Source organism: Peromyscus leucopus, chromosome 6 (genome assembly GCF_004664715.2).
Source record: "Peromyscus leucopus breed LL Stock chromosome 6, UCI_PerLeu_2.1, whole genome shotgun sequence".
Classification (NCBI taxonomy): Eukaryota; Metazoa; Chordata; class Mammalia; order Rodentia; family Cricetidae; genus Peromyscus; species Peromyscus leucopus.
This window is the reverse complement of record NC_051068.1, coordinates 122,983,014-123,055,102: the sequence shown is the minus strand read 5'-3', so window position 1 is coordinate 123,055,102 and position 72,089 is coordinate 122,983,014. Positions and strand designations below refer to the sequence as shown.

At 40.3% G+C, this 72,089-nt stretch overlaps 1 protein-coding gene across 1 annotated transcript; it reads left to right on the top strand.

Moving 5' to 3' along the window:
* Positions 1–15,594: 15,594 nt before the first annotated feature.
* Positions 15,595–58,034, top strand: Ptgfr (prostaglandin F receptor). The gene is given in 4 exon segments (XM_028879129.2): positions 15,595–16,057; positions 17,515–17,848; positions 17,851–18,383; positions 55,030–58,034. Coding segments are annotated over 3 exon segments (1,098 nt in total). The 5' UTR covers positions 15,595–16,057; positions 17,515–17,586; the 3' UTR covers positions 55,333–58,034.
* The last annotated feature ends 14,055 nt before the right edge of the window (positions 58,035–72,089 follow it).

Genomic DNA, 72,089 nt, shown 5'->3' with positions numbered 1-72,089 from the left:
CACATTAGCCTTTATTATTTTACGTCTTTTTAGTTATTTTTTTATGGTACTGGGATGAACCCATGCCTATGCACACCAGGCAAATGCTGTACTTAGTCTAAGCTACAACCTCAGCCTCTGTTTATGGGCATTTTGCTAATAGTTGAGAAGACATTTCATGTTCATTTTAGTTTTCATTCCCATGGTGATAATGGACAATTGTTTATATGCTTTTTGGCTGTTTGTAGGACTTTAAATAATATAGTTACATAATTTGTCCTTTTAATGGAATTAGCTGTTTTTGTAACCTTTGAGGGTTTTGGGTTTCCCATACATTGTCAGCCAAACACTTCACTTTCCACATTCTCCTGATTGACTCTTTAGGCTTGACTGTTTTCTTCACTGTACAGAACTGTCTTAGTTTGATTTGATCCCTGCCCATGTTAAACCGTTGATGCCCAAGCTGGCGATGAGGAGGTCATGGGCGATAAGAGGTGGTGCCTAACGGAGGACATTTTATGGGACAACGCCTTTTACTTCCTGTTTGCTCCCTGGGTCATGAGGTGAAAGCTTTGGTCTGCGTGTGCCCTGTGGTGATCTGTTGTCTCACCACGAGTCTAAAGATAAGGGGCCATGGGATTGTGAACCTGACTTACCCAATCTTCTTCGTAAGCTGACACTAAATAAGACTCCTTTGTGTTTAGTTTTGCTTATGCTTTTGGGGTCTCATATAAAAAAAATTTGCTTGCACCACATCTTGAAGAATTCCCATTATAGCTTGACTTTCTTTTCTTCCCATCCTCCCTCACTCCTCTGTCTCTTTCTCCATGCCTCTGCCTTTCCTTCCTCCCCCTGTCTTTTCTTTCACCCTCCATTTCCTTCTTCCCTCCTTCTTTTCTTCCTTACATCTTGTAGGCCATTGATATTTTGGTTTCTCTTACTTTACACTGGAGAAAAGTTTACCTTCTGCATTGCAGGTATCTAGTTTACTGAAGGAGCTATCCGTTATCCATTGTACACTTGTGCTACTTCTTCTAGAGTCAGCTGCTTGCAGATGCTTGAATTTATGTCTTGGGTGGGTACTCCTTCCACTGGTCTCTGTGTCTGTTTTGGTGCAAGTATCATGTTTTCCTGACTAAAGCCTTGAAGTAATTTTTGAAGTGAGGAAGTATAATGTCTTCTGCTTTGTTCTCTTTGCCCAAGGGTGCTCTGGTTATGCAGAATGTTTTTGCTTTGCTGCTTCTGTGAAGACTATCACTGATGTTTTGATAGAGACGCATTGTGGTGATGGCAAAGTGGATCACTTGGGGTGTTTGGAAGTGTTAGCACAATCCTTTCAATCCACGGACATAGGATGTTTTCCTGTCTTCTTGGTGTTCCCATCAACCTCAGCTACTTCGTAGTAATGTCTTTTTTATATCCTACAGGTCTTGGCATATTGTACTTCTAATTTTATTTGTTTTAATAATTAAAAAGTTTCCTAGTTAATTTTTTTATCAATTGGTTTTTCAGAAGTTGTTTGATTTCCTTGTATTTGTATAATTTCTTCAGTTTTCCATATTGATTTCTAGTTTTATTCCATTGTGGTGGGAAAAGATACTTGATGTGATTGTAGTTTTTAAAAATTTTGAGACAAGTTTTGAGACAAGACCCTTGCTACAGAGCTGAGGTTCACCTCAGCCTCAAAGCTGAAGCTCCTTCTGAAGGTCTTGAATTCTGGGATTGTAGGGCCAGTCAAAGCACATATGTGCCAACACATCTAGTTTAAAACAAATCTTTTATTCGCTGTTCAAGAGTTGACACATATTGCTATAGACTCAGTTTCTGTCTGCTGCATGAGGTTACCATTCTTTGACAGTTTGTGATGCACATTGGTGAACAAAGCTGTTTGTTCACTGAGGAATTGGGTACTAGTTCCTGTCTTCATAGTTTGGCTTTGTGCCTCTAATTCTAGTGAAACGGTGGTCACTTCAGCTGTGTTAGTTCTAGATAGCACCATAAGTAAAAAAATTTGGCCTCATGTATGTAATTGGTGTGTTGTCACTGTTTGTACTGGAGGGGCCACCAAACAAGATTCAGTCCAAAAGCTGCAGTTGGTAAGGATGAGCTGGGAGTTCTTAAAAGGCTCACTCACACTTGTGAACCTCCACCAGGGCAGGCCCAGAGGCCCCACCTGTAGTCATTAGTCTGTGGAGAAGTGCTGCAGGAGGCTGCCGGGTTCTGTTTCTCAGTTACAGAGGGACTGGGTTGAGATTCCATGTCATCACTAGATACCCACCATTCTTTTCTTTCACCAAGTAGACATTACTCTGTTGTGCTTCCTGAGGCCGGGGATGAGTAAGGTGGGCAGTAACTTAGCCACCAGAGCTGACAGTAAGCTCGGTTGCTTCTGAGTCTCATGGCACAATCTTGCCTATGTGCCCCAGACCCATTCCACAGCTGGGGGTGTGTAGGGTGAAACATGAGACTTTCCTACCTGGGCACAGGTCTTTTTCTGGTGCTGGGGCAGGTCCAGAGACTGTTTACAAACATGGGCCAGGGGACAAGGTGTCCCAAGATTCTGCTCGATTCTGGGTTTCACTAGTGAGCCTGGCACCTCTAGCTCCAAGACAAAGTCCTGTTCTTACTTTCCCATCTTATCCCCAGGAGGTATGGGTTCTGCCTCTGGTGTGTGGTGCTGCCTGAAGCTGTGGAGGGGGTGCTAAAGGCAGTATCTTACCCACCTGACTGATGTGAAGCTGGGCAGAGGGTGGGGTTGGGTGGCATTTGGGTTGAGGGGTATTGTGAGCCCCACCCACCTCTGGTTCTCACTAAGATTTGCCTGGTACCAGGCTGTAAATTTACATCCTGAACTCACTTCTCTTCTGTCACCAAGCAGGGGATGTTCTCAACCATCCTGCTAGTGTAGCATGAATCTAAGAAGGTCTTATTAATTAAAACAAAGCTGGAGCCAGGTACTGGGGTCAACGCTGGAAGATCAGAGAAACAGAACAAGCCACAGCCACCTCATCTTGCTGATTCCTCAGTTGATCCTGTTTCCTCAGACTCAGTCCTCATCCAGAATGAATCTCAGCTGAACTGCTGCTAAAAGCCTAAAAGCTTAATCTGCCTCTAGTTCCTGGTCCTCACACCTTATATACCTTTCTGCTTTCTGCCATCATTTCCTGAGATTAAAGGTGTGAGTCACCATGCCTGGCTGTTTCCAGTGTCCCTGTCAGCAAGGACAGGGAGACGGGATGTCCTGAGCCTGGGCCACTGAGTCAGCTCCCACAGTCAGTACTTGCTAGGCCAGCCAGTCTCCACAGCAGCTCAAGGACAAGGCCTGGGACTTGTGCAGGCCTGCCCAAAAAATGGATAACTGTAATCGCCAACTAACCCCAGCCAATTAAAAGTTACTAACATGATTGCCACTTGCATAAACCAATCCTGAGTCTGTTCCTACACAGTCTGTAGACCTCAAGACCCCTCCTTGCTTTACTTCCTATAAAAACCCTGCCCCCTTGCTACTTGGGGTCTCTCCTGCTCTGCTGCTATGTCAGACAGATGGAGAGGCCTGAGTTAACTTGCAACAATAAAGACTCTTTGCTTTTGCATCTGATTTGGTCTCTTGAGGGTCTTTGGGGGGACTTTGGGTACCACAGTCTTCGTTAGTGTTTCTGTTGCTGTGAAGAGACACCATGACAACAGCAACTTTTATAAAGGAAAATATTTAACTGAGGTGGCAGCTTACAGTCTCAGAGATTCAGTCCATTATCATCATGGTGGGGAGCATGGTGGCATGCAGGCAGACATGGTGTTGGGTACATCTTGATCAGATGGCAACAGGAAGCAGACTGTCACCCTGTTCAGTTGCTTAGGCTGGCTCTAAAGTTGTCGTTCTTCTGCCCCAGCCTCCTGAACAGTTAGATTACAGGTGAGTACCACTGTGTTCAACTATACACCTAGTTCATAGAAGTATATTTAAATGTAAAATATACAAAATTCTAAGAGAGAAAGTGTTATCAATAGATAAAAGCAGTTTCTATCATAAAATAGGGATTAACACTCAATAATTTGACTTGTTATGCTAGATCCTTTAGTTTTAATAACTCTATGTATATAACTTTCATTTTTATCCTTACTCTGGTTTTGCTGGGAATGAGAGTGTAGCTGCTATGTGTGATGTCAAGCTGGGATCAAAGGTCATGTAGTGTCCTAACTTGTGCATTCCTCTGTTAGGAGAGAAGACAGCATTTCATTCATAGCACAGCAGCAGGCTGGTGAGCACCTTAGAAATGCTGAGACCAATGATGTTGATTTAAGAGGAGCACAGAGGAGGAAGAGGAGCTATTGGGGGGGCGGGTAAAAAAAAAGGACCACATTGATTCCTACTGTCGTGTCTTTCCTTTCTCTTTCAATAATTCCAGTTTTGTTAGAGTGAAATGCCAACAGCAAATGTTCCAGCTCCCTCTGATCTTTGCTATGGACTCAGTCTGCAGAATCAAGCTGAGAACGTGGATTCTGGATCCTCATGATCTGATATTTTTAGTTGTGAGACTCTAGACATGTGTCTTGCCCTTTTGGCACCCCAGTTTCTTTACCTTCAAAATGAGAAAATAAGAATATGTGCCTAATAGTCCATCCCGAGAGTAAAATGCATTAAAACCCACGGGAAGTACTTGGATCAGTGTTTAGGCACCTAGTAGGTGCTCACACACTGCTGTGGTGATATTTTATTTGTGCTGAAATATGCTGACATTTTATTTGCGTGTTAATAAATAAAGCTTGCCTGGAGATCAGGGGAAAAAGGCCAGCCATTTTAAGTAAACAAAGAAGTCAGGCAGCACACACCCTTAATTCCTTAGCAGGCAGGATCTCTGGGTGTTCAAGGCCACACTATCGAACAGAGCCAAGCATGGTGAAACACGCCTTTAATCCCAGTACCAACCATAGAGACCTGGGAGTCTGTATAGACACACAGACAGTGACAGAGCTGTGTAGGAAGAGGAAGTGAAGTAGCTGAGCTAAGAGCCAATGAGAGGGCAGAGAAGCAAGGCATATAAGCCTGGGTAGACAGGAAGTTGTGCTCTTTTGGAAGCTGTGGAGTTGGTGAGGTGAGGTTAGCTCATGGCTTTCCATATTTCCCTGATCTCTGTAAGGCTTTAACCCAAATTTCTGGCTCTGTGTTTTTTATTTAATGAGACCATTTAGAAATTCATCTACACACTGCTGATTTCTTCAGAAAGTCCAAGCATGCTGTTGACAAAGTTTGTGTAAGAAAACAGAATGGCAAGAGTTTTCGATGGGTACAATAGTCCATGACAATTTCTAAAAATCTGATGAATGATCTGGAGAAGTTAAGAAGCCCTCATCGAATGAGGTGTGGCCACTGTTGTTTTGTTAATGACAGACATCCTGCAAAGCTAAGGGCCAACTTGCTGTGCTGCTGATGTTCAAGGCTCTACTTTGTTACTGAGTTTACGGGGAAAATTAGACAATGGTTGTGCTTGGAAAGGTGAGCAAATGAGACACCACAAAAGAACCATCATGTGTGATTAATTTAGGCTTTTCCATTAATAAATTATTTTACAGGAAATATTGCTAGAGACAGAACTATAGACTGTTTTGACCCTTGTTAATATTGTAACAGACTGCTGTTTGAACACTTCTCATGCTCGTCAGCCACAGTTCCCCAGGCATGGATGCTTACGTATTCCTGCGTCCACTGAGGCAGAACTTCATGTCACTGCCCAGCTAGCTCTGCTCAACAATCCTTTCCAGCACTCACGCCATCACACACGTATGATCCACCACATCAGTGGTCCGTGCATCACACACGTACTCTTCACAAAGCACGGTGGTCTCATCTCTGGTGACACATGAAGAAGTGGATGGTTACAGAGCTTAAACAGTGGAATGCATCTTCAAACCCACATTTTCATAATTTTCCGTTCAAGGCCCTCTGGCCAGAACCATGACTTTACAGAATAAACCTGGGCTTTTTGACTTACAGAACTTTTTTTTTTTTTTTTTTTTTTGTTTTTCTAGACAGGGTTTCTCTGTGTAGCTTTGCGCCTTTCCTGGAGCTCGCTTTGGAGACCAGGCTGGCCTCGAACTCACAGAGATCCGCCTGCCTCTGCCTCCCGAGTGCTGGGATTAAAGGCGTGCACCACCACCACCTGGCTGACTTACAGAACTTTATGAACACATTTTTTGTTTTAAGTCACTGAGCTTGTGGTAATTTGTTATAGCAGTCACAACAATAAACATTCACAGGGGTTTCTTTGTAGAAGAGGAGGTGGAGAATACTAATAATTGTTATCAACCAGTTGGTAAGCCATCAAGTGTACTAGTGAGAGGAAAGGCAATAGCTGGTTGCTGCTTCCATGCAGGAGTTTTAGAGCTGCAGGGAGGGGGTTACTAATTTTAATTAGCAGGATCAGAACAGATCTCTTGGAAATTGGTGAGATTTGAGAGAAGATGTGAAGTTGATTCAAGAGTCAGCTATGTCTGTGAAAGGCCATTCCAGGAGGAGCATGGAGTAGTTTAAACATGCTAAACTGGAGCCTAGCTGGTGTATTTAAGGAAACACAAACCAATAAAAAACAAAAACAAAAAGGAGGTAACCAAAGTGAAGGCAAGAGGAAAGATATTAGATTCATGACTGCTTTCACAGCCATCGGAAAGCCTACTCTTAGCAAGAAGAAATGTTTTTAAAGCCATCTAGAACTAATTTTCTGGTCACCTTGCCACTTCAAAGTTTGAAAACCTGTTGAAATAATTTCTTAATTTTTTCAGCATACAGTTCTGGGTATTAGGACTCTCATTTGGTGTCATTAACATGTATGTGTATTTGATGAATTTGAAATTGTGACTGATTCTTTGTGTGAGACAAGAATATCAAAAATAGTACCTGAGCTTGGGTTGGCCTGGTATGCTTTCCTGGAGCAGTTGTCCTGAAAAGTGGAAGTCACAGGCACACAGTGGCTGGAGCCAGCACACTGCTGGCCCAGTATTTATTTTGTATTCCAAGTACCTTGGACCTTTCAACTACAGCAGGGTTTACCCAATGTGTTTTCCATTCCACACCCTGGATGTGATTAAATTCTAAAATCACCTGCAGATGTGGTGTAATTGTGAGTTCAACTTCACTTTCTTCTAATGTTGTATTTGGATTATGTTTATCATGCCTGTTCTATCAATGATATCTTGCTCATTTAAAATCTGGCAAAAACAATCTATGCAAACTCCAGAAACTGTGCAGAATTGCTGTATCTAGAATTTTGTTCAAGCTACATAAACAAATATTTGTTGACTACATGAATAGACTAGTGTTAGAATTAGCTAGAGGCGAGGGAAGGGGCTAGGATGGGGGGTATGTTCCTGCCTTTCCTGGCTTCAGTTAACTTTTACTTTTTACAGCTTACTGAGTTTGGTCTGATATGAAGTGAAGGTGTTTCAGTCTCCTACAGTGTTAGCAGAAGGGAGCTGGAAACCTCCCCCCACCCCACATGGGGTGCCTATGTGAGCCCTAGTTTCCTCAGGTCTACTCAACTGAGTCTTCTGTTACTCAACTCATCTGCTGTAGACAAGCAGGCTCCTCTTTTGGCTTCTTTTCTATGCCAAATTCCCTTGTGGATCTGGTGATATGTATGGAATGATGTGCCATTTGGATCCCTGGCCACTCATAAGGTACAAAGGAGAAGAAATTTCCTACAGTGGGCTAAGGAATAGGATTGGAGGAATGTGTTAGGATTCGTCAGATAAACATAGCATTATATGCCTCTCTATATCTACATATCTCCAATTATATGCACATGCAGATGTATAGGTTTCTATGTGTACAATGATTCATTAGCATTCTATCAGATATGATTGTTCAAAAACTTCACTATATATCCACTTACAGAGACATATGTCTTTACCCATTAAAACATTTAATTGGTGTCTGTGCTCTTAAGAAATTAGTAGTGACTTGGGATAATAAGATAAAAACATACATATCCATCTTGAAAAACACATAGTTTGAACTTTGGAAGAAACAAAGTTATATCTTTAATTATTTCATGGTCCAGATTTCAGCTTGGAAACAAGTAAGAGGGACATTTGGGTAAGGTTTGATGGAAAAGATGGTCACTGGATAGGGCTTAAAGTATAGACTAGATTTTCATGTAGAGAATTGAGATAAGGGTATTTCAGGAGGAGAGGAGCCCATTTATGTATGGGCGTGGATGTGAAAAAGTCTAGGGTGTATTTGGAAGGCAGTTGGGTTTGCATATAGGTAAAGATAAGGAAAAAGAGAAGAACCCAAAAGATGGAGGAGGTCTTGTCAACTTCAGAGAGAGAATACTTACTGATGACTAATTAGAAATTAATCAAAAAAGTTAACCCCAAATTTGAATTTTAGGAAGACTTTGTGTTGCTTAATTTATGTGGATTAACAATTAACTCTGTGTGGTATAATTTGAAGTAGGATTAAAGAGGAACTGAGAAATTAGACTAAGGGTGATCAAGTTTGTTTAAGTAGAGTCCTGGTCTGGGCAATTGGAATTACTCCAAGGTTAGGAGACTGACCCAAGAAGTCTGAGAATCCAAGTGTAGAAGTCTTAGTCCATAGTCCATGGCCTTATTGGGATGCAGTGTCACCTTTTGAGATGGGACACAGATGAAAGATGATAGCGCCTTTTAAGGAGCTATTGAAACTAATTTCTCTTTTCTCCTTCTAATTGCTTCCTGGTCATTATAAGGTGGACACTGTCCTGCCATGCTCCTCCTACCATGATGTTGTACCTCACCACAGCCCCAAACAACAGGGTCAATTTATTAGGAACTGGAGCCCAAACAAACTTTTCCCCAAGTTGAGTTCTTCTGATATTTTGTTACAGCAGCAGAAAACCAATTTAGCTATCAACGAAGTAATAACAAAACATCTAGAATCAGTCGGCCCTAGGAACTTAGCTTGAAAACATTTGTACTGTAGAAGGAATCTATAAAAGTTAATTGTATGTATCAACTTAATGTTTTTGTATGAGGTTAATATTTCTGTTGATATTAGGTAAAGCACTAAGTCATCTTTCTAGACCCCCATCTCTCTCTATATTTAAAATTTCATCACAATTTTGTGCTTTTGATTTCCAGCTTGAAATTTCACAACAGGAACTTGCATCATTCTTATTAGAGTAAGGTGTCAAAAAGGTATGACACTTTGCTACAGTTGGGCATGAGGTATTCGGAAGATTTGAGAGTCATCTGGAAAATTAAGGATGGCAATGCCTTTCTATTAATATTTTTTCAACCTTATTCTTTGGATGAATCAATAACAATTTCTTTGGTTTTCATTGATTCACTCTATACTATAGCTTCAACCTTAGAAGTCCCTAAAAGGCTTTTGTGTTGAGTTGGGGTACCCAGCCTGTGAAGCTACTGGGAAGTAGTGGAACATTTAGAAGAGGCCTAATTGGAGGAAGCCAGGCCATTGGCAACATATTCAAAGTAAATAAAATTACAATGTCATGTTACTATCATGAACTTACTGTCCATCTTTATTGTACAATGTTAATTTAAATACAAATAGAACACTTCATTTGATTTGAAGATCTTCAGAATTTTGTAATTTTTATTCTGTGACTCCCCTTTCCAATGTGACTCTAACTGGTTAGAGGAGAAAGACTTAAGACAGGGTCAAAGTGTTTGGGCAGAAGAATCAGGGGCCTCATAGGCACAAAGCTGACAGCCATCACTTAGAATATAAGGATCCTTATGGAGCCAGCACTGGTCCTCACAGACAGCTAAGGTTCCTGATTAGTGGTTTGGGGTGCATCTGTGCATTGTTGAGCCTGATAAATCATGAGTTTGTCTTCTAAGTGCAGCACCCAAGGCAATGACTGTGTGTGTCCAGGCAGGGTTGTGAAGGGCCTCCTGAGCCAGTTATGTCCTAATTTCTTGTCTCCACCACTCTAACGCATGCTGTAGTGGTGACATCTGAAAATCTACAAGCCTCTGTGCCAGTATCTAGGTGAGAGTGGACTAGAGAATCTTTCTCCCCTCCCTTGGCATGAAATTGCCACAGGTTATCTGTGACCTTGATTAATGCTATCCAGGTTGAGCCAAACTGTTCCCCAGGGAGGGGTAAGAACAGTTACTGGGCATGGGTGAGAAAGGAGAGAGAATAACATATAGGGTGTTGGGAATAGGAAAGTTATGAGTGAGAGGCTGTTTCCAGGGAGAACCTTCTTGGGGAAGCAAGACTATAGTGAGATGGGGTTCTAGGTTCCTGGCCCAGGCTCTTTTGTTCTGTTGATATTCTGTACACTTACAAAATATAAACTTTAAGGCAAAATGATTAAGATGTCAGGATGGTGACTGGCCAGTGTTGACTTTAAACATAGCAACCATTGGACTCCATAATCAATGAGACTGCATGGGCTGATTGTCAAGAATATAATAAAATTAACCAATAAATCGAATAGCCAACAAAAGATTATGTTTGTTTTCTAGAGATGTGTAACCAAGTGCCACACATTGGGTAGTATAAACAACATAAACTGGAGCTAGGGATGTAGCTCAGTTGGTATCCTCATCTAACATGTACAGAGTTCTGGATTTAATCTTAGCACTGAACAAGAGTGCACACCTGTAACCACAGCACTTGAGACATGAAGCAAGAGGGTCAGAAGCTCAAGGCTTTCCTCAGCTCCTTCAGTGAGTTTAAGGAAAACTAAAAATTTAGTGTCTCATATGGTGGCAGGCTAGAATCCCCAAGTGAAGGTGACAAGGAGGTTAGGTCCTCTGCGAGATGTGCTGGGGAATCTGTTCCCTGCCATGTTCTTGCCTGATGTTTGGCTGGTGATCTTAGCTCTGCAGCTGTATCCCTCCAATTTATACCTTGATTTTCACATGTGTGTGTTACACCCTCACAGGGTTGTCTATGGATAAAAACCTCAGTCATATTGGCCTATAAGTCTTACTTATCCAGCATGGCCTGACTGTGGTTGCATCTGCAATAACTCTTGCCAGAATTACAGTAACAATTCCCTTCTTCATTGTCTCTGGTCTCTTTGGACTCTTGTCTGACCTACCTTCCTATGCAGGCCAACTGGCCTATGGTATGCCAGCCATGAAGCACATTGACCAAGTTCATAATTTAAGTTTTTCCACACATGATAATGGTATGTAACCTAAGGACATTACCAGATTCCTTAATCCTTGTTTTCTTCCTTGTAATGATGAAAAGACATAATATGACTATCTATACCACAGCCTTGTTACAAGGATTAAATTAAGCAGTTTAAAAGTATCTAGAGCTCTGTCTATGGTAGTTGTTGCTATATCTTTATATAAAACCATGTGATTTTAGTAGTCCCTCATTTAAAATGGAAATACATCCCCACCCCCACCCTCCCACCAAACAACTTCTTGGAATCTCAGTCCACATGAGGATAATATTTTTCACACATACCACTTTTGGGAAAGCTTTTAAACAAATATTGAACAGAATCTTTTATTTAAAAATATTAATCAACATTGTCAACCTTCCAGAAAGTAGATAATGGTCTATAGGCTCCTCTGAACTCTAGTCCCATCAGGAAGTACTATGTGGGAAGTGCTCTCATCAACTCTTTCCTACTTAAGCTAGCTTCCAGGACCGTTCCCAGTCTACCCAGTTACTTTTCCCCCAAGACTTGCCTCTTATTCCTCACCCTTTGAAGTCTTTGCTTCAGCTCACATCCCTAGCTTCTGAAATATGTAGGACTTCATACATGATTCTCTCCATCTTTTACATTCTTGCTCTGATCACTCGGACAACAACTGACTACCAGTCAGTCTTCAGGGATCTGTACTGTACAAGCAAGACTGATGTATATGTTGTAGGCTAACTGTCAATCTGCTGTCATTGTATTATTGTCAACTTTATATACTATGGTGGGTTTTTAGAAACACATGAATAAATGAATGAGTTAATTAAGCAACTTAAACACAGATGTGTGACCCTAAGCATAAAGAGGTCAAGTATCTTAGTTTCTTGAACAGCAAGCATATTGTGTGAAAACCAAATCTGTTTGACCACAGGCTGGTAGTCTTCCCAAGTCTTCATGTAGCCATGGGTTTAATAAAACATAGAGTGCTGTCCTTTATATCCAAGGTTGCTGCTGAGAAATAAACCAGAAGAAAGACAGACGTCTGCATTGTTTTGGTTTGGGTGCAGAAGGTTTTGCAATATCCAATCCACATTCTTACACAACATCTCAGGCCAGCCTTGGCATTTCTTTGTTTTTGTTAACTATTTATGGTGACAGTGTAGAAAGGCTAGGGAATAAAAAGAAAAGGAAGTTGGGGAGAAGAAGTTGAATAGAAAGATATTTCAGAGGCAGGGAGGTTGTTCAACAGTCAAGGCATCTGCCACCAAGTCCGATGATCTGAATTTGATCCCTGATACCCCATGACAGAAGGAGAGAAACTACAACTCCAAATTATCCTCTGAATTTCATATGCATCCTATGATATGTTTGTACTCATGCACCACATCCCCCTACATGCACACAAAACAACTAAATAAATGTAACTTAAAACTATTTTTTTTAAAGCCGGGCGGTGGTGGTGCATGCCTTTAATCCCAGCATTCAGGAGACAGAGGCAGGCGGATCTCTGTGAGTTCAAGGCCAGCCTGGACTACCAAGTGAGTCCCAGGAAGGGCGCAAAGCTACACAAGAAACCCTGTCTCAAAAAACCAAAAAAAAAAAAAAAAAAAAAAAAAAAAAAAAAAAAAAAAAAAAACCCAAACCTTTATTTTTTAAAAGAAAGATATTTCGGATCTCCTGTCTTGTGCCTAGCCTGTGACAAGTTCCTTCAGCTCACACATGAGTGGCAGCCTGCACAGTTTTCCTCCTCCTACAGAGTAGAGATGGGACAGATAGTTGGGTGAATAGAATTGTTTGCTCTGAATCACAGCACTTGGTGTGGAGAGAAAAGAAATTCTCACTCTTTCAATGTCAAATCGTAGCACCTGTTTAATAAAGTCAGAACAACAGTGATTTCTTTTTCAAGGGATTTCATAAATTGAATTTTCTTCCAACCTACTTTGCATCTATTACTTGAATTGCTTCAAGAATCCCATTCCTAGATCAAGACGTATTTATCTGGGTGTTCTTAAAGTCCTAAACAGCTACATGAGCCCAGACTGTACCTTCTGCTTCCAACTCTTTCTGCTTGTTCAGAGCAGGGGTCCCTTGAAGGCTTCCTCTAGTCTTGAGCCTGTCCTTTCTTTGCTGCTTCTGGAACTGGATCCTAGACACTCATACTGGACCCTGAATTTCTATTGTTTATATTGCCCAGTGTGTGGTACTTGGTTACACAGCTCTAAGGAGCCAGCACAATCCCTTATTAGATTAGATCCATTGGTTAACTTCATTATATTTTTAGAATTCACTACTCACAAATGCATTACATATATTAGTTTTTATGTATCAAGTATTTACATAATAAAAATGAAAAGACTAAAGTTTTTATTTTCATAACAACCAAACTAGAGAATGTTTCCTCCATTAATCTTGATGGCAAATTCCAACAAACCTTTGTAGGCAGTTTAATTAAAATGACAAAAACTCAATTCTCAACATTCCTTCTTGGTTTTTATGGAGTTTTATTTCTATTTCAATGTCATGGAGTGTGCACATCTTCTGTCTCAATTGCTCCATGTCTAATCCTGAGTGGTGATTGCTAAGCACACATATGCAGTGTATTACCTTCTTCTGAGTGGAGATAAAGCTGGCATCAGTTTTGTGTCCATTCAATATAAGGAGAGTGCTGGTGTTCTAAACCCCATCACATGCTTGCCTCAGGAGCACGTTCACTTCCTACAGAACCATACAGTCCAGGGCTCTGTGCTTGCTCACACAGGAGTTACATTTTTCTCCTAGAAACAGTACTGGCAGAGGGCTAATTCTCACCAAATCTGTTGAATGAATGTGTCCATAAATACCTTTACAGGACTGTCAACTTCTCACATGCAACAATAAAATTAAACTACATTTTAGAAGGGTTTGCCTACCTCTCACTCTTTCCTCTTAGGTTTTGGTCTGAAAGCTTCCCTTTCTGTGGATCTACCAGTTTTCAAGAGCTACCTTTGGGGATTTGGGTTGCACATGAGCTTGGGGTGCATCATTGACAATTGTTAATTGTTTACTCTTCCATAGCAGCTTACCCTGATCATATCAATGTGTCTAGTTTGTCTTGGGAAGACATGTTGGTATTTAGGACTTTTCATGAGCACTCAGGTGATCTATGTCTTGGTGAAGGAATGGGGTTCTAAAGAAGGAATTCCAATAACAGAGAGTAGATTGAAAAAATGATGCAATTTATGTAGCACTTTGAAAGAAGGAACCACTATTGCTTTGATCTTATTAACAGCTACAGTTTGCATTGAATGAGCAAGCATGTTTTCCTATCCCAAACCCAGTGCCACAGCAGCTGGTGTGTGATGCCCCTGTCTTCAAGCTACAGAGCTTCGAAATGCTGATGAGAGAATTTATTAATTCAAGGTTTGCTGAGAGTTCAGATGTTGTTCCGGTGAGGACAGAGGGAGGATGGATAAGAACTCTGTAGAGGTTCATGTCAGTGAGAGAAACACAAGAAAAACCATCAACATGCAGTGTGGTGACTAAGTATCGTTAATCATTAAAGGAAAGAGTGGGGCTCCATTTCACATTTTCAGAGTGGCTTTTGACATGGCTGTTCTTTGGATACTGGCCATCCAGGCACATTATTATTATTATTATTATTATTATTATTATTATTATTTTTACTAATTAAAACATTCATTCTCTGACCATACCCAAGTAACAGTTTAAAACATGCTACGACAATATCAATAAAAAATTCTCTGTCTCCACCGTAGGGGGAAAGTGTGCAATTGCTCTGTTCTATAGTTAATGGCTAATTTATTTTATCTTGCCTTTGCACTTTATGATCCCTTGCAATTTTCAGGAATTTAGAAGTGCCTTGTAGTTCTGGAATGGAGAAACGGGTTTATTTAAATGTGGCCCTGTTTCTTTTTTCTTCACACAGCCAGTGACAACATCTTACTAATTTCAGAAGAGAAATTAAGAGCAGTAATAGGATCACGTTAAGTGTTGAGATGGGAAATGAGATGTTAACAGGTGTGGGGGTTGTGTTATCAGCTAAAAGCAATTAGAGTGTAAAAAAGACTCACACTATACAAGTTCACACTATACACTTATGATATAACACGACTCAAATAACAGTTCTTAATGAAAAATAAGCCTATCTGTACTTGATCATAAACTAACTTTTACAAAATCTGTTAGATGCACGTCCTTTGTTGTGGATGTCACCAGAAATTCTTTCAAGGACTTTGATGCTATCCAACCCCAGGCCAACAGGTGCTCAGGGATGCTGCTCACACTGCTCCCTCATTCTCTTACCCAGATGGGCTTGAGCTCCTGGGACAGTGGAACCCAGGGCTGTTGCGCGTACAGCAGCTGGCCAGAATTCTTTTTATTCACTCCCTCAGGATATCTGCCATGAAAGTTCTCTTTCAAACAGACAGCCCTTTCTCCCTATGACCCCTTCTGGTTGGACTTGGAATTCCGCGTTTATTCTGTAAGCTGCATCCCACAACCAAACACACCAGGGTCTAGACATTTCTTGGCCCTCCTTGTTCCTGTCTTCCAGCCTCAGAAATGGCCTTTTTCGTTTGGAAATGAGCTTAGAGCAAAACTTTCCGTAGCTGTCTGGTGGCTGAAAGTGTTGTCTGCGGCTGCTGGGTGACCAAAGCATCCGAGTAGCTAGCCTCACCCTGTGCGGGTAGGAAAAGGGGGCGGAGAGGAGAAAGACAAGGAAGGGGCGGAGGTCATTGAGCCCTCCACCCCGCGGAGGCTGGGAGCATCGCTAGGTGCCTTGGAGTCCAGGGCACAGTTGGACCAGGAGGTCCTGCGGGTGATCTAGGGAGCAGAGACGATATAGGAAGTCCTGAGCCGTGGAACCTGAGGTTGCCGCTGCGTGGGGCTGAGTGCGCCACGGCAAGCGGGGCGCAGAGCTCTTCTGCTCCGGACACAGCCACTCGGTGGCCCAGGATGCCAAGGTAACCAGCAATCCGATGGCTGCATTCCCATGGCCAGATTCCCACGGCCCTGGATTCCCCAGCCGAATCCAGGGTTGATAAAGTCCTGAGAAGACAGCTGGAGGGACCCCGGTGGGGAGCACCTTAGGCTGCGCTTAGCAGTGACTTTGGACCCAATTCGTGGTGAGCTGTGGAGAAGGGAGGGTGTTTGGGCTGGGCTGTATGGATGGGGCTCAGTAGCAAGGACCCCCCCCCTCCCCGCGCTCCCTTCTCCCCCCACACACGAGAGAAGCAGGCAAACCGGGATACCTCCATCTCTCCTTGAGATTCTCAGCTGGTGGCACTTCATGGACCTTACCCTATCTGCTGCAGACCTCTGGCGCCCTCCAGGGTGGGAGGGAAAAGAACTCTCTGGAGTTTGAGGAATTGCAAAAAGTTTCAGCAAGTTGGTTAGGTTTAGAGGCGATGTTGCAAGTTGAGGCCCCGTGGGGTGCGGGGTTTGCAACTGGCGAAAGTCAAAGCGTGAGTAAGACACGGAGGGGGCAGCCAGACTCTCCCTGGGGACACTTAGAGCCACTGTGTTGTCGAGTCCGCAGCCTCCCGGAAAGGAAAGCTTCTTCGGGAAACCAATCTTATTAGCTAGGGGTGAGGTGGCTGTGGTCCTGTAGCTTGCTGGTGACTTGGGAAAAAACAATACAGTTCTTCTCACTGGAGGTTGCAGTAACCTGACAGCATCTTTCAGGCCAAAGTGTTGAGGGGACGCAGCTTTCCCTCTTGATCTTCCAGCACAGGGATTTCTGCCCTGGCAGAAAGAGGGTAGAGAATGGCTCTGTGATCAGAACTCAGAGCTGTAACACTCTCTTCCAGGAGACAAAGTGTGAGTGTGTGTGAGTCTCTCTCTCTGTCTCTGCCTGCCTGTCTGTCTCTCTGTCTCTGTCTCTCTCTCTGTCTCTCTGTCTCGTGTGTTTTTTTCTGTGTTGCCCTTCATGACTCAGGTTTTATAAGCCTTCTCTTTAGCAGGAGTAAGCTTGCTGCAGGGCTGGAAGTCCATGGAAGCTGTAGTCGGCATGACAAGCAGGTGGCTCACCTAGACTTGGGGGTCAGTGCCTCACAGAGAAAAGACCAAGTCCTTAAAGGATTAGTTATTTAAATAGATTGTCATCCCTTGAAAATGCAATTGAATTGAAATTTAAGATGCCAGTGACATGTCAGAAGGGTTCTCAGAGATTTCCATCCTTAGAGGGAAGTAAACTGACAGCTGTGAATTTGGGCAGTATCTTTACCTTGGAAGAGAGAGAGAGAGGAAAAAAAAAAAAGAAGAAGAATCGGGGGCAGATGCATGCTGGTTTCAGAATGCTGCCACGTGACTTATGATAGGCTGGGTAAATCCACCCCAGGCCAGGGTGCTGGGGCACTTGGTTTTATCTGTCAGATATCTGGCAATTTGGTCTTTATAATTCCTGTCCTGTGTGCTACAGATGTCTGCACTTCGAGACTGCACAGTGGTGACAGAGAGATGACCTGAGGGGACAGCTTCTATCTCCACAACAATGTCCATGAACAGTTCCAAACAGCCAGTGTTTCCTGCAGCTGGACTCATCGCAAACACAACCTGCCAAGTGCAAAACCGGCTTTCAGTATTTTTTTCAATAATCTTCATGACAGTGGGAATCTTGTCTAACAGCCTGGCCATTGCCATTCTCATGAAGGCGTATCAGAGATTTAGACAGAAGTCGAAGGCCTCCTTTTTGCTCCTGGCTAGTGGCCTGGTGATCACAGACTTTTTTGGCCATCTCATCAATGGAGGGATAGCTGTTTTGTATATGCTTCTGATAAAGACTGGATCCGCTTCGATCAATCAAACATCCTGTGCAGTGTTTTTGGAATCTCTATGGTGTTTTCTGGATTGTGCCCACTTTTTCTGGGCAGTGCAATGGCCATTGAGCGGTGTATCGGAGTCACCAACCCAATATTCCATTCTACGAAAATCACATCTACACACGTGAAGATGATATTGAGTGGGGTGTGCATGTTCGCTGTTTTCGTGGCTCTGCTGCCTATCCTCGGACACCGAGACTATCGAATCCAAGCATCCAGAACCTGGTGCTTCTACAACACAGAGCACATTGAGGACTGGGAAGACCGGTTTTATCTCTTGTTCTTTTCCTTCCTGGGCCTCTTAGCTCTCGGTGTTTCGTTCTTGTGCAATGCCATCACAGGAGTCACACTCTTAAGGGTGAAGTTTAAAAGTCAGCAGCATAGACAAGGAAGATCTCACCACTTTGAGATGGTCATTCAGCTCCTGGCCATAATGTGCGTCTCCTGCATCTGCTGGAGTCCCTTTCTGGTAAGATCCTGAAGTACTGACAGTTTCTGCTTGCTTCAGTTTATCTATGTTCTCTGTAAGGTCTGTTGTCTTTATCAGAGTTGTTGGTCTAGGATGTCAGTCTTTTAAATGCTAAAATTGACTTCCATGCTCAGCTCTGGATCACGTGTTTATTTTTCCCATAGGTCCCAAATTAAATGTGTTTCCAAACAAGTGTAAGCATAGTCTTTCTTGCTTCCCTATGGGACAGTGTAAAGTGACATAAGTAGTCATTTCAATATACTGGGTGTGATTATCTACTAAAATGGTGGTAGAATGAGTGGTTGTGTTGGACCATTGTGTCAGAATGAGGTGGGTTTTGATAGAAAGTGACACAGACTTTAATCTGCAGATGGAGAGAGCAATTGTAAGGTTGCTTTGAACAGGTAAACATGAAGTCACAGCTTGCCAACTATGGGGATGAGCTGAGATACCTGACAGGTCAGCCAACCCTGTAGACAACGAAGAGAAGTCATTGCTAGTTCACTAAGGCCAGAGAGATGCTGACAGTGTGGGGAGAATGATTGCCAGGAAGGTCAGACATTCATCCTTTTACTTTCACTTCTTTAATAGCTCTGTAGTCAGCAGGGATATGTGACAGCTTGGTGTTTTAATCTGGAGATAGAGGAATTTGTAAAGCATTCATATTCTCTTCCAGATAGAAGACAGAAAAAATACTATCAGTGAAGTTATGGCCCAAGCTCATTCACCAAATTCATTTATAATGAGAGACAAGATAATATGCAATTAAAGAGGAAAATCAAACTTCTGTGAGATGAAGGGAGAGTGACAGGTGATTTCATTCCTTTGCCTACAGTGGTGGGGAAGTGGGCTGGCATCCAGAGATGAGTATGCAGGTTGGACCAAAGTCGAAATGAGGCTGGAGGAGAAGCAAGGTGGAGGTAGAGGCAATGCTAGGTGTGGTAATCACTAAGGATGTTAGCTGAAGGTCTGTTATTAATGTCCTTTCCTGTATCCCAAGTATGCTAGCTGTCTGAGAATGCACAGCTCTGACACACAGCACAGATGATCTTCATGCACATGAAAGGTTGTGAGCACGGTTCATGTCAGATGGTTTTGTTTTATAAAAAGACTTCTTTTATAAGTGCTCATTTTATTGATTTACAATAAGTAAATCAGTAAATTGATTTTATAAGTATTCATTTTATTGATTTACAACTTCAATTTAGTTCCTTAAACTGTTAAATCTTTTAAGAATCTATTCATGCTTTCCTTGGGGTAGCCAGGTAGAATGGTCCACTGTACTGTGGCTTTTCCTGACAATTCAGCTTCCAGAAGACTGTGCACTGTCAGTTTATGGGACCTGAGGTGAGCTAAGGCTGTCCTTAGTAGTATCTTGTTCTAATTGAAGGACAAAAACCAGATAAAACATGTTGAATTGCATCTGTACTCATTTTGAGTAATCTAATTTAAGTTTATGATACTTGGCACAAGGAGTTTCTTAAGTTTTTTTTTTTTTTTGAGATTCAAATTTCCACTTTATTTATTTATTTATTTTTTGTGTTTTATTTTATTTTATTTTATTTTCAATTCCTTTTTTTTATTATTATTTTACAACACATTCAGTTCAACATAATAGCACAGATTCCCTGTTCTCCTCTCGCCACTAGCCCAATTACCTCCTCAGATCAAGTCTCCCCGAGACGGGTCGACCTGGTAGACTCAGTCCAGGCAGGTCCATTCCCTCCAACCGAGCAAGTGTCCTGCATAAGTCCAGATTCAAAAGCACTATGCAACGAGCCCAGGACTGCACATGCACAGCTGCTCCAACAGATCAAGCAAATGACTGTCTACGCATTCAGGGGCTGATCAGTTGGGGGCCTAGCTTTGGTTCATAGATCCTGTGTTCATTCATTTGTTATTTGTCGGTGTTTATCAACTTGGTTCAACAATTTTAAACTAATGTGGCTTTTCAAAATACAAAATGAGGCTGAGTGAATTGTACTTGGTTTGGTAATTATGAAGGTAAAATGAAAAAGTGGGTAGGAATGTTAAGGGATCTTTGAGCATGAAGGGTGAACGTCAGAGCTCGGAAGGACCCTGTAATAAGAGCACTAAAGGAGGGACCCGAGATCCAGACAGCCCAGGCGGTCTGGAGGTGTGCTGATTTGTTCCTATCATCATGAAGGTTCTGTTTAGCTCCGGCGTTTGACTTTGAGGATCTGGAGTGAAAGTCTAACTCCTGTAAGACCGTGGAAGAAGTGAAATCTCGCTCTTGCCAAGGATATGTTGAATTTACATTCTTTTTTTTTTTTTTTTTTTTTGTCAAAATTTCAGTTTCTTTTATTGATTGGATAGATAATATGATTTAATTTGTATTGTGAATAATTTTAATGGGTTTCATCTTTATGAGACTGTTTTCTTTTTCTCCTCTCCTCTCCTTTTGATTAGCATGCAAAGTAAAGTTTTCCTGCGGCATTTTCTTCATTTTCCCATTAGGAATTATTGATATACTTATGTATTGCTACTTCTAAAATTCTTTACAGTGTGTAAATACCTCCTGTGTAAAGTGCATAGGAAATGCACCATAGATATCTCTCAATTGGCCAATAAGTTGTTTCAACCATTCTAAGGATTTGGCTGATGTATGATGATGCCAAGTGTCTGCCAATCACCCCATTCTGACTCGTAACCATGGTGTATTTCATTTCATGGAGGAGGAAAATGGAATTTGCTTGTTTCCCAGCAATGAGATTTAGAAGTCAAGAATAAATATTGCATTTGCTTAAAATATAACTTCCTAGTAACGTTTAGGTTTTGCAAAATCTGTATTTCATAATTGTAATTAAGATTAACTCAGATAAATTCACTGAATTAAAATTCCAGCTGACAAATGTAAGAACCCAGACTAGACATTTGGCTTTGAGTTCCATGTAGAGACACACTCACTCAAAAATCTGAGAGTCAAACAACAATTATAAAATGATCTTTTGAGCTTTCTAGGCAAATCACCTTTGCCTGGAACTTACCCGGTAGACAGGCTGTCCTTGAACTTGTGGCAAGCCTCTTGCACTGTCCTGAGTGCCGGAATGACAAGCAAGCACCACCCGGCCCAGCGCCAAGTAACAGCTTCTTAGTCACCTTTGTTTGCCTTTATATATGTGTGGGCAATGTTTCTTTTTAATGCTCTCTTCATAGAATATACAACTTTAAAAGGAGTTTACTATAATTACTATGCATATTTCTCTAATTTGGCAAGGCAATGAATACTTGTTAACTGGTTGATTGAAACTTAAGTAGGATGAATGTCAAGAGATTGGAAATGATTGACCAGAATGGATTCTGAGTTTTGTAGGTCAGAGTTAAGTAAGTACTGAAACTAAATGGTAAATTTTAATGTTTCCTACATCAGCACCTGGATGTAGGTTTATGGAATATTGAAATTCAGCTACCTCTCAGTAGAAGGCCAGATGCTTATTTTACTATTTCTTCAGAGGACAATTTTAATGAAGGAAAACAAAGTATTTGAGGAACAAGATGATTTCCTATGTATGGAGTGTACCCAAGAAATGTGTTCTTCTGCATATGTAGAATTGAATTTTAATTTTTCTTGGGTTGTAACTTTTATGCAAATGTTTTTAGTCATCTTTGTAGTTAAATATTTAGTCTCTAGGGTGATTATCAGATACAGATTAATTGGGTTTGGTTAGTTTAGCTTTGACTGAAATTGCTGAAGGTCCCAATATTATACTGACCAGATCTTATAGAGTGAGTAGTCAATGATGGGCATAGAGAATCTCCATCATGTGGCTGTTTGGAAGGCTGACACCCATCATTTTTTAAAAACACTGAATAGAAATCTCTACATATCTCTGTCCTTGTTTTATCATTGAAGAATTGGAGATGGATACAAATCTGATTGTGTTAAGTGAAAAGAAAATGTAGAAAACCCATAAACATGCATTCTGGTCTGGATCCTTGGCCAAACATTTCTAATCTCTTAACATTCTGTGTACATTAACAATCAACCAATATCTATATGTCTAAATCTGCACATGTAACATGTGTTTATGTATATAAGTAGTATGTATATGATATTTGTTCTTTAAATTTTTTACTGATTATTATATTATTATTTTTATTTATTTACTTTTGTGTATGTGTATGTGTGTGATATATACTATGTATATCCAAGTACTCTTGGAGGCTAGAAGAGTGTATCAGATTCTTTGGAGCTACAGTCACTCAGGTCCTTTGACAGATAAACGAGTGCTTGTAAATACTGAGTCATCTCTCCAGTGCCATATGTATTTTCATACATATAAAATACACATTTGTATATATGCATGTATATATGTAATATATATATATATATATATATATACAGAGAGAGATTATACACAATTGTTGAATTATTTACAAAGTTAAAAATATTAACTAATATACCTTTACATCTGACCATGTCAGATAAGAAGGATTCCACTGAAGTAGAGAACAAAGTGAACACCAAGTAACCAGCCATAAGGTACACAGAGGACCTAGCTCAGATCCATACAGGTCTGTGCTTCTCAGTTCCCTACCCAACCATAAGGTGTATACAGAGGACCTAGCTCAGACCCATACAGGTCTGTGCTTCTTGATTCACGGGGAGTGGGGGCTGTCTCTGATTCCTTTGCCTGCACTTGGGACTCTTTTCCTCCTACTGAGTTGCCTTGTCCAGCTGTGATATGAGAGTTTGTGCCTAGTCTTATTGTATCTTGTTAGGCCACGTTTGGTGGATATCCCTGGGAGGCCTGCTCTCTCTCTCTCTCTCTCTCTCTCTCTCTCTCTCTCTCTCTCTCTCTCTCTCTCTCCCTCTCCCTCTCCCTCTCCCTCTCCCTCTCCCTCTCCGTCTCTCTTTATTAAGGGAAACTGAGGAGTTGATCTGGAAGAGAGGGAAGGTGTGGGGAAGGACTAGGCAGAGTGGAAAGAGGGGAGATGTGGGTAGGGACTGGATGGAGTGAAGGGGTGGGGGGGAACTTCGGTCGAGATGTAATGTATGAGAGAAGAATAAAAGTTAAAAAAAAAAACCAAACGAACAAGCAAACAAACAAAAAGAGCAAAGTGGACTCTCCCCGTGCTTTTTCCTATCTTGGCAAAAGGTGTTTTGTTTCTTGTTTTGGTTATCATTTGATTGCTGCTGACTTACATCACCTCAGCTGCTTTCCATCTTAAATGGCAGTGTGTCTTTGGAATATGGGAGTCACAGTGCAGGTCCCTGGAAGTATCTATGACTCCAGGGTTCTACTGCTGTAAAGGTACCCAACAACTCAGACACATACATTTGGTGGTTTCTTTCAGAAGAAAAGGTACAGTAAGTGATACTATGCTAACAAGGTTTAAATTCTGCAGATGAGATGAGGGCAGCCTTCTCACACTGGATAGGCATGGACAGCAAGGGTCACTGAGTGGCTGGCACCGAAAATGGACTTGAAAACTCTGGGAGCACATTCCCACCCTGAGTCTTGACATCTTTTGCCTAGAGCACTCCTGGTTTTCCTGTGGCTTTTACACTGTCTTCCTGTTGCTCAAATATTGCTTCTTCTAGGTTGTCTTAAAAATGATCATTTCAGTTGTCAGTGGTAGCACACACCTTTCATCCCAGCACTTGGGAGACAGAGGCAGGCAGATCCGTGTGAGTTTGGGACCGGCCTGGTCTACAGAGCGAGTTCCAGGACAGTCAGAGCTGTTACACAGAGAAAGCCTGTGTCAAAAAAAACAAAACAAACAAAACAAAAAACAAAAAACCATAAATAAATAAATATAAAATAAAATCATTTATCCACTTCTCTCTTCCCTTTCTCTGCTTTATTTCCCTCAAAACACTCAGAAGGATGTAGTATTTCTTAGTTTGTCTGGTAGTTGTTTGGCTTTTTGCCTCTTTTATGTAAGCTCTGAGAGGTAGGAACTTTGTTTATTGCTATATCCTCAATTCCCCACTCAGTATTGGGCCCATGGCTGGTTTTTATAGTAGCTGTAGCAAAATATTATGCAACGGAATGTTGACTGTGTGACTACATTGTCTCAGCTTTGCATTCTACATGTGACCTGGTTGGATTTGGACACCCCCCACCCCAATTCACGATTGGAATTGGAATGTTCAGAGAGGAGGAAAACTTCCACCTGGATGTTCCCAAGTAAGAGAATCTTTGAGAACCCTGGGCATTCTGAAGCCTGAATCTGGATTAGAATTTAGGGTCTGGTCAGTGTCTAGAATCTTACAGATAAACAAGGCTTGGGATTTTACTTTCTATTATTACAATAATCTGCTTATGTGTCATTTCCTCAATTAGTCTTAGTGGTCCTTGGTGTTGTGCCCTATGGCATTTGTGTTTTAGATTTTAAACACTGGGGTGGGGGTGGGGGGCAAGTGTTAGTCAACATGTGTTTAACAAAAAACTAACAAACCAAGCATTGAATGGGAATTACTGAGGCAAAAGGAAATATTAGGCAATAAAAGGGCAGTATCATCTATCCTCATGGTTTTTAGCATTGTCTTTCTCTTTCCTGACACTCTGTAATGCATGTGGTAATCTTGTCAGGGGGTAAGAGGAGAAAATTGCTTAGAATAAAGACTTCCAGATGTTTCATGCTCAGTGCCATAAAATGCAATCTTTAAATGTTGAAATTTGTAAAATTGGGCTTGGTAATGTCATGTCTCTACTGGCTGATTGAATTAATACATGTGTGTATATGTCTGTCTATCTACTTAACTACCTAACTTCCTATTTACATCTTGATTTGTATATTTTTTGAGGCAGGTGTTAGATATCCCAGATTGGCCTTAAACTCATTATGTAGCCAAAGATGACTTCAAACTTCTGTCTCTACCTCCTGAATTCTAGGATTACATGTTTAGGCCACCACACCTGATGTCCATAGTGCTGGAGATGGAATCCAAGGCTTTGTGAATGCTCCACATGCACTTGGTCAACAGAGTCATGTTTCTAGCTCTTGGTTTGTATAGTAAGACTAGAAGACCGGACACTTGATATTTAGAAACCAATTCTCAGACTAACCAGGCAGACTGTCTACAGATGTGGAAGCAGTCTATAGAGAGAGTCCTTTGGATGAGTCTTCCTCAGGGGTGTTTCCTTCAGCTGAGGGTAGCTACCTTGCCCATGATTATGCCACTGTCTCCGCCTGTGGTCATCTATAGTAATAGATAAGCATGGAACTGGAGAACTCTGGCCCATGTCTCATTTGGGACATGTCCACAGTGGGCTTCCTGCTTTCAAGCTTGCTGAGGTACCAAGCAGAGGGCTTTTCTCACAGTTTCTTAGCAGCTTGGCTTCTGCCTAGTCTTGCTACCCTCACTGACCCACAGTTTGGAAAGTGTTTGGTATAAAGACCTTTAGCTGAATGCTAATTTCCTGCAGAGTTTACTTTGGGACAGTGATTCAGAAGTCTGTTTGCTCATGTCTTATCTACATATAAAGCATTTTGCATATAGACTTGGAATAGGACCAGATAAGCATGTTGCACTCTGCATATGGAACTAAACTTTGTTGAGAAGAGTAACATTTTTCCCCATGAAAAATCTGCCCAGTGAATGTTAATTAATTAAAGAAAAGACACTGCTAGGCTGAGAAATTCCACGAAAATCAATTGCTTAAAATGAGCATGGTGGTCTGGAAGATTTTGTTATTTTAAGTTCATTTGTTCTTGGCAAAACAAGATTTGTTGTTTTCAAGAAGAAAGACATAAAAATTCCCAAAGATGTCACAGGCATGGAGACAACACTTACAAAACATTACTTGAACCATTTAAGTATAACGAATCACAAACATGTGAATTATAGTTATGTCGTCATGTCTTCTGATTTACTATGTGGGATTTTTATTAAGCCTCCATACATTTAAGGAACAATTCAAGATGTGAATGTTTCCAGATCTTCCTGGATTCCCAGATGTAATTTTATGTGTTTGGACTTGTGTGAGCAGGAGGTATATGAAATGCAATCACATCTGTGTTTGGTTTGAAAGGCCTTAACAGCCACACCAATTTGACTGCCATAACAGTATTGTTTATCTGTGTTCAGGAAGGAATGGGGGAAATTCGTCTTTTGATTCTTGTAAACATATCTCTCAAAGCTCTTGCCAACTTGTCACTCTGTCTGTCCTCTGACCTGGATGTGAGGGTGTTAGTGCCATAGAGGACTGGACGCAGTTGTGATTTCCACAGACAGGGAGGCAGTGTTCTCATTCCTGCTCAGCTATTGAATCCCCAAATGAAAACCAGACTGTCGATGCTGAGAGGGACTTGGGATGTAGTGTGATCATGAAGGAGACAGAGACAGTTGGATTCTATAGAAGGAATCATTCTAGCTTTTTGAGCTTTGTGGCAAATCAAGCCTTGCCTTCAGAGCACTTGGAACACTGACTGGGAGCAGGACCTTCAGCATCATCACTTTGTTGTTATCACTTTGAAGTTACCGTGAGCTAATTTTGTGCATACGGGAATTGATTGCAATATGTATACTCATTTAGAGATATTATTGGGTTAAATCATTTGACTTTATAAACACTGTAACAGAGCCATCAGCACATAGCAGATAACAACAACAACAACAACATTCTATGATGCTATTGCCATGACTTCTGCTCACCATGCTGATTAAATTAATTATGTTTAGTTCAGATATTCTTCATGCTTTCCCCCCACTAATATGGACTGGCTGAAGCACAGAAAAAGGGTAGATTTTTTTTTTTTTATGATTTCAGAAAAACTTTTTGGACATTTTTACTTGTTCCTGATTCTGATCCTTATTTCAGTATCACATCAGAAGTAGATGGTGCCTACTAATCCTTTGTACCTTGCTCCATTTAAATATTCTTATACTGTAGGTAACGAATCAAGTTAAAGTTAGCAAAAATAGTTGGAACCATCACAAGGCACTATGCTTGGGGCTGTGAGTGGTGCAGGAAGAAGAAGACAAGGTCCTGTCCAGAGAGAGGGACAGCTAGATCAAGTAAGAGGGGTAGGTTTTTGCTCTTGAAGCTGCGGCGGTGGCGGTGACAGAGGGCAGAAGTTTAGAGCCAGCGTGCAAGCCTCCTTTTCTTCACTCGACCATGTGACTGGAATGATTTACTCTCATACAAAGTGGGTGTCTCAGTAGCGCCTGCTTTATAGGTTTGTGGCAAAAACTGGATAGACTAATATGTGTGAAGAAGCATTTAAAATTGTGTCTCATGTACATTAAGTGCCATACGTTTTTAGTTACTATGCTATTATTTTATTGTTGCTGTTACTATGAAATGACAACCCTGTCATGTAGTAATTTTGTCAATGAGATGATCTCAGGGCCTTTAAAATTACCGAGTTAATGAAATGAGTGTCCGTGAGAAGCCGTCCCTTCCACTTTGGAGACTCATTAGTACTTAGCTACCGATTTGACAAACTCTTCCCTATGCACTTGTCCATGACAGGCACTGTTACATTATTCTAGAATTCTAGAACGTCAACCACCATAATTCAGCTGTTCGTAAAATTTATGGCCTCAAGTAAGGGTACTCGAAGAAGGTGAAGGGATGTGTGTCAGAAGTTGAAATAAACTAATAGCAGGTATTTTATTGTGGATGAGATTGTCTTTGACAATTCATACAATAGAGAAGCGTCTAGAGAACGTCATTTAGAAAGAAAAGTTACTTGGCATGGAAATCCAAATCCATAAGTATTCAAACCCAAGAGGAAAAAGGAATAATGTCTACATAGAATAACATCTACAGATAGAAAAGTATTCATCTGAGACAGTGTTGTTTATGCAGGTTGTAACACTAGAATACAGTAGATTGCAGAGAATTAATATTTTTCAATTGAAAATAGATTCTTCTCTCATATAATACATTGTGACCACAGTTTCCATTCCCTCCACACCTCCCAGCATGGGTCAGCAATGAATTAATATGAAGAGATATTTTTCAAGCAATGAAATTAGCACTAGAACAATTAAGTTGAATAATAAATGTTGAATTATTAAAGTAATATTTCATACAGTCTTTGGATAAGTGACATGACTCAAAATGTAGAATACACAAAACATTGGTGAGAAGGGAACTGCAGAAGTTTCTAGTACTTTGTAAGCTTGCAGGTTAAAAACATTTTGGAAAAAACTAAAAATAAAAAATAATTTAAATTTCTATGAATTTTAACAGTAGAAATTCTAAAACTAAAAATGTACTTAGATTTTCTTACTCACTAACTCCTTCATTGGCCTGCTCCTTACTGAGGGAAGAACTGAGTATCTCCTAAGTAGGGGGCAGAGAACCCAGTAGGAGAAACATCCTCAGAAAACCATTGCCATGAACTCTCAGAAACAGACCCCCAGCTCCTTCGCAGGCCATGCTAGAAAGTGGTTAGAGCTTTTGCCTTGAATGTAGAGGGTCGAAAGTTCAATCACCAGCCCTGAAAAAAAATACTTAATGGCTGTATGTAATGACACTAGTTTCTAATGCATGACTAAATCTGTCTAGTAAATCTAATTGTTGCATACAAATCTATTTTTAATATGGGATGGGCATAACAATTTCTATTTTTTTTTTTTTTGACTCTTCTTGGAACAAGCCAAGAGCCAACTAACTGCCCACTAACTGTGAAGCCCTGGGTGAAGCACAAATGTACATGACTGAGGACCAATCACAGGGTTGCAGCAGTTACAGAGCAGAGACTGTTGTTATTGTTATATAGTTGTTATTGTCACATGTTCATCATTTTGCTTTTCATGTTCATGGCTCAAGATCAGAAGAAAGAAAAGGAGTTAGGAATGAGTAAATGTCTAGGAGATGAAAGGCAGGGATAGGGATGGAGAACAGATACAGCTATGAGGGCTGAAGAAGTCTAGCTGTGTGTGTGTGTGTGTGTGTGTGTGTGTGTGTGTGTGTGTGTGTGTGTGTGTGTTGGGGGAGGGGCAGGTGGCAGGGCCTGCTTAGGAACCTTCCTTCACATCCACAGCTGCCATCTTCACACTGAAGAACATTCAGTTTCATGCATTGCACTCTCTTAAGCTACATAGAAAGACTTCAAGACTTCATTAGCTATAACACTTCTGTCAAAAGCATAGCAGACTGGAAGTTAGCGTCACATTTCTTAAGCCCTGCTACCGTAAGGAAACCTGTTTGCATTCTTCCACTCAGCTAGCATGGCATGTGTGTTACTTTAGGTTTTTGATTAATGGACCAAAAGATTCTCTGTCCCAATGATTGTTAGGTCTCGTTTGTGCAAGGGCATGTGTATTTTTCTAAGTGGTTTTTCAAGACTTCTTTGGGTATCAAAGAACAGGTAATTGTGATATTCAAAATAATTAGAAAATCATTTGTATAAGAGGAATTGATTTTCAATTTTTATTGCAATTTTAATTTAGTACTTTGGTTTGTTGGTAGAAAATTGATCCATTTCTTTTGTGGTTACTGTTTTTTGTTTGATGTGTAGGAAGTGATTTTCTAAGAATAGCTGATGTGACAATATTTATCAGATTTTCTTTTCTATCACTTTCCACTTTATTTTTTAATATATTCTTACCTGTATCCACACCCACATCTCTATCTTACTCTATGTATATATCTGTATACACATCACATCTGTATCTATATCTGTATCTTTCTATCAGGCTAGCAAGCTCTCAGAATCTGCCTGACTCTGCTTCCCAGTGCTTGGATTACAGGCTTTCGTAGGAAGGCCTGCTTTTTTTTTTTCTTTAGGGTTTGGGCCTCATGTTTCCATAGAAAGTGCTCTTACCACTGAGTCATTTCCATAGTCCCTATGATGTTTATGTTTTAAATCCATTTATTCAGAGTTAATAATCGAGTTTTATTTTAAACAGTTAGCTAGTTGCCCTCAAATAACTAGTGACTATTTTAAATTCCTACCTGTCTTGTATATGGAATTCTTATATAATACATGTTTAGATCTTCCTGAACATGTTAGCTAATTCTCTTTATCTACTTTTTTTCTTCCTTTTTGAGAAAAGGTCTCCCTTTGTAACCCTGGCTGTCCTGGAAATTTCTATGTAGACCAGGCTGGCCTCAAACTCACTGAGGTCTGCCTGCCTTTGCCTCCCAAGTGCTGGGATTAAAGGCGTGTGCCACTGTGCTCAGTTATTCATTTGCCGTTTTTATCCAGCACATGTATCTTTTCTTCACAAAAGTCTACACAATATGTCTGAAGAAATCTGATGTCCTGTTTTTATTGTTCTTGTTGTATTCTGAAATTCAGTAATAGTAGTTTCCTGTGATGTGTGTTTGGAAACATCATGGGTTAGATGAGAAACCTCTTTCCATAAGTTTTATTAAAGTCAGAGTTACCTGTTCACAGCTCTTGTTTCATCCTGGCCTTTGTTAACCTGTACAGTGGCTATGACTGCCTTTATCATATCACAGACAGGCCAGGGCTGAGTTACTGTCCCCCACAAAGTGTCAGGGCCTACTCTACACTGCAGAGATGTTTCATGGTTTGTGTGGTCCACTCTCCCTGCTGCTGGACCCCTCTCAACTCTTTGTACTTCTTTTGGAAAGGCTTGTAGACATATAAGGTGCCACTAACTGGCCATGGTGATGGAATCAGGGAAGGAAGAATGAGTTACTTGTTTAAACCAGAGAGGTCACTGTTTCTCAAAACCTGTATTTCTTACAATATTATGTATAAACAATAAAAACTGGTTTTACAATGTCAAATTAATTTAATATGTGATTTTTGCCAATGCAGTCATTTTGTCTGTAAGATGCTGGAATGAACAGCATAACCACATAGTACTGAGTCAATTTTCAGACTGTCCCGAGCTGTCTTTGTGTTTGGGTGTAGACATTCCTGCAACGCATCTTTCAAGCAAAACAGGTCAAGACTTTCTTTCCTCTTCTCTCATGTCTTCGGTGCCTTTTGGTTGATGCTTGAGGCTAGGAGCAAGAAAACAAAATACGGTCTGAAACTTCCTACTCCCATCAGCTGCAACTTCCCATCCCTGTGCGGCAGCCTGTACCTGAATAGGGCCTTTCTCTGCTAATTCAGAAGAGTGTGAAGGTAAACTAGATGAGGGTCAGAGAGTGGAAGAGTGTGGATGAATCTACTTTGAAAAGGTTGATTTTAAAGAGCTCCGGGAACTTGGTGCTGCCCACAGTGGTCCTCAGTATCTGGAATTGCCCCGTCCCCCTGGCAGTCCTGCTACAGTTTGGGTTCAGTGTTGCCTAAGACCAGGATATTAGTAAGAAACTTCTGAGAATTTCCCTCCAGTGTGGCACACCCTAAGGGGTTTCTTAAATAAGAAATGTTCCTTTTCAGTCAGGCTTTAATAGGGGAAAAAAAACCTGTGCAAAGACCTTCACATCCCTTATTTTCTAGTATATAAGCTCCTTTCGTAATTGTAAATAAGAGAGCAGCAGATAGCTCTGTCAATGCAACGAATGGAGAGTTCGTTTCTGATGTTATTTGGTATCATATGCTTATAACTGTACTTTTAACTTTTTTATTTCTGAGATTATAATTTAATTACATTTGTCTCTTCCCTATATTTTTACCACCAGTAGTTACCACAGTTTCCAGTATGTGGTCCTCCTCTCCCAATTCTGAGTTCATCTCAGTTCTTTGCCCTTTTTTTTTTTTTTTTTTTGCCAAGGCTGACAGACTTGAATGGTGTCGATAATTTGGTCATAACAATAAAATTAGGGCAAGAAGAAAGAATCACCTTAAACCAGAGAGATCATATCTATCCCCAAATGAGAAAAGTACCTACTCTACCAAATATTAAAAAATAAGCCAAAACAATCAATTGAACAAAAAAACATCTAAAGCCCTTACATAAACTGGTAGGTTCTGGCACTTTTATAGGGTATATGGTGATTCTTTCCCCCACTGAAAGCCTAAAGCAGCTAAAGCCAACTCTTTCTTATTTCAAGGGAATACAATCACTCTGCTAACAAAGAAAATAACCAAACAATTCTAAATGCGTGACAGTGACTAGAGGGCTTTGCTTTTCAACACCGACACTCATACTTAGAGAAGGCTGCTGTGTGAGCATAATGTCAAGGCCAACTTGCTGAAAGTGTTTTCCGGGTAGGAAGGAAGATAGTGGATCTATCGAGGAGTGAATTCTATGTGCCCTGTTGGCTTTTCCCTAACTACTCAAGTCTGGTTTGTCTCTATAAGTTGGGCACTCACAACACAATGCCAGTCAGTCAGATGAGATTGTATATTCTACACTGTCCACCTCGCAGACCGTTTTATCTATGCATGGCCGGAACAGTGGGTGACATATTTTACACACATCCATCCTTTGTCTCAAACACCTCCCTTGGTTTTGAATGGCATTAGGAGACAGGCATCCTTCTGTGTTCATCCAGATGGACCATCTTTACTTGGACTTCTGGGTTTGTTTTGCTTGTTTCTCAAAAATTGAAGCTGAAATAAACACAGTTAACCCAGAGATTATTTATCTGCTAAACAGTATAAGGAGACAGGAAAAACCACTTAGAAAGCATGCTTCATTGTGGCTTCAGAATGATGCCCTGCACCTTCAGGTATAGAGCAAAGGCCTAGCATACAAGAAGTCCCCAGGAATTTCTTTGCTGCCACCCCAGTCCTTACAAGAACAAAGCACTGTCAGCACACTTTGACTCAGAGGATGAAGATCTCTCTTTAGAATGAGCTTCACTTTCCCTGTCCACGGAAGGTCACTGGGCACTGTATGAAAGGAGAACTCTGGGCCTCCTGGACTGTTCTCCTGGGAGAGGGTGACTTCAGGAATAGATGAATACAGTCTATTAATTAACACTTTTATAGCTAAAATCATAACAGTTCCATGTGAATGCTAGGTGTTGACTAATGTTTCTCCTTGCAGAATTTAAACAAACAACAAACAGCACATTTTTTCATTGATAAAATGCCAAACTTGTGTGATCTCATGTGAAAAATCACAAAGATATTCAAATCTATCTATATGTGGCTGGTGAAAAATCATCTCTAAGAGTATGTTACCCTGGAAGATAGAGGCAGGAGGATCAGGAGTTCAGGATCAGCCTCAGCTACAAATTAAGTTCAAAGCCTGTAGCTGGAGAGTTTTCTCTCTGGTCCTGCCAAACCCCCGCAGTTAGGCAGCCCATTTATAAAATAAACACACAGACGCTTATATTATTTAAACTGTTTGGCCTAATGGCTCAGACTTTTAGCTGTCTAGTTCTTATATCTTAAATTAATCCATTTCTATAAATCTATACCTTGCCACATGGCTCAAGGCTTACTGGCATCTTCACATGCTGCTTGTCATGGTGGTGGCTGGCAGTGACTCCTCCCACCTTCCTGTTCTCTCAATTCTCCTCTCTGTTAGTCCCGCCTATACTTTCTGCCTGGCCACTGGCCAATCAGTGTTTTATTTATTGACCAATCAGAGCAACACATTTGACATACAGACCATCCCACAGCAAAAGCCAGCCTGGGCTACAAGAGATTCTGACTAAACAAACAATCAAACAAATAAACAAACAAAACAACCCCTCCAAAATCTCCCCAAAACAATAAAAACCCCAAACTAAACCAAAACTGAAACAAATGAACAAGCCCCCCCCCAAAAAAAACCAAAACCCAACCAAACAAATAACAAAGTAATATTTTACTATAGCATATTAAATTAATTGAATTCTTTTTTTGAATTGCAGTCCTGAAATTCTTGATTTGCCTTTCATTACCTTTACAGTATTCTCTATGAAATCTGTGTTGATTATTCCAGTTTACATTGATCTCACATTGGATAAAACAGATCGAATTTGATCTGCTCCTAGTGTGTTTGTTTGGTGTCTCTCTAGTTAGTGGAAACTCCTCAGTGACAAGCCAATGTCATCTGTTTCTACTTTGCTCCCTGTGGTGCCTTGTACGTGGTTTGGAAAGGTCCAAGGAAAATAAAACTCGTACTTTAGAATCCTTTAATCACAAATAAAAATTCATGAAGGAAATAACATCCTTAGTGGCAATGGTTATTAAGTGCCTAGGATGTCATATAAGGGTTTTGCTAGAAAAATATTATTTTTTTGAAGAATGTTATAACTTTTTTGAAGTATAACTATAAAACTGTCATTGTGGTCATTGTTTTATTTTTAAAGTTCTTGCTTAGATGTTTTGTTATAAGAATTCAGAATTAATGTACTAAGAAAAATCCTGCATGCTTATCTCCTACTGTGTACACAGGCAGATAGAGCTCAAATGCTGTTGAATCTCACAGTGTTCCTCTTCTACTTGTCCTTAGACACAGAGAACATTAATGAGTATTTGGAGGGCTTAACCAAAAGGATGTAACAATTTACAAGTCTATGTTTAGTATTGTGAGCTATCTGAAATTTTAGTTAAAGATCCCCAGAGATAAGGCAATAGTATTCTGAAACAAGAAAAATACAAAAATTTTGATTTGACCATGATTTGTGGAGAAAAATAAATGTGGCTAAAAAGAGTATTCATTTTGTATTCTATTGTTATGATAATGTAGGTCTGACTATAGAGATGTCTAAACAAATATGCTAAAATTAGCATTTAAAATATTTTTTAAAAAGTAATTATTCTCTTCTCCTTTATAGATCATGACACTTCCTAGTCTTTCATCTTTCCCTCCTTGATCTAAACTGGCCTCTAATTTACCTGAGAAAATCTAAAATTTCCAAATTTAAAAATAGGCAGCCCTCTTAGTTGGCAATGAATATTAAAATCACACTTGATTTTGTAAGAAGTATTTTGGTCTTGAGAAGCATCTTTACTCTTGTCATTGAAATGTTAAAGCCATGCATAGAGGTCATAAGTTCCTCCCATGTGTTCACAGTCACCCAGAGGTCACAAGTCCCTTGCCTGTGTTCATGGCAGACTTTGGTTAAAACCAGAGGGAGCTGAGAGGAGCCAGCTGTAGCAGTTTGGTTACAGCAAAGCAAACCTTTATCTTGATGTATCCATCTCACTTTGAACAGAATGCTTATTGGCCCAAGTGTCTTACAACATCTGAAGGTTTTAGGACCAGGGCACCACTGTTTGCCCTCATACCCAGATGTATCTGTAGTTGGAGGACACCATAGTTCTTTGTGTGTGTTTATGTTCTATGCATATCCATACCTGTGTATGAGGAAGCCAGAAGAGGAGGCTGCTCTCCCTATCTTGTTCCCTTGAGGCAGGATTTCTCACTGAACCTGGAGCCAGGATTGTGGCCAGTGAACCCCATGATCCTCTTGTGTTCTCCTTCTGAAGTGCTGGGTTTATAGGCACTCATGGCGATACCCAGCTGCTTTCACATCTTCCTCTTGTGTATGCATGTGTGCACATGCATGTCTGTATGTGTGTCTACATGGACACATGAATACAGTGTCCCTCGGAGGCCAGAAATTGGATTTCCTGGAGCTGGAGTTAAAGGCAGTTATGAACCATTTGATATGGGTTCTGGGGAATGAATTTGCAATAGCGGTACTTTCTCTTAGCTGCTGAGTCATTGCGCCTGCTATAAGTTCTTGAATTTTGAATGGATCCAAAGGTATGGTCTTACTGAAAATTTACTATTTTTAAAATAAGCCAATGAAAACACACATGTAAATGTAATATGCTTACAAATATCCATTCATTCAATAAATATTTTCTCAATGCATTGAATTTGTCAGACAATGTGTGTTCAGGCTAAGACTGTGCTGCCAGGTGGTCAGCAGTACCTGTTCTCTTGTGAAGGTTAGGCTCTTCTGTAGGTGTTGTTGCAGAGAGTGAAGTGTAGATGTAACCAACCATCTTATTAAATAAGAAACACAGAACCAATGCAAAGAAGAAAGCCAAGAGATCAGAGCTAAGAGCCTTACCGCCTGCTGCAGCTAGCCTCTTAAGCCAAGAGACCTCTCCAAAAGAGACCTACTTTCTGTCTGTTTGTCTTTATATAGACTTTCTGTTCTGCTTTCTCATTGGTTGTAAACTCAAACACATGACTGCCTCATCACTGCCTGTATGTACAGCCCTCCAGGTCTTCTATGGTATTGAGATTAAAGGCATGTGTCTCCAATGCTGGCTGTATCCTTGACCACACAGAAATCTACCTAGCTCTTCTACCAAGTGCTGGGATTAAAGGCGTGTGCCACAAATGCCCCGCTCTGCTATGGCTTGCTATTAGCTCTGACCCCCAAGCAACTTTATTTATTAACATACAATTAAAATCACATTTCAGTACAAATAAAATACCATCATAGTGAAGGTCAGTGTGGAGAGGGTCAGAGGATAAGTAAGCACACAAATTATCAGGAAGGTTTTCAAATTATGGTTACCCTGAGCAGGGGTGGGTACAGGGATATTTTAGATCGGATGGCCAAGGACAGTCTCATAAGGAACTTATGGCTGCATGTCTAAAGGAATACAGCCATGGATGACACTGGAGCTTTTTTTTTTTTTAAGTTTTTATTTTTTTTAGAAAACCTTAGACTATTTTAATGAGTCTTCTAAAGAAGCAAACATATCTGAAGAGGAAAAAGGAAGATGATGCTACCATAACCAGCCTCAGCAAACTCTGTCCTGAGATATCTATGACTTCTGAGTAGAGACACTTCATTCCAGCTTCTGGACCTGGAAAGAAGGAGCTTGTGTTCATTCCAAGTGAAACAGGAAACTGCATTTCCTACTTTGGTCTTGCATTCACCAACCAAGCATTTGTCAGTTGTCACTAAGTGCAGAGAGATCTCAACTGTATGGTGTCTGTCACTGAGCATCTCTGTCAGTGCTGACTCCATGAACATGGATGAACCCAGTCCATCTCAATGAGAGTATGAAGTTAGTCTCCTTGGTCCATGTTTGAACCTCTATATCTATAAAGTGAGTTCCTATAGCCTAATGTATACTTCAGGAGTTGCTTATCACCAACTCTGAGCATACTAACAACTTGTCCTTTGACAGATTATTAAGAGTTCATGTGAAATTCAGTTTGGACATGAATGGATAAGGAACCATATGAGTTTTCACATATTATCTCATCAGCATCTAGTAAATTAAGGTGCTATCTGGTCCTCATCATTATCATGGCTATGGTTGTACTTTATCCTCTAGTAAAATTCAGTAGTAATTAAAAAGTAGTGACCAAACACCTACCACTGACATTTTCACATGTGTTACATAGGCATATAAACATGACTAAAATGAGATCTTCACTTCAAAGGAATGTATAGAGTATTTGTGGAGGTATGGGCAGAACTAGCTCTGTTACAAGAGACCCATGAAATACATGGCCTTTCAAGGAACTCATCTTCTGAGAAACTTCATCTATGTGTAGTAGATACCATGTTCTTGGCCATAGCCCTTGAATTGGGCTTGCTCATATAGCCTCTGTTTTGTGAAATGAGTTCTGACTTGTGTTTCTTTGAGAAGGGCAATCTTGCCTTTTGAGCTTTATTGTTAATTCATGAACTTTCTTTTCTTGTATAGGTTAAATGACTCTGTCTTTTCCTCATACATTTCTTTTCCACAAATGTAGCATATGCCAGTAGAAGCTCATGCCATATCCTGGTTTTCCTTTTAATATAAGAGTGATGAATAAGATCAGTTCTTCTCTAAGGTGCAAGCCAGACTTCAGTACCTTTTGAGAGTTTAGACTTCTGGGGTTCAGGATTAGAGGGATTTTATATCCCAAACTGTCCACTAGTTAGCCCAGTCAGAGAAATCTGGATGCTTCATCTACTTCATCATCTGTATTAAATAGTTTACCTAAATTCAAAGCATCTTCTCTATTTATTTTCACTTGTGTGTTTCTAGAGAAACCATATTGTTTTAAGTGTGGTCATTTTTGTGGTATTACTTGCAAAACCTCTCAAGAATACAATAGCTTTCACATAACTGCAGAGGAAGGACTTGGCTTTCTGGTGTTACAAACAACACCACAAGACCTGGCAACTTGATAGAAAAAATAACAGAAATAATACAATGGAAAAAAGGGTGGTAGAACTAGAGTGTCAGTCTTACACTGTCATGCAAGAAAACAATTTTCTGATATTTACTGATTTCTTCAGAGGAAGATCCTCAGTCTTATGGGGTGTCAGGAGTGAGCAATGAGTACTGTTTGGTGACACCATGCTTTTGATTTGGCAACGATTATAAAATACATACAAAGGTGTCTCTATTGCCTACCTTGAATGCATTCACAATTTAAGAATAATTTGACACTGAAAACTGTTTTTTCACATTTATTCATATAGCTTAACTGTGGTGAGCTGTGTCGAGGTCCTGGTGAAGGATGTTGGGGCTTTTACTCTGCTTTTTGATTACTCCTTGGGGCCCAAGAGGAAACTTCCAGGAGAGCCTTTAACTTTGTCATTTCCCAGTCTGAAGTCAGGTATGACAAGGTTTCCAGTGCTTGTAGACGAATTTCTAAATGGTCTTATTAAATAAAAAACACAGAGCCAAATTTAGGGGTGAAAGCCTTAGATCAGGGAAATGGGGAAAGCCACCAGCCAACCTTACCTCACCAACTCTGCAGCTTCCAAATGCGAGTTACTTCCTGTCTGCCCACGCCTTTATTGCCTTGCTGTTCTGCCCTCTCATTGGCTGTCTTAGCCCAGCTACCTCACTTCCTTTTCCTACACAGCTCTGTCACTATTTGTCTGTATGGACCTTCAGGCCTCTACGGTTGGTACTGGAATTAAAGGCGTGTGTCACCACACTTGGCTCTGTTCCCTAGTGTGAGTTTGAACACACAGAGATCCTGCCTGCTAAGGGATTAACAGCATGTGCTGCCTGACTTCTTGTTTACTTAAAATGTCTGGCCTTTGCCCCCTGATCTCCAGGCAAGCTTTATTTATTACCATACAAATAAAATATCATCACATTTCAGCACAAATAAAATACCACCACAAGGGCTCATACATTTGGAATGAGTCTGAGCTCATACAGGAAGAAGCATCTGAGCTGTAGTTTTGACCCTGTCCCCTCAGGCAGGATGGGAGGGCCATCCTGCAGCCTTTCTTAGCCCCCTTCTCCAGAGCCATAGACCTGCCATCTCTTCTATGCTGCCTTTGTGCTCCTGCAACCTCTAACCTAAGTTGTCTTAACCCTCGTGCCATAATTATGCTATTTTCTCTGACTATAGGGAAATTATTAGATGAGAGAAATTCTTTTTTCTTTAAAAAAAGTGTGTGTGCTGTGAATGCTTTTACATGCATATCTACATGCATGTGGCTGCATGTGCACATGTACACACCTGTTTCTGGAGGTCAGAAGTCAACTCAGATGTCATTCCTCAGATTCCATCCACCTTTGTTTTTTTTGTTTTGTTTTGATTTTAGGTAAAAACTCCTTTTTTATAGGCTGGTTAGGCAGCAAGTCCCATAAACCTACCTATCTCCTCCCAAATGCTGGGAATGCCGGTGTGGGCCACCATGCCCAGGGCTTCTGTAAGAGCTCTGGAGATCAAATTAGGTTCTCATGCTTACATGGCAAACATTTTAGCAGCCATTTCCCCATACCTAAACTCCAGAAATTCTTCATAAAAGATAGAGAAGCTTAGCATTTATTTTCCCAGTTACTTTAAGGAGGGAAACATAACTGTTTGTTAAAGTATAGAATGTAATGCTTTCGTCCATCTGTTTCATCTCCATAGAGCTCATTACTCATCTCTTTCTAATTTATTTGTGCTGATATTCTAAATACTTTAAATAGGGCCACTGATAGGTCTATTGTAATGAGCAAAGTGAGTGATGTGTGTCCATCAGATGACATCAAAAATTTAGAAGTTGAAATGTTTAGTCCTTTAAATTTGATGTTGTTGTTGGGACTGGAGAGATGGCTCAACAGTTAACTGCTCTTAAGCATGCTTGACAGTCTTGCAGAGTACTGAAGTTTGGCTCCTAGGACCATTATTGGCCAGCTCACAACTGCCTGTAACTCCAGCTCCAGGAGATTTGAAGTCTTCTTCATGCATGTGTGCACAGATGAACACAGATACTCATACCCATAATTAAAAGATAATCTTAAAAGATGTTGTTCCTTAATTAGATATCTGCATTATTACTAGTATAAGTGGTACTTTAAATGGAATATTATCTTTATTGTAGGATATCATTAGTGTTTCTGGTATAGAGTATGGAGAAGTGTCTCTGGTTTTTTTAAGTTACTAATTGTTATGCTTTAGATATTGAGTGCTCTTTTGCCTTGAATAAAGAACTGTCAGTGAAGTCTTTGTTCTCAGGTTTGCCTATTAGAGAGAGAGAGGTCTAGTGGGAGGCCTTTATGTTATTAAAGTATGTTGCTCCTTTGGGAGTTTAGTTTTTGTGGGATGCTTTGTTAGTTCCTGTGAAAGGAGTGTTCAAAAGCTTGACTCTGGCAGCTTTCTCTCTCTCTGCTCCTGGTGTGAGATGTAGTCACCCCCTGCTCCCGTGTGGACAGCTGCATGCCACTGGGGCTCTGCAGCCAAAGCCCAGACACTGAAGTCTTGTGATGCTGTTTGGACCGAGTGTGCCCCTCTGCTCCTCTCCATGGTATTACCTGGAGGCAGGTTCTCTCACTGAACCGTCTCCTCTTTCTGGTAGGCTGATTTGCCTGTGAGTTTTCAGGATCCACCTGTCTCTGCCCCCTTTCCCACGCTGCAGTTCTAGGCATGAGTGACCATGCCCACAGATTTGATCTCAGGAGCTGACAGCTGCAGAACAACTGTGCTTCCCCCCACTAAGCCGTTTTTACACCTTTCCTAACACTGCTATAATCTGGATCTTTCATGTACCCTAAAGCCTATTTGTTGAAGGCTTGGTCCATGGTAAAAGCTTTGGGAGTTGGTTGGTGTCTAGTGGAAGGATGTTAGGTAAGTATAAGCATACCTTTGAAAGGATATTAGGCCCCTAATCCCTGTTCTGTTCCTCCTTGTTCCTGGCTGTCATTAGATGAACAATTGTCTCTGATTTGTCACCAAAGGCCAAAAGTACCTAATGACCATGAATCAATACCTCTGATCCATGATCAGACTGTACCAATAACTGTGGGCTTAGATATTTCATAGAAATAGACTAAGGGTGGAATTCCATGGCCAACTATTTCAGACTATATACACTTTATGCATATATAAATTGATATACATATCATAGGATGTGTATCCAAAGTGCTAAAAATTACATGGGCAAAGGCAAATTTGATCAAAGATTCAAGTCAACAAGTTGTAACCTAGAACATACTAGTGCCTATCTTGAGTTATAACTAAAGAAGAGGGATTTCACTTTGCTGCTCTACTCTGAAGAAAGTTAAAGGCACAACTGTAGTAGTGCATGGTGACACACACACACCTGAAATCCCAGCATTTGGGAAGAAGAAACAAGAGATAGAGACAAAAAAAATTCAAGGCCAGCTTCATCTACATGTGAGTTTGAGGCCACCCTTGGCTACCTGAATCCTTGTGTAAAAAATGATAAATAACCACACAAAACTAAAACATAACTATATGATCCTGAAGGGGTTAGTTCAGATGCTAAATAACCTTTGTCTTATCATTGTTACCCATTAAGTAGATGGACTAAAAAATCATGATAACTAAAATGATTTAAATTAACTTGGCTGTTTCCTGAGCTTGTATGGATTTAGTGTTCGACTCTACTTCAGTTCTGCGTTAGAGTCAAGCAGACCTTATTTCTCACCCTGGCCCAGCTCCTCCCAGCCATGCAACCCACTGTTTCATTTTCTTGTCTGGAAAGAGGATATGAAAATATCCAGAGACTTGTGGAGAGTACATGTGGTCTGTGAGCTTAGGAGAGCCTTTTCAAATCCTTAGTTTCTCTAAAATTTATGGATGTTTTTTATTTTTAATGGGACACCCACTTCATTAGGAGTTCCCATCAACTGACAAATGATTGTATTAGAGCTTAGAAATGCTTTGGGCAGTCTTTTCAAACTACTGTAATAATAAACCACTGGGGCCATTGGAAATTTCTCTCTGGAAAAACATTCTGTGTTTCAGGACAGCTGGTTGACCAAAGCACCTTATTGGTACCGTCTGCTTTTGCTATAAAAGGCGTGTTGTAAACAGTCAAATAAAGTAGGATTTGCTCATGAAACAATGCCTTTCCAGTTCTGTGACCAACTTCCAGCTAGTCATTGTCATTGTAATTCATACATGTGATGCTCATGATCACTCTAGTTATGCCGTAAAAGATAAACACTTCTTGATTAGAATGAAAATGCCTGTGGCTGTATTTAGAGTATAAACAAATTTTTATATTAACTGTGGGTTTAATAGCAGTCATCATGACTGGAAACCAGAATTCATAGCGCTGTAAAATGCATAGTTAAAAAATGACTCAAATTCTGGTGGGATACATGCCAGCTTTCTTCTTTAAACCTGATCTTTTGCCTATGGACTTTTTTACTATCATCATTGCCAGAGACAGAAATGATGGAGTAAGGATCATAATTAGAACAATGGCCGCTTGGAATAAATAATTAAAAACCAGGTCCAACAAGCATCTGAACAAACATGTGAGGATGAGGTGGAGGAGGCTGTCAAAATGAAAATCATGCCATTTGTCATAGGATGGGTATAAAGACCCTTAAAAAGGATACATCGCTTTATGATATCATCTTACTTTAAAATCACCAGGTGTTGCATGAGGGGGCTTTTTGGAGCCCACTACCTATGATGGGATACCTCATGCAGCCTTGAGGCAGGGGGAAGGGCTTGGACTTGCCTCTACTGGATGTGCCTCCCCGTGGGAGGCCTTGCCTTCTTGTGGGGAGGAGTGGGGGGTGGGGAGGAGTGGGGGTGGGGAGGAGTGGGAGGTGGAGAGGGTAGGGAAGCTGGGGGGCAGGAGGAGGAAAGAGGGGGATCTTTGCTTGATGTATAAAATGAATTAAAAATTTTTCTTAATAAAAAAAAACAAACACCAGGTGTGGTGGTTCACACCTTTAGTTACAGCACTCAGGAGGTAGAGGCAAAGCTAAGAGGCCAGTTTAGTCTACATAGAAAGTTTTAGGCCAACCATAGCTAGTTTTAGGCCAACCAGGGCTACATAGTAAAACCCTGTCTCAAAACAAACAAGTAAAAAGATGCTGGCGTTACCTCATGTTAGCAATCATTTTATGTTTCTTAGTTCACGGTTTTAAAAATCACCCTTTCATTCCACAACAGATTCTAACCTTGTATCATTTTGACAACTATCATTTCTTTCTGTCTTAAACATTATTTTTGTGTGTGTATGTTTGTATGTGTGTGTCTGTGTGAGTGTATGTAAATGTGTATGTGCCTGTGTGTACATACAAGAGGTCAGAGGAGGCTACCAGACCCTTGGAGCTGGAGATACAGGCATTTGTGGGATGTTTCTCTGAGACTGCAACTTCAGTTCCCATGACTGCACAGTAAGTATTCTTAAACATGGACCCGCCTCTCCAGGTTGACATCTGTGTTCTGACACAGATGATTATGGGATGCTCAGCCTGTTTGGCTTGTCAGTCAAGTCTGCTGTTATGGGCACAGGAGATTCAGAACAAAACATCTATGTGCATCAGTTTTGGCTTTAAGAAGATACTAGTGATAGTAGAAGGTTAGCTGAAAAACAACTGGACATCTACGTGGACAGAAATCGAAATTTCAATGTTGAAACCTGAGATCTACCAAGTCCAGGGAGGCCGGTTCTTGACTCCTTACCTGCCAGTTCCCACTCACCAAATCCAAACTCCTCCATATTTTGTTTTTATTAAGGTTTACTTTATTTTTATTTGTGTGTATGTGTGTGTCTGTGTCCATGTGTGGGTATGTGCATGTGTATGTTTCCACTGGGATGAAAAGAATGCGTCAGATCCCCCAGAGCTAGAGTTAAAGGTGATTGTGAGCTACTCAGTATGGGTACTGGGAACCAAACTCATGTCTGCTGTAAGAGCAGCAAGTACCTGCTGTGGGATGTCTTCCTGTATGCTGTGAATATGTGTTACTATGATTGGTTAATAAAGAAGGTACTCTGGCCTATGGTGAGTCAGGTTATAGCCAGATAGGAAATCCAAGAGGGTGAGAGGAAGAAGAAAGGCAGAGGCGAGAGAGATGCCAGACTGCTGCCCAAGGAGCAACATGCCAGCAGACTGGTAAGCCATGGAACATGTGCAAAATGTAGATTAATAGAAATGGGTTAATTTAAGATATAAGAGCTAGCTAGCAAGAGGCCTGCCATAGGCCATACAGTTTGTAAATAATATTAAACCTCTGAGTGATTATTTTATAAGTGGCTGCAGGACCACGGGTCTGGGAGGGCCCAGAGGAACTTGGGACCAGAGAAACTTTCTGGCTACAAGCACTCTTAAATACTGAGCCATCTCTCTAATCTTTCTATCATATTTCAGTTGGGTAACCTTGAACAAGTTACCTCTTGCTGTCTTGGTGTCAACATCTTAAAATAGGAATAATGCTACTTTTTCATACTTGGAAACAAGTATTTAAAGTTTAAGTAGATACTAGTAAGCACCATGAATCATAGTAAGTGCTCAGCTGATGTTTGTATTGCTGCTGGCTCATCATCTGGTTAGTAATTGTAACATGCCACCAGTCAGGTAGACTTGGGGTTCACATTTACTTTCACCACTTTCTAGCTACCATAACTGGGGCAAGGCAACACCTGTTTTGCTTTTGTTTTTGTTTTGCCTCATATCAGAAGCAAGGACCTCTGAGGGATTTTTGATTATGAAATGAATTAAGCTATATATTTTCCCTTTCCTGAAGAAATCACTGTTCATTGCATACATTATCTACTCAGCTGGTATAAAGATAAAAAATGGAGAGCTTTTTGATTTGGGATTCTTACATTACAAAGGGAGGGTGTCAGTGTGAGGGAAGACAGTCACCAGAATAAAGAGAGGTTTGTCACTATAGCAAAGGAGGAGTCACTATAGAAAGGGAGGAGTCACTATAGAAAAGGAGGAGTCAGTATAGTAAAGGAGGAGTCACTATAGAAAAGGAGGAGTCACTATAGTAAGGGAGGAGTCACTATAGTAAAGGAGGAGTCACTATAGTAAGGGAGGAGTCACTATAGTAAGGGAGGAGTCACTATAGTAAAGGAGGAGTCACTACAGTAAAGGGAGGAGTCACTATAGCAAAGGAGGAGTCACTATAGCAAAGGAGGAGTCACTATAGTAAGGGAGGAGTCACTATAGTAAGGGAGGAGTCACTATAGTAAAGGAGGAGTCACTATAGCAAAGGAGGAGTCACTATAGTAAGGGAGGAGTCACTATAGTAAAGGGAGGAGTCACTATAGTAAAGGAGGAGTCACTATAGTAAGGGAGGAGTCACTTGTAAAGGAGGAGTCACCACAGCAAAGGGAGGATGTAGTTGTATCAAGGATTTGATGTCGCTACAGCATTTCCTCCTCTCTCCTTTTATCTTTGACCATCTTTGACAGAGAAAGAAATGTCCTGCGAGGTGATTGGTCAGTCCTCCATGAGCAAATTACAACACATATACAAAGAGTCTTTAAATGTCTTTGCTTATCAGTACTGTGCTGTACTTCAGGGATGTCCACATTTTTCACTGGTTAGAGCTAGACATGAGAAATATCACCCACATGCGATCCCGGCACTTGGGAGACAGTGGGATGAGTGTCTTAGCTGGGGCTACACAGTAAGTTTGATGCCAGCATGGATTACATGATACTCTGTCTGAGAAGACGTAAAAAGCTGGGGAGGCAGCTCAGGGAGGAAAATGCTTGCCTTGCAAGTCTGGGGCCTGAGTTGGTATGTGTTTGTGATCCTAGCTCTGGGGAGGCAGAGAGACATGGATCCCAGGGCTCCCTGGGCAGCTAGCCTACCCAACTTGTCAATCCTCATGCCAGTGACAGAAGACCTAGTTTCAAAAAACATGGTAGATTGTTCTTGAGGGAGGATACTGGAGGTTGTTCTCTGGCTTCCTCCTCACATATGTGCACTTGTACACTCACACACACTCACACACACCCCTTTGTTCTTTTCCCTCCTGTTGAGTACATTCCTATCTTGGAATCACCCATCAAATGCAACATCTTTTTTTTTTTTTTTTTTTTTTTTTTTTTTTTTTTTTTGAGACAGGCTTTCTCTGTGTGACAACCCTAGCTGTCCTGGAACTAGCTCTGTAGGCCAGGTTGGCCTGAGAAATACTAATTTAAGTGTTTTCAGCATATAAATAATTGAGATATAGAAATTATGTAATTTAGTCAGTGGAAAAAAACCCTTCATATTCAAAAACATCTATCACCAGGCAGTGCTGACACATGCCTTTAAACTCAGCACTCAGGAGGCACTGGCATGTGGATCTCTGTCAGTTTGAGACAGCATGGTCTACAGAGCAAGTTCTAGAACAGGCTCTAAAGCTACATAAAGAAACCCTGTCTCAAAAAACCAAAATATAAAAATGTACAAAACATTTATCATGCCAGAGTATGTAATTTTCATCTTGTAGTTTTAAATTCATACAATATATGTGTATATATTCATATAATATAAATTAGTTCCTATGTCTATTATGGTGATATTTTATTTGTACTGAAATGTGATTTTATTTGTATGTTAATAAATAAACTGTATTTAAGACCTCCTACCCCCTTCAAGAAATGACATTCGACATCTCTGTTAGCTTTTTCTAATCATTTAATGAATACAGAGATCACTGCTCTGCCTATGTGAGATTAAATCACCATGGGATATTCGACTTTTAAAATTAAATATATATATATTGAATGAATACTGCGAATGTAATCTATGAATACCACAAATGTGATTAATATCATGAGTGTAATTTTAAAAATAAATAAATTAATTAAAAAAAATAAATAAAGTTGCCTGGGGGTCAGAGCAAGCCATAGCAGAGCTGGGTGTTCATGGCACACACCTTTAATCCCAGCACTTGGTAGGCAGAGCTAGGTAGATCTCTGTGTGGCCAAGGATACAGCCAGCCAATGGAAACACACGCCTTTAATCTCAATACCATAGAAGACCTGGAGGGCTGTACATACAGGCAGTGATGAGGCAGTCATGTGGTTGGGTTTACAACCAATGAGAAGGCAGAACAGAAAGTCTATATAAAGACAAACAGACAGAAAGTAGGTCTCTTTTGGAGAGGTCTCTTGGCTTTAAGAGACTAGCTGTAGCAGGCAGGTAAGGCTCTTAGCTCTGATCTCTTGGCTTTCTTCTTTGCATTGGTTCTGTGTTTCTTAATTTAATAAGACGGTTGGTTACATCTACAGTCTATTATTCTGGAACTGCACAGGAGTCAGAATTTTCCCCCTGCAGGTTCTTGTCACAATTGGCTTACTTTTTTGAGTCAAAGTCTCAGTATGTAGTTGAGACTGACCTTGAACTCAATATGCAGCAGAACCTGGTTCCACCTTCTCTGTGTTGGGGTTGTTGAGTGTGCCATGCAACTCCCTTTTCAATGATCCTGTTTGCAAGAATAGGATCAATCTGTAGAGTTGAATCACTTCAAATGTATTTAATTCCCAAATAGCTTATCAACATTAACTTTCTAAACACTAAGTGCCCCAGTGCGGTCCTATAACACGAATTGCTAAGCAGTCTTATTAATAAAAACAACAACCCAGAGCCAGATAGTAGGGTAAAAACTGAGAGATCAGAGGAATAGAACAAGCCAAGCCACAAGTTCTTACCTCTAGGAAATCCTCAGCCAAAGAGAGAGCTACTTCTGTATACTCATGCTTATATGCCTTTCTGTGCTCTGCCATCTTACTTCCTCTCTTTCTCCGCCCAGCTACATCACTTCCTCTTTCTGCCCAGCTCTATCACTTCCTGTGTGTCTGTACAGACCTCCAAACCTCTATGGTTAACTAGTACTGGGATTAAAGGCATGTGTCACCATGCCTGGCTCTGTTCCCAGTATGGCCTTGAACTCACAGAGATCTGGATGAAACTGCCTCCCGAATGGTAGGATTAAAGGCGTGTGTTACCATCGCCTGACCTCTATGTTTATTATAGTGGCTGGCTTTTTCCTCTGATTCCCAGATAAGCTTTATTGGGGTACACAAATAAAATATCACCACACAATCCCTCCATAAAGTACTGGAAAGAGTCTCTCTTATTTGATGGGAAGCTGAGTCATCATTGAATCATCATGATCAGCCTGCCATGCTTAAGTGTAAAATGTAATGGGTAGTTGTTTCAGCTTTGACCTGGAAGTACTATCTGTAGTGAGGCTTCTGGTAACTGCTGCACCTACCTTTGAAGTGCCCCTGGGGCGGGGCTGACACAGGAGCCCTTAAAACCTGAGATCCAGATGTTCCAGCTCTCTTGGTTCCTAGTGATCCTGATGCTGGATGACAGACTGAGTGTAATTTTCCAGAGAACCCAGCTGGACTGCACCGCACCTCTCCCAGATCCTGTAACCAATCCCTTTACTGGCTGTAAGTTACCCCAAATAAACCTCCTTTTTAACTACATTGCCTTAATAAATCCCCCAATAGTAAAATGTAAAGATTATCCTTGGGTGACAAAGTTATGAATGATGACAGTTTGAAAACCAATGGGTTCTTCTTCCACATACCCAAGTGATTCCTTGTAGGCCTGGCCAGCCTCCTCTAAAGCTGATGGAGAAAGAATGGTTTGCTTGGAGCAAGAAACACTATAATGTGAAGTCAGGCACGGAGAAAACCTGTGTCTTAGTTATGTTTCTATTGCTGTGACAAAACACCAACCAAAAGCAACGTGGGAAGGAAAAGGTTTATTTCACTTCCTTTTCCATGTAACAGTTCATCACTGAAGGAAGTCAGGGCAGGAATTCAGAGGACAGGAACCTGGAGCTAGGAGCTGATGCAGAGGCCATGGAAGGGTGCTGCTTATTGGCTTGTTTCCCATGGCTTGCTCAGCCTGCTTTCCTATAAACCCAGGACCACCTGCCCAGGGATGGCAGCACCCACAATGGGCAGACCCCACCCCATCAATCAGTAAGAAAATTACCTACAGGCTTGCTTACTGCCAAATCTTATGAAGTGAATTTCTCAGTTGAGGTTCCCTCCCCTCAGATGACTCTAGCTTGTGTCAAGTTGACATAAAACTAGCCTACATAATCTGCTTCAATGACTAGATGAGAACTCTACGTAATTTCCAGAAACGTCATTCACATGGAAAGGGATTTTGTGACTATTACACTAAGGCTTTTGGTGTCTAAGAATAGGGTACATCTCCGGGGAATGATTTGATTATATATCCACTTAAATCACTTACAAAATGTGGTGCCAGGGAAAATTGTTTCTGCATCTGAAGGATGCTAAGTTCACAACTGCTCAAACAACAGGGCTGCTTTGTTCTCATGCAGCTCCGGTCTGCCTCAGCTGTCATGCTTGCTCTGTAGATGTCTAACCACTAAACGCTACATCTCCTGCCCTTGAAAATTAATTAAGTCCAAACAACTGAGGTGCTAATGCACTACCAACTTCTAAAGACATGTGCATTTTTATGATGGTGTTTATGAATAGCCCTCCTTGTAGTGACTTCCTTGTCTTTCACTGTGCTGCTTGCAGTATTATAACTGCGTCATGTTGGTCTCTCCGCTTAGAGACAGCATGCATCCCAATGCACCCAACAAAAACCAGTTGTCCTGCCATCAGCCAGGTCCTGGAACATAGCCAAGACTTGGTCAGACGAGAGGATGTGCATTCGAGACGACAATATTTTAGTGTGATGATTTGCCAGACGAAGAAGCTGAGTTAATCACTTGTCAGGATTTCCCTAAAGCTTTGCTTCAGTATCATTGTCATCTTGCATCACGCCTGGACAGTCGACAGTGACATCCACCCACTGCTAGAGGAGTGTGTTTCTTGGAAGCTCAAAGAGACAGAAGCATAAACACACATCTTGAATTTACCACTGCTGTTTGAATTTGCTCTTCTGTTTTTGAGACAGGGTTTCACCACAGAGCTCAGGCCGGCTTAAACTTACTATGGAGCCCAGGCTGCTCTCAAACTTGCCACAGCCTTTCAAGTGCTGGGATTATGTGTCAGCACGTCTGGTTTACAGCTGCTCTTACTTGTAAATGGCCACTGGAGTCCTGACTCGGCTCAACACATGCAGACACAGAGTACATGTTGCTGCAATAATTTCCGTAGTAAAACTTTAGCTGACATGGGGTCTGTTGTTGGTCACTAAAGCCACAGATTCACTATTATTATGGCCTTAAATAGTTGACATACTTTTATTGTATAGCCTGAGTGGAAGAAAAATCACTATGTAATTTATTTTGTTCATTGAAGCCTGGAAATGAATATGGGCTCTCCTCATACATTTCTTTGACACTGTTGTGAGCATCTGAGAAATTATCAGTGTAATGAATAGATTACTTTCATACACAATCCAGACACGTCACACTGAGAATTTCAGTCACTGAAAAGAGGATGATTGCTTATTGTGCACAGTGCTTGATGCACAAATGTGGAGAATGGAGTTTAGCACCCTAGCACCCAGCTAAATGTCAGGTGGCATGGTGGTCCACCTGTAGTGGGTAGCTGTTCCAGCTTTGACCTGGAAGTACTACCCCCATTGAGGCTTCCGGTAACTGTCAGGCCTACAAGGCAGAGCCGAGACAGGAGCCCTGAAGACCTGAGATCTGGATGTGCCAGCTCTCTTGGTTCCTGGATCCTGGATGCTGGAAGAAGACCAAGGAGAGTTCTCCAGAGAACACCGCTGGACAGTGCTTCATCTTTTCCATACCCTGTAACCTATCCCTTCACTTATAAGTTACCCCACAAAATAAACCTCCCTTTTAACTACGTGGAGTTGCTTTAATATTTCAACCAATACCCACCTCTTACCCCAGCACTTGGGAGGCAAAGACAGGGTTCCCTAGAGTCATTTGGCTAGCTTGACAAGCTGAATTCATGAGCTCAGTGTATAAGACAAAGAGGAATGAAGAGTAATCTTAGAAGACACCCAATGCCACTCTTTGTCAAGACATATGTAGCCTAACACATGCATATTTGTACACACAGACACACATAGTCAGAGATACTCACACAAAGACAGACACACACAGATCTCTCTCTCTCTCTCTCTCTCTCTCTCTCTCTCTCTCTCTCTCTCTCTCACACACACACACACACACAACACACACACACACACACACACTGTACCTTTCCATACTTCTGTAGCTGGGAAACCTTGTAGATTAGTTGGAACGCTGTTTGATGAGAGTCTGTGCACAGCTTTCTGGAATGTAAGTTTGGGTGGTCCAGTCAGAGCACATTTCCCAGGCTTGTGAAGTGCCTATCCTCAGAGAACACAGTACCCGACTACAGACTGAACCGACCTGCCCGACTTGCAGACACTCAGTCTTCATCTGGACCCCAGATCTCCAGCATCATCCAGTTGTATCACAGCCCCACTTTCCAGGCAATTCTGTATGCCTTCAATACTGTTCCACTTCTATACAGATGTGCAGAAACCCCATGCGTTCTTATTCTTTAGGAAGATAGTTATTTCCATAAACTACCAGAGCTGGTAGAGGTACTGCTTAATAAAACAATATGTGTTCCCACTAAAAAATTAGTAAATTACTAAAAATTTAGTAAATTACTAAAAACAAAGGAAAATGAATCAGAATCCTGTTATCCAGTGTTAACCAATGAAATGTTGATAAATGCCTCGGTAGTTTCTATTGTATGCACAAAATAACATGTTTTCAGAATTGAGATCATATAAAAATCATTTGATGACTTGCTTTCTTTAAGATAACACTGAATCCCAACACCAATTCCTGTGTATATTTCCATTATGCAAAATGACTACAATTTATCCTTTGTTGGACACCCCGATTGCTCTAAACTATCAGTAACGTACCATTATCAATAACATCCTAACTGGTGTTTTCTTTTCCAGAAATATTCTACCTATATTTTTCTTGATGGCTCACTAATTAATGATCTGGGCCCTGGAGCAACTGCTCTTTGTGCTGAAGTTACCGGGTAAAGGAGAGTCATGAATGGCTTTGTGTTCTAGAGAGAGGACATGGGCTCTTTCAGCAGATGACTGAACATCTCTTCACAGATCAAACTACTGTTCCAGGAGAGAGGAGAATCAGAGAGGGGCTGCCATGTAACAGGCATTTGAAATGTGCTTGTCTTCAACACAAGGCAGGCTCTTTGATGCAATTGCATGGAGAACGTTTGTTTCTGGATTTACAGGGCTGTGTCTGGCTGAGCTTCCCTAATAGAAAGTACACAATTTTTATATTTGTAAGGCGAGATAAATATTTACTCATTCGTCCTTGAACCCAAACTAATACTGTAAAATTCTCACAGACAGATGATAGATTTCACAGTGTCTGCTTTATTCACCCTGTGTCTTCGATGCCTAGTCCATCACCTCATCTAAAAGAGGTAAATAGATATTTGATGAGTGAAGACAAACAGTAAAGTGAAAATATCTCATTTGAGTTGCCGGTCAAGCCTTGGCCCCAGTTCTGTGAGAAGTGAGGCTCATATAGGTACGTTTCTTCAGTTGTATTGTGTAATTAGAGGAAGCAGTACCACAGAGTCTGCATCTGATCCAGGTGCTCTGTGAAAGACACAGTTTTCATTTCACAGTTGCGGCACATTTATGTCTGCAGGTTAATACATTATTTTCCTGGAAAAGAAGCTGTTTCCCAAAAGATCTGCTTGGGCTGAAGATCCTGTATCTTTTGAGAGATATCAAACCACCATGCAATCCCCATTAGCTTATGCTGCTACAGAAACACTGAGAAACTGTCAATGGCTCAAAATATTGGACCTTTGTGAGGACTGGGCAGAGGTTTCTCTGATAATCAGTTGTGTTATGAGGTACATGAGTGAATTTATGGAATATATATATATAGGGTCTCTCTGTGTAGCTTTGCGCCTTTCCTGGAACTTACTTGGTAGCCCAGGCTGGCCTCGAACTCACAGAGATCCACCTGCCTCTGCCTCCCGAGTGCTGGGATTAAAGGCGTGTGCCACCACCGCCTGGCTTATGGAGTATATTTTAAGCGTCGACTTTGTACTTGGTAATAGAAATAAAAAGACACTCAAAGGTGCATAGATCAGTTTAGGATTGTCATGTGTTGTGAGTGGCTAAGTATGGATGCATAGGGACCAGAACGACCACAGCTGCAAATTTATTTCAATGGAGATGATGAATTGGAGGTGACACTATTCTTAGGTGGAGTTGTAGGATGGGTTGGGATTAATGGACAGAAAAATAAGGCAGAGGATTTTAAAACACAAGCAGATCAAGCGGGTACTCAAGAGGGTGCTGTACCTCTGGGCCAAGTGGGGCCTCACACAGGGCTTGTGCCTGTGATCGGAGGTTGTAAGGGCCAAGTGTTGGGTGCATCCTGGTGCAGCCACCGTGGAGTGTGCCGTATGGACAATGAAGGTTGTGGGAAGGGGCCACATCCTTCAGTCACTGATGCCATTGTAGTAAATAAAGACATTTCTTTCCTACAATAGTCTTGATTTTCTTTTCATTTGGTATTTTCAGGTTTACTTTATTATCTCTTAATCCAGATGGCACAATGGTCCAAACATCGTTATGACTTTTCTGAATTATTTTCTATTCATTTGTTTATTACTCATTTTCATAGATATGGTGTTGTCAGTATTCTCTTACTTGAACTTTGTATGTGGTGGCCAAAGCTAGGCTTGGTGATTTGCTGTATTTTCATACATAGTGGCAACCATTTAGGGAGCCAGTTCCACAAACGATCTTTACAGTGCATGTATGAAATGGACACAGGACACCAAAATAGACATTGATACGGCTAAGCCACAGCTGAAATGGGGACCATTTCTACAAAGCCTTTGGAAAACTCCATGCAGACTCCTGGAAACTTTAGCTGAGTAAAGGTGGGAGATGAAGAAAGTGAAGTTGTTGGTATTAGGTGAAAATGTTGGTAACATTGTAGTTACCAACGGGAAATTCTAAAGTTCTTTTATTTTTTCTTTTTGAGTTAGGGTCTCTCTGTACATCTCAGATCCCTCCTGTCTTTAGAATACCAGTATTACAGTGTTCAGCAAAGTTCATCGTTTGAAAGCACTTAAAGCTTATGTATAATTTATTTGTTTAAATATACTTTCATTTGCTATTGAATAAGCAAATGTGTATTTGCTTTAAAGTTCTTATTCCCAGAAGTATAAGGCTAGTTGCTGATATCAATGTTTGTTCCCATATGAGTCTGTTTGTACACAGTGGGATATCATTTTTGTAGTCTGTCTTTCTTTTCTTTCTTTCTTTCTTTCTTTCTTTCTTTCTTTCTTTCTTTCTTTCTTTCTTTCTTTTTCTTTCTTTCTTTCTTTCTTTCTTTCTTTCTTTCTTTCTTTCTTTCTTTCTTTCTTTCTTTCTTTCTTTTTTTTGGTTTTTCAAGACAGGGTTTTTCTGTGTAGCTTTGCCTTTTTCCTGGAACTCACTCTGTAGCCCAGGCTGGCCTTGAACTCACAGAGATCCGCCTGCCTCTGCCTTCCAAGTGCTGGGATTAAAGGCGTGTGCCACCACCACCTAGCCATATTTGTAGTCTTCATGTCAGTTTGAACTAAAAGATTCTGTGGTCTGCATCCACAATTTATGCCACCATTTGTCAGCATTTTGTAAAATAGCAGCACTTTGTGGTATGTGGTATAAAGGTCACATCACATTTGTAGTCTACTTGAAAACTACTTGAAAACTGAAGAAATGCCTGTGATCAACAGCTTTCCCTATTTTGTTTATTTTCTAGGTAACAATGGCCAACATTGCCATAAATGGAAACAATTCCCCAGTGACCTGTGAAACAACACTCTTTGCTCTCCGAATGGCAACGTGGAATCAGATCTTAGACCCCTGGGTCTATATTCTGCTCCGGAAGGCTGTCCTTAAGAACTTGTATAAGCTGGCCAGTCACTGCTGTGGAGTGCACATCATCAGTCTGCACATCTGGGAGCTCAGCTCCATCAAGAATTCCTTAAAGGTTGCTGCTATTTCTGAGTCACCAGCTGTGGAGAAGGAGAGTCAGCAAGCATCTAGTGAAGCAGGACTGTAGGTCAATGCAGGGCTAGAATAAAATGGGGGGAAGTTTTGGAAACATCTCAACTGATCAGATTCATAGCCTAACTGGAACATTTGGACCTCGGTGTGTAGCTTGGGAGTACACCGGACAGATGAAGCTTCTGAATTTCGTTATGCTGGCTGGTGCATGGTTGTGCATTTTTACTTGATGTTGTCAACAGGAGGTAAACTGATACAATGCAGTGGAGTTGAGTGAAACACAGCTTTTGAGTTTAGCTGTGTGACTTGTATTTTTGGAATAAATGAATCCATTGAGGCCCAATGCCAATGAATACTTGACCTGTTTTTCCAAGACACCTTAATGCTACCTGCACATGGCCATTTCATTGACTTATAGACAAGACTCAGAGTAACACAAGACTCTGAACCTGTTTGTGTGTGGGGTTCTTGTCTGTTTACCAGTCTACATATCCTCAATCAATGTCTACATGACCATGATATTGGGGATTCACAGTGGCTAGTGATGACCACTGCATATGCTGGGTCAGCCTGACCTTGTGAGGCTGATGAACATGGCCATTCTTGTCACAACTGACACATGTACTTGCTCGCATTTGTTGTTATGAAGGTCAATTATTGTTTGAAGTTTTTTCTATAAAGTAATAGATTTTCAGTGTTTAAGTGATCTCCCTTTCCTCTGAAAATTATAGAGAAACACAGGCTTTGTCTTAGCACAGATTCAGCTCCTGTTAGCATATACACTAAACCCTATCATGGACCGTGCAAACCATCTAAATCCCAGGGATATATGACAAGAACATGGCAAATATTGCTTTACCTAAGCTGTCATTTTTGTCAGGAAATAAAAGAAAAACAATCAAATATTCAAAGCCTATCTACAGCTTGTGTGTTTCTGCTTTATAGACACAGCCTAAGGGAGTTCTGTTGACAGCAGCTTCACTAAATCTGTTGGACCACATTTTCAAAGCCCGTTTTACCAGTGTGGAGGGGAAGATCTAAAATTAGCCAGGAGTTGGGGACATAACTGGGGACTTAGGGTTAATCAGAGACCAAGGAACAAGACTCTGTCTCCAAGTTTCCCAATCATAATCCACACTTCTTTGCTTGTTTGTATAATTTAACACAAAAATTTTCAGTTTGAGTAATCATTATAAGCATTGTAGGTCCATCAGTGACTAGGGTTAGTGGTTATGTTTCATAAAGAAATTCATTTTTATATTTAAAAAAGTCCTTGCTTTCATCAGGTTTGTCTGTATTTAAAAAATATTACTTTTTTCCCTTTGCAATGTGTGTGGGTGTTTTGCCTGAATGCATTTCTGTGCATCATGTATCTTTCTGGCACCTACTGAGACCAGATCCCGTGCGACTGGAGTGACAGATGGTTGTAAGCTACCATGCAGGTGCTGAGAATTGTACCCAGGTCTTCTGGATGAACAGTCAGCACTCTTAAATGCTGAGCTCTTCCTCTAGCCTCTAAAAAGTGTTTTTGTCTGTAAAAATGATTTCAGATTCTAGGAATCCTGAGAATTCAATCAAATTAAATTAGTGCCTGTATTAACTTCTCCTTTTGGTTGGGAGTTTACATTAGTTGTGATTACTGATTTTGGTAAATTCTCATGAGTAAATTAAAAGAAACTAAGCAAATAGCCTTGTTGAAGACTTAAAGGAAATTATTTGTAGTGAATTTAAAAGGAATACATACTATTATGTGACAATATCAACTTAAAGCCAATAAGAGATCAGCTACACAACTGATTCTTATGCAGAGACTATGTCAGATAATAGACAGCAATATCCTGGTATAAACTGAGCATGGAGTTTTAAAGGTTGGGCCCAAATTAAATTTATGATGACAACTACATGTATATGTATATGTATGTATATATATATGTATATATGTATATGTGTGTGTGTCCGTCCATGTGTACATGCATGTGCATATGAATTTATGTGTCTATGTATTGTAAGTACATGTGTATGTATAATGCATATGATTGTATAAAGCCATTACAATTTGTGATTGCTGTTACATTACATAAATGTTATCATGTTTAATTTCAAGAGCACTTAAAGCTTGGAAAAACTTGTAGATGGTTCACTTATTTTGAGAGCTGGTATTTATTTTCTACAGAGATAAGGTGTTGGGATCCTATAAACTGAGGCACGAAGAAGCAAATCTCCATTTTTCTTCATTATAGTTGTTAAAACTCTGCAATGTACATTTGTATTTCAACTGAGGAAAGGCACTGAGAAGGAACCTGCTTGGAGGCCCCAGGTCCCTTCTCTGTGAGCCTCTAATACAGACAAAACTGTTCCTCTATTGCTATGATGTCACCCTGGCCACGCGCGGTTACCATGAGACCATCTTGTGACATCATCATGTGGGGGAGAAGAGGTTCTGGGAAGTGACACAGGAGTTATTCTGTGCATATTCTGGAAGAGTTATCCATACTATCTGAGCACACACAATTTAACTGATCTTAAGATGAGGTCAAACCCACAGTGTAAACATAAAAAGTTTAATGTATATACCTGACTCCAAAATTCTGTTTATTATTGTAGCTGTTTTATGTAGCTTAGTTATAGCACTCTTTATTGTGCAATGAGCAATGGAGGGGAACAGTCACTGATAACTTCCTGAGTTATCAGTGTGAGTAAAAGTGTATTTGTTCGTATTCATTATAATAAAGAGTAGAAATAGTTCCAACAAGCTCACCAATGTGCCAGTTTAAGCTCTGTTTTGACCTTTGCAGTCTGTTTCATGAGGCCAACTGTTGCCCACAACTTCACGTACTATCCAGACACTGGGTTTCTGGAGAATTACATTCTTATAACTAAACAAACACTGTACATCTCTGACCTTTTTGGAGTCTTTGTAATTGTTTAATGAATATGAGATAAAACACATATCACTTTTTCAAGAGAGCATACTGAATTGTAATTAGCTGTGGGTACAACTAAAAACATGATACTTGCTGGTGGTTTTAATGGAGTGATAGCGATACCCTAAAGACAGGATATTGCTTTTAATTGTCTCTGAAGTAGAAAATTCCTAGATGCCAACTTGCACATAAGTGGATATCTGTTATGTAACAAATAGTTGTATTTTCTCACTTTCAGTCTTAAAAGGCAATTCTGCTGTGTGCTTAATGTGAGGTTAGGGCCTAAATAAGAGTACTTACTAAATATATAGAATAAGATTTTGTGGAAACAGTATGTTACCTGCTTCACTACAAATGAACTGCTTTCTAGGATCAGAATATAAAAACTGGGATTGTACATTTTCTGAATTCTTCACCTGGTTGTCAGAAAAATTTACCACTTGGTAAATAATGTTGGACTTCAACTCATTACTGACACATTTCAATTGGAGAGAAAAAGAGTGGTCCTTTTGTTATATGAACAAATATATTTTGTGCTCCTCATACTTGTAGTAAAAGAGTAAAGGATAATATGTGTATATAATAATATACTCTTACTTGCATTAATACTATCACTTGCACTGCATGCTGTTTAAAAGCTTTGGCTAGCTTGAAACTTCAAATGATTTTATGACAAGCATGGACTAATATTTATCACAAGAGGTTAGCTTTAGGAAGTCATACAAATGTGGGACTCCTGAAGGGGAATTTTTATTTATTAGGTTTTTTTTTTTTTTTTTTTTTTTTTTTTTTTTTTGTTTTGTTTTTCGAGACAGGGTTTCTCTGTGTAGCTTTGCGCCTTTCCTGGAACTCACTTGGTAGCCCAGGCTGGCCTCGAACTCACAGAGATCCTCCTGGCTCTGCCTCCTGAGTGCTGGGATTAAAGGCATGTGCCACCACCGCCCGGCAAATTTTTATTTATATTTGTTGTAGGGCTATTTCAATTTGTTTTTTATGCTTTGGTTCCTCCTTTCCTGCCCATTCTTCTGTGCCATTTGTGGCTCTTCTTGAGCCTCACTTCCCCTAGGCACATCAAAATTCAGATTTCATTGATTCTGAGCTGGCGGGGTAGATACAGTCAGTCTACAGATGTCCATCATATCAAACAGTTCCAAATGTCAGTGACATAATCCTCACAAAGGTTTGTACCTTGCCTGTGGCTCCTGTCTAGTAAGCAATCTGGTCATTGGACTCACTTCTGAGAACTCAAACATGAATTAGCTACCATTATATGTTGTTATTATGTCACATGATTTAGGGTGAGACAGGAAGGTATTAGCTTGCTGGATCTATTGTAGCAAAGCACCACAGACTGAGCCAGTGACATTAGCTGGACTTTTCCTGACATTTGTGGAAGCTAGAAGGACCAGCGTATGGTTAGGGTATGTCTCTTTGTCTTGTGGATATGCCTTTTCCTGTTGTCATCAACTGTCTGTGAGTTTCTATGCTCCTGTCTTTCCTTAGGAGGACAGCAGCAGCCAAGCTTGAGTAGGATTCATTCTAGTTATCTTTTTTACCTTAGTTACCATAGAATGATCCTACTAACAAAAATAATTACAGTATTGGACAATTGGAAAGTCACAATTCAGTTTGTAGCAGCAGCACAGACAGTGACATTGAGATGTAGTACAGTGACTGACACACAGGGACCGAGACTTAATACTGGTGTGCATCCCTTGGAGATAGGTGCTTTCTGAAGTCAAATTGCTGTGACCTGCTGCATTGACCGATTTGGTAAGTCTGGGGTTGTAGGAGGGGAATGCATTTTGTAATGGGATTTCAGATGAGGATATCAGACAATGTTAGTTGGAAGAACACACTTTGGAAACTCCCATTTCTACAGTATGTGGCTAATCAGCCACATGTTGTGGCATGAAATGCACAAAGAACAAAGAAGCTTTGTAAAAATACAAAATTTCGTCACTATTTTCATACTAGCCATTTCATACCTAGCCTGAGTTTTCTCCCCAGTCCTAAGCAAATTGATTAGGAAAAAATGTCTGCAGAAACACAGACAAGAAGTTGTATAAAAACAACCCAAGAAGACAGAGAAGTGAGGTTGAACTGGTCTCTAGTCTCCTACTAGTTTCAGAAGAATTGTTCTTAAACAGACAAAACTTCTACACTCCTCTCTTAGAATATTGTTTGGAGTTTGATTTGCAGCTAAACTTTTCTTTCTTTTTTTGTCTCTCTCCCCTCCTTTCTTCCTGAAAGAATTTGAGATCATTTGGATTGGTTTTATGTTTTCCTCCCTACAATTCCAATGTTTACAATACTTCTATCCTTCTTTGATCTTGGTATTTTCCACTCTTGTTTGAGTCCAGTTGGTTTTAAAATCACTTCCCACTGTAGTTTTAAAAAAAACACACACACACACACACTTTAGTTGATTGTTGGCTTTCTACGTGAGTTCTGAGTATTTATTTCCAAATAAGATGAGAGAGAGGTTATACTTTCATTCTACAGCAAGTAAATTATTAAAATGGATTCTATTCAATGGGATTAGGATGGCAATTGAGACTAAGTGGATGAAAACAAAATAAAAATACATTGACAATCAAGTCTCAACCTGAAGGCACTTATTTATTAAAATTTTGTTTGTTTGTTTGTTTTTTAGAAACAAGGTTTCTCTGTGTATCCCTGGCTGTCCTGGAACTCACTCTGTAGACCAGGCTGGACTTGAATTCAGAGATCCACCTGCCTCTGCCTCTTGAGTTCTGGTATTAAAGGCGTGCATTACCACCACTCGGATATTTATTAGAATTTTAATATGAATCTAAATGGTATTCTTAAGGAAAGAACAAAAACAAAAAGAGCCCAACTAATAAACAAAAATAATATAAACAATAACAAAACCAATTCAACACACACACACACACACACACACACACACACACACACACACACACACACACACACACACACACACACAATCTATAGACTCAGAAACCCAGACTACCCTTTTGCAAGACTCCACTCCACTAGGGATGCTCCTCATCCTCCTGAGGGGAATTTCCCATTGGTCACTGTGCATTTTAGAAGTGTTTTAACGCATCCTCCTGAGGGGAATTTACAACTCCACTGTGGAAGTTTTGATCATGAACTTTGCAGATGACAATACCATGTTGCAATGGTGGTCTAAAGCATTTCTTTTTTTATGGGATTCCAGCCTCTTTCATTATGGCCAAGGGTATTTACCACTTCTCTGCTTCTATGCTAAGATGAAGTGCATTTCCCACAGGCTCATGAAGTTGTGAAAAATCAAACTTTTCTGCTTGGAATTTTAGATTCACGTGCTTATCAATTTTCTAATTTTATCTTGATCATGACACAGTTTTAACATTGTAACATTATATCACTTTAACAAAGATGAAATAGAAACCACTTACCAAAAAAGAAAGAAAGAAAGAAAGGAAGGAAGAAAGAAAGAAAGAAAAGGAAAAAGAAACTATTTACCTAAAATCACAGCTTCCTAGAACCCAGGCTGCACTACAGCTGTGAACAGAAATTTAAATATCACAGTTTAACTAAAGTGTCATAAAACTGCCTACCTTATAAGGCTCAATATTAGAACCGTTAATGAGAATTCCAGTTAATTAGTGTTACAAAAAATGTAGTTCTTTACCCCACAGACATCACAGCTGAGTATTCGACCAGCCAGCGATCTTAAACATTCTTATAAAACATTGCCTATGTGTTGATCATTGTGTAGCATCTTTCTATTGATACTATTTCTTAAGCAATAAAATTTTATAAGGACATAAAATAATCCAGAAGTGATTTAAAGAAAGATGTGTATATCTATGCCTTGGTATGAAAATCATTTCATTTTATATATGACTGTTGAACACCTGAAGATTTTGGTAACCCTTGTGAACACTAAGGAATGACTATGTTGGAATTAAACAAATCTGTTATGTTCAAAGTCCTGACATAGAAGTTATTGTGCAAAGAATATTACATACACTTCATATGCCAGGCATACACAAAAAACAGAAAGAAACCCCCTTTTTATAGTAACTTTATTCTTCAGAGGATATTTATACTTTCTTTTTATTGGCTACTTGAGAATGAATGAAAAATATTATGAAAAAATACATAAAACATATGTTTTTAGGGTTTATGACTAGAAAGGTCATGTACAAACCTGTGTATGTTGAGCTCTTCATTAAATAATATCTAAAAGGCTATTTCATGTCACAAAATAGCCTAAAAATCTTAAGATCTTAAAGGCAAATATAAAACAACAGCATTTTTACTTTAAGATAATTTCATACCATTAGAAGCAAGAGTAACTTTTGTGAACAGTGTTGATATACAATAGTAATTTTAGGGATAACTTACATGCTTATCATGTTATGTAATTCAGAGGTTAATATATCCAGGACAAGAAAACTTATTAATTCTCTGTTAATGGACTTTTGATTTAATTAATCTTGTGAATGCTAAACATTTCATAAATGGCTAATGTCAAATTTAACAATGCTAAATTTCATTTGGTTCAAAGTATTTTTTGGCTAATAAATGCAAGCAGCCATTTATGTAATTTTAAGTGTTGAATAGCATCATGTCAGCTATGCTTATAATGCTCATGCACAGAGCACAACTTCCTTGCCCATCATTCTGTGAGTGGATGGTAGGATATTGATATGTCTTGAGTATGGTGAACAGTGCTGTGGTGGACATGCTGGTGTGTGTCTCTTTCTGAAGTTCTGACCCTTTAGGTGCATAGCTTGAGGAGGCTTTCTGGAGACTTACGGTGGTTCTAGTCATTTGAGAAGCTTCTTCACTGTGTTCCATACTGGCCCATCGACTTGTCCCAGGGTTCACTCTCCTTGTAGCCCTGTCAGTGCACATTTGATAACTGCCACCCACATGTCTGCAGTGGCACCTCCTTGTGTTTTGATTTACATTTTCCTGATGGTTACTGGGGTGGAAAGCTTCCTGTGTGCCTCTTGGCTTTCTCTATATTGGGGATCTCTGTGTTGGTCCTTTGCCTTTTTTAAAAGCTCTGTTGTCTTTTCTGCAGTTGAATCTTGTGTATACCAACTCCTCCAGAGAAATGCTTCACAGTATTTTTTGCCTTTTCATTTTGTTAAAGGTTTCCTTTTCTGTACTGAAACTTTTTATTTTGGTGGCCTCACTCATTTATTTTTGCTTTTTTTTTTTGCCCAGCTTTTGGTATGTTCCCCTTGCCAAAAACAAAAACAATGTCCCCAACCCCTAACCAACCAACCAACCAACCAACCAACCAACCAAACAAACAAACAAACAAACAAACAAAACCACTGATGAAGCCACTGTCAACGAGCCCCATTCTCCCCTCTTTCCTTTTAGAAGATTTACAGTTTTGGCTTTACTTTCCGGTCTTTAACATAGTCTGGGTTGACTTTTGTGTATGATGTTGCATAGGGGTACAATTTTATTGTTTGGTTATATGTATATACAGTTTCTCAACATTATTGATATAGCCTTCCTTTCCCTGCTTTGTTTCCTGATATCCTTGAACTCATTGATGCTTGGGCTTATTCTGAGATTTCTATTCTGCTTGCTGTGTAGATTTTCCCAATGCTCATGGACATGTTTATAGAGTTCTGTTGTAGAACATATCTATTTATAAATCTTTATACAGTTGAATTCCATAATGTGTATCTATGTGTGTGTGTGTGTGTGTGTGTGTGTGTGTGTGTGTGTGCGCGTGCTGGGAATTAAACTCAGGGCCTTACATGTGTTAGGCAAGGACTCTACCATTGAACTATGTTCCTGGTAGATAATTAAAGGTAATTAATTAATTAAACTATGTTCCTGGTAGATAATTAAAGGTAATTAATTTCAGTGTTGCAACATAGTCCCATTGGAGTTTCTCTTTTTTTGTAATTGTTATATACCCTTCCCCCTGATTATGTAAATAAACACCTATTAATTCCAGATAGGGCACTGAAAATAGATAAAAGAAATGACTCTTGCCAAGTCTAACTTCATGAGCAGATAAATTATTGGGATTATTCACTTTAGCATGGGTGAGAGGTTACTTACAGGAGCACATGTCATTCAGAGGCATCTATGCTAGTAAAGCTCACCAGCATGGGTGATGACTTGAGAAAGCTCTATCCTTGGGAGACCCACTGGGCAGCTCAGCATCTGGAGAGTCTTGTCCCCCTGAAGCTGCTCACTGCTTTTAAAAGCTAGGGGAGAGGCCTTGAGAATTGTGTCACTTCTGAGAAAATAGGTAGACAGCAATAATGGAATTCATTCATACAATATTAAGCAGTTCTCCACTTTCTCTACTGCTGTGGGATGGTCTGTATGTCAGATCTGTTGCTCTGATTGGTCAATAAATAAAACACTGATTGGCCAGTGGCTAGGCAGGAAGTATAGGTGGGACTAACAGAGAGGAGAAAAGAAAGAACAGGAAGGTAGAAGGAGTCACTGCCAGCCGCCGCCATGACAAGCAGCATGTGAAGACACCGGTAAGCCACCAGCCATGTGGCAAGGTATAGATTTATGGAAATGGATTAATTTAAGCTATAAGAACAGTTGGCAAGAAGCCTGCCACGGCCATACAGTTTGTAAGCAATAGAAGTCTCTGTGTTTACTTGGTTGGGTCTGAGCGGCTGTGGGACTGGTGGGTGACAGATTTGTCCTGACTGTGGGCAAGGCAGGAAAACTCTAGCTACACTCTACATTAATTGTTTTTTTAAGGACAGACAGCACCTCCTTGGACTGTAATCAGAAGCAATCACCTACTCAACTTTCCCTGGAGAACGTCTTGTATTTTAATAATACTCCAAATTTAAGTCCAGTTTCCCATCTCCCACAGATCTGCCAACCACTGACATTTCTTTTAATCAATGGTGCATCTGCTGCTTTCATTAGGCTAAATGGTCCTTGATGTCCTACTCTTGTTTAAGTCTGTGAGCAAATATTACTGGCTGATTTTTAATTATGACAGATTCTTAGTGCCTAAATATTGATTTATCTGTGTCATATTGGAGTGACTACTTGGAATGTGCTACTGTGCTAGTAGCACATTATTCCATGTGCTACTTGGAATAATGGTTGGATCAGGTCAGGGAAAACACAAGAAGCCTGTAATATCTGATAATAACTGAAAAAAAAACCCCACAAAGACTGGGAATGTGTTCAAGAGACAAAGGCACCAACATAAAAGCACAACAACCAAAGTTGGGATCCAATTTGAAGAATAAATAATTTGTAAAATGGATTATAACCCAAATTATTGTATATATTACATATGTAATATGCATATATTTATCCACTCTCCTTACTAGGTTATTTATGCAGTCATAAATGTGTACATTGAAACCATGATTGGATAAATAAACCAGTGGTGGTGGGAGCAGAGAGGAAATAAATGGTTCCTTTACAATAATTAAAAAATATATGTAAAAATCAAGGATATTAGCTGTAAAATAAGGGATACCTTTGCCACAATCTGTAGACCCAGAGTGACTTGGTGACAAGGAGAGTGCATTAGGGGGACACCCAAATCTCCTTGGGAAGGGGAAATAGAAGAGATTTTTGTGAGTGGACTGAGGGCAGATGGGCATGGGAACATGAGCAATAAGGTTGTGGGGAAACATATGGGAAGAGTGCTCAGTGGACTTTTGGGGGGGCATTTGGGGTCATGTGCAAATCTGGTGGGGGAGAAATCTATCAGGAGTCTACTGAGGGGGACCCCAGCTTAGACACTTAGCAATAGAAGATAAGTAACCTGAACTGGCCATCTGCTGTGACCAGATTGGTGCCTGGCCCAATTGTCATCAGAGAGGCTTCATCCAGCAACTGATGGAGGCAGATGCAGACCCATAGCCAAACATTAGGCGGAGTTCTGGAATCCTGCACAGGAGGAGGAGAAAGGCATGTAGGAGCCAGAGGGGTCAAGGACACCATGGGAAGGCTCACACAATCAACTAACTTGGGCTCATAGGGGCTCACAGAGACTGAACTGACAACCAGGGAGCCTGCATGAGACTGACCTAGGCACTCTCCACATAAATTACAGTTGTGTAGCTTGGTCCTCTTATGGGACTCCTAGCAGTGGGAACAGGGGATGACTCGGATTACTTAACTGGCTTTTGGGACCCTACTTCTCATTCTGGATCTCCGCGTTCAGTCTTAATACATGAGGAGGTGCTTGGTCTTACTGCAACTTGATAAGCCATGTTTTATGGATACTCACAGGAGACCTGCCCTTTCCTGGATGGAGACGGAAGAGAACGGGATTGGGGGAGGGGGAGAGGGGCTGGGAGGGGAGGATGCGGTCAAGGAGGCTGCAGCCCAGATGCAAAATAAATACATGAATTTTAACAAAAAAAGAAACCCTAACTATGAAGGTTGTACATTATATGTGTATGTATAATGGATTTATAAAAGATAAAGCCATAAGACTTCATATGACTAATCCATTTATAAAACTAGTTTTGATGTCTTTGTGCTGTTCCTATTTATTAATTCATGGTAAGATTTATGCAAAATATATTTTAGAATTTTTTAATGTGTATGAGTGTTTTGCCTGCTTGTATGTCTGTGACCACATGAGGACCCGGTGCCAACAGAGGACAGAAGAGGGTGTTGGATTTCCTCAGAGTGGAGTTAAGGTGGTGGGGAACTGCCATATAGGTGCTGGAAATCGAAGCTTCTCCACTGGAGAGCAGCCAGTGCTGTTAACCACGGAGTCGCCTCTCCACTCCTCTTTATTTATTTACTCATTTTTAAAGAAAGTATTTTTTTCATTTTACATACCAATCCCAGTCCCCCCTCCTTCCCCTTCTCCGGCCCCCCCAACCTCCCCAATCCCACCCCCATCCATTCCTGAGTACCCAAGGGAGGCCTTACCCTCTTTTCTTTTCTCTTTGTTTCCACTTGGTTTGGTAAGATTTTAGAATGATTTTTCTGAGTTCCTCTTCAGTGCTACCACATTTAATGATCACTTTATATATCATAGTCCTTGTGCCCACCTGGTCTCCTTACCCTTTTTGCACAAAATTGTAGCAAAATCATATACTGCTCTCTGTGAGTCACAGGAAGCCAGCTTTTCAAAAAAAAAATCACACAAAGTCTTGTAATAACATTTCCTGAATAGGATCTAGGGAGCTTTCAGGGACCACATGAAGTCATAGAGGCAGAGCCTCCTATAAAAAGTGAGAACTATTAATAAACACTATGTTTCTCCTCATGAAATAAAAGCTCACCACAAAGGACCATCTTGTGGCCTGGAGAGAAAATATTTAATGTCTGAAAGCTCTACAATGAAAACATGATAGGTTATGCTCTTTTTATACCTCATATGGTGTTAAGTCTGAGAAAACTCAAGATGTCTAGAATAAAATGCATATTTAATACATATAAAATATATGAAAAATAAAATACCAAGATATTCTGTAATCTAAAGGACTTTTCAGTGAGTTTATGTTTTTCATCTTTATATTTTTATGGATATCAAAAAGCTGTATTGATTGTTACATGCCTGAAATCGCTGTGTATTGGGGTAGCTCTGTACACTAGACAACCCTAGAAACTTGAACTATTCATTTTACTTTAACTTACTCAACTATGACAGAAATATATATAGTTACTGCACCATAATCTATAAACCTGAGATTTTAGCTGAAATTATTTGGCATACTACCCACCTAACTGGTTTGTTTCTAGAGAAGCTCTGGGAAACTCACTCTAAAACTTAAAGAAAACATTGTTAAGTACTATCAACAGCAGTGCCATGAACTGAACATTTGAGTTTCCATAAATTCAGATGCTGAAACCCCAACTGCCATTGCGGTCAAAGATAGAGGTAGGGTTTTTGGTGGAAACTAGTCATATGGAGGTGACTAATGTGGAGCCCCTGGAGTGGGATTAGTGCCCATATGAGAAGGGACAAGAGAGGGGCTGTCTTTCTCCTGTTTCTTCTGTGTGAAGAGTTATGAAGAAGACAGCTGTCTTCAAATATCGACGCAGGCTTTCACCAGACACAGGGTGTATGGGCATCTTAATGTTTGTCTTTCAGTTCCTGGAAGTGTAAGAAGGGAATGTTTGTTCTTTATGCCACCAGTCCATGGTAATATAGTATGAGATCTTTAACAGACTAAGATGAACAGTCTGAAATGAGGAATTGGTACAAGGTCTGCTACTGAGAAACGAAAGTGAATAATTTCAGAGAGTAAGTGGGATAGAGGACTGGACCACTTCCTTCATTATTCAGCCGAGGTGCTGTGGGATGTTCTGTATGTCCTGTGGGAGCCCTTCTTGGGTTCTTTGTGGCGTTACCCAGCAGGTCCGCATAGAGGATGATTAGGACCATGGGCCTGAGTGCAGGTGTCTGAGATGGTCTGCACTTGGCTGTGCTGGGGGATGGTCTGTATGTCAAGTTGCTCTGATTGGTCAATAAATAAAACCTGATCGGCCGTGGCTAGGCAGAAAGGATAGGCGGGACTAACAGAGAGGAGAAATAAAAGGACAGGAAGGAGAGAGACACCGCCAGCCGCCGCCATGACCAGCAGCATGTGAAGACGGCGGTGAGCCACTAGCCACGTGGCAAGGTATAGACTTATGGAAATGGATTAATTTAAAATATAAGAAGAGTTAGCAAGAAGCCTGCCACGGCCATACAGTTTGTAAGCAATATAAGTCTCTGTGTTTACTTGGTTGGGTCTGAGCGGCTGTGGGACTGGCGGGTGACAAAGATTTGTCCTGACTGTGGGCAAGGCAGAAAAACTCAAGCTACACCGAGGTCTACTTTGACTGCAGTTATACAAATAGTCAATGGAAGGGACTTGCAGAAAAAAGTGGTAATTGTCTAGTTTCCCCTTAAATTTTCCACTATCTGTTCCTATGACACATTTATATAGTGGGACTCCATTCCTGGGTAAGAGCAGGGAGAAATGGCAACCAACTACCCAGTAGATGGGCCAAGTATCAGCAGAAAAAAAAAAAAAAACCCAAAAAAACTGTATTGCCATGAAAATAATAATTCACCTGAGAATTTGTATATTTGGCTCTCTATAAGCTTACATTTTATTCATTAAAAAAAAAACAAAAGTCCAGAGCACCAGGCTAGAAGGGATAACTAGAAGACAGTATACAGTATATGAATTATGGTGGATTCTTTAGGAGCTGTCTAGTCTCATCAAATAAAACAAAGATTTGTGTGGATAATTGAAATGTCCAGTTGGGAAGTGAACATTACCATTCTTATAAAATGCAATTACATAAGGAACCTGGATGTAGAGGAAGGTACAAAGATAGAAATATGGAGTCTGATGCCTGAGTTAACAAGGATGAATGGCGTTCTATTGGATTAGAGATAAGAACTGGATGGCATGGTGCAGAGATCTGTTCATTAAATTTAAGCTACTTTAATATAACTGCTAATTTTTTTAAAGAGACACAAAATCAGACAAATCAAATTTATGAGTGACATTGGATATAATCTATTTCAGTACTGTGAGAAATAGGTTACAGAGGTAAGGGATCTGCAGAAGACAGTGGGGATGTACTTAGAAACGTATTTGCATTTTTACTTGGGACCTACATATAATATGTCTTCCATGCAATAGATATATAGTCAAATCAATATCTAACAAATATAGAAAGATAATGAATGATATTCAACACCAAATGCAGGAAAAATAATCTTGGCACATAGCTGGGACCATATAAAAATTTTCTCAGTACATGAGAGACATACATGTAAATACAAAGTTGAAAGACTCAGAAAGGAGGCACAGTAGAAACTCACATTTTCTTCTTTGTTTTGGTAATGAGTTTTGGATATAATGTCAAAAGCATGATTCACTAAAGAAAGGACTAAGTAAGGCTTCATCTAAACAAACAGTTTTCTTAGTAGGGCACATTATTCAGCAAAGAAAAGCACAGTAACTTGAAAGCTTTTGCAAATCAAATATCTGGTGATCTTGTGTTCACTATATATTAAGATGTCTTAAAACTAAACAATAACAAAACAAACATGCTTAAACATGGTGTTGTATAAACATAGCGGTCACTTTTAAGAGTAAGTCTTGGCAGCCCCAGATGCAGGCCTGCTACTACCACCCCTCCCCACCAGACTTGTAACCAACAAGCCCCAACTCACCACCAAAACCCACCCATTCCCTAGATGGCAGCTGCTCCCTGAGACACAGACTCTGCCAGTTTCAATTGCACCAAGAGTTCCGATTGGACCAAGAGTGCTGATTGGACCAAGAGTGGCTTCGTGAGACACAGACACTATTTGCACCAATTAGAGGAAGAGATGGGTAGATGCCAGTGCAAGAATACATTCAACAACATAAAGAGCAATATGGCACAACCAGAACCTCGTGGTTCTTCATCAGCAAGAACTGGACATTCCAACACAGAAGAAACAGAAGAAAAAGACCTTAAAAATTATTTTAAGAAGATGATAGAGGCCTTTAAAGAGGAAATGAAAAATTCCCTTAAAGAAATTGAGGAAAAGACAAAATATTAGAAGAAATCCATAAATCCCTTAAAGAAAGCCAAGAAAACAAAACAAAAACAAACAAACAAACAAACAAACAAACAAAAAACGCAATCAAACAGGTGAATAAAACAGTTCAAGACTTGAAAAATAGAGGCAATAAAAAACACAAACCAAGAAAAGGCTGGAATTGGAAAATTTGGTAAACGAACAAGAGCTACAGATGCAGGCATAACCAACAGATGCAAGAGATGGAAGAGACAATCTCTGTGGTGGGATGTTCTGCATGCTGTGAATGTGTGTTGCTCTGAATGGTTGATAAATAAAATGCTGATTGGCCAGTAGCCAGGCAGGAAGTATAGGCAGGATAAACGGACAAAGAGAATTCTGGGAAGAGAAAGGCTGAGTGAGGAGACACCAGCCCACTGTCCAGGGAGCAGTATCTAATGGCACACAGGTAAAGCCACGGAACACGTGGTGACACATAGATGAACAGAAATGGGCTGAGTTTAAATATAAGAGCTAGTTAGTAGCTAGCCTGAGCTAATGGCCAAGCAGTTTTAATTAATATAAGCCTCTGTGTGTTTACTTGACTCTGATTGGCTGCAGACCAGGCAGGACACAGGGAAACTTCAGCTACAAATCTCTGGCACCGAAGATATGATAGATATCATATCAGTCAAAGAAAACATTAAAGCCAACAAAGTCATAACACAAAATGTCCAGGAAATCTGGGACACTATGAAAAGACCAAATCTAAGAATAATAGGGATAGAAGAAAGAGAAGAATATCAGCTGAAAGGTACAGAGAATATATTCAACAAAATCATAGAAGAAAATTTCCCAAACCTAAAGAAGGAAATGCCTATGAAGATACAAGAAACTTACAGAACACCAAATAGACTGCCCCCTCAAAAGTCCCCTCACCACATAATAATCAAATCACTAAACATACAGAATAAAGAAAAAATATAAAGAGCTGCAAAGGAAAAAGGCCAAGTAACATATAAAAGCAGACACATCAAAATAACATCTGACTTCTCAATGGAGACTGAAAGCCAGAAGAAGATCCTGGACAGACATTATGCAGACACTAAGAGACCATGGATGCCAGCCCAGACTATTATATGCAGCAAAACTCTCAATCTCCATAGATAGAGTAAACAAGATATTCCATGATAAAACAGGATTTAAATAATACCTATCCACAAATCCAGCCTTACAGAAGCAAGCTGGAGTAGCTATCCTAATATCCAACAAAATAGATTTCAAACTAAAAATAATCAAAAGAGATCAAGAAGGTCATTACATATTCATCACAGGAAAAATCTAACAAGATGAAATTTCAATTCTGAACATTTATGCCCCAAATACAAGGGCATGCACATATGT